The sequence below is a fragment of the Polypterus senegalus genome, unplaced genomic scaffold (assembly GCF_016835505.1).
Source record: "Polypterus senegalus isolate Bchr_013 unplaced genomic scaffold, ASM1683550v1 scaffold_4039, whole genome shotgun sequence".
NCBI classification, from domain to species: Eukaryota; Metazoa; Chordata; class Cladistia; order Polypteriformes; family Polypteridae; genus Polypterus; species Polypterus senegalus.
Window position 1 is genome coordinate 37,297 of NW_024381778.1, and position 66,580 is coordinate 103,876.

Consider the following 66,580-nt stretch of genomic DNA (forward strand, 5'->3'; position numbering starts at 1 on the left):
AGCTTGGGGTAATGAAGGGATGAGTTAGAGAAAGAGTGGGGACCGATGGGAGAAGTGAAGGGAGTATGAATTACAAAGAGAGAAAGTGGGGGCAGAACAGAAAAAGGTGGGGATGAGTGAGCCCCAAAGAGTGAACTGACTAGGTTATAAATAAAGAAGAGAATGTGGGTCTTAAAGAGAGAGGTAGGGTAGAAGTAAGTGCATGAGTGAGACATTGGGGACTGAAGAGAGAAGAGAAAGGGGTATTAAATGAATGAAAAAAATGGGGACTAGGGGAGAAGGGGCACAAATAAGAAAGACAGAATATGAGACCTAAGGGGAGATGAGGGGGAGTAGAAGTGAGTAAGAAACTCTGAACTAATGAAGGAGGATAATGGGGTATGAATGAATGAGAAACTGGGGGCTAGAGAGTACAAATAAATAAGGGGATGAGGTATGTGGGGCCTGAGGAGAGAGTGAAGGGTGCAAATGAGTGAGTGAAAAACTGGGGATTGGGGTACGAATGAATGAATGAATGAATGAATGAGGAAGTAGGGGCTGAAGGGACGGAGTGAAAAGTAGCAGAGATGTGCACTTCTGAAGAGGGACAGTGCAGCCGAATGAATGAGAAAAACTGGGGAGTCCGGGGAACTGGGAATACGGCCCAATGAATGAGTGGATGAGCAACTGTGGATTGATGGGTAAGCGTAAGTGGGTACAAATGACAAAGAATGGAGAGGAGGACTGATGAAGTGGAGACTAATGGGAGAAGATGAAAATGAATGAAGAAATGGAGGCTGAGGAGGCTACAAAAGAGGGTATGAATGAAAAACGAGTGACTGAGTGAAAGTGGGGGTCAGGGAAGAGGGGTAAAAATGATTGAGAAATGGGGAAGAGGGGATGAGAAATAAAGTGAGGAATTCATGAAGGGAAAAAGTATGAATGAGTAAGAGGTTGGAGACTGAGGAAGAGAAGGGTAAACATGAATGAGTGAGTGAGGGAGAAATGAATATGGACATGGGGTCTAAGGAAGGAAGAGGGGACATGAATGAATACATGAGCGATGTAATTGAGTGAACGAGAAAGTGGGGACTGATGGGAATGAGAACTTGGGAGTGAGTAGATGAATGAATGAGTGAGATTGAAGGCAAGGGAATGTCAATATATAAATGAAACACTGGGGAGTTAATGCGGAATTGGGGATTCACTTGAACAATAACATGGGGACCAAGGGGTGTTCAAGTTATTAATGAAGGGGATACTGTGAGATTTGGGGGTGGGTGGAAGGGATAAATAAATGAGTGAGAATGAAACAGAGGAAAGAAACTATAGGGCCAAAAAAGGGGGATACAAATGACAAATAAAATACAATTGGAGACGGGGTTCAAATTAATAAGAGTTCAGGCACACAAAAAGTGGGGTATAAAGGGGCATGAAACCGTCCCGAGGTGAGAGAAGAAAAGACATAGAAAGTAGGGAGGCGTTAGGGGGTATCAAGAGAAAAAACACGGGGTAGGGGGTCATATATGTGGAAAAAGTGAAATAAGGGCAGGGCAGTTAGAAGGGGCATCAATAGGAGGGCAGAGCACCAGAGGTAAGAGGGGACGGGGAAGACAGAAACGTGTTTAGAGCTAAGACGCAAATCTGTAAACGTGCTCTCTTCAACGGCGAATGTTATTTCAACAAGAGGCATGAGGGTCGTTTTTGTTTCGCCTCTCTTCGAGTTAGAGAAGCAGCATTTCGCAATACTGGCTTCCCACACGCCTTTCCTGCATTTTTTTTCTCTTTCTTTCTCTTTCTTTTTTTTTTCTTTCTTTCTTTCTTTCTTTCGCACCAGAACCCGCGACTCAGGGCGACTTTCAGAGAAATTCCGAGGACAGACGAGGCGCTGTCGCTGATCCGATACCCCGCAGCACATCAAAGGGGATTGGGATCCTTTGATGTTGAACATTAACTTTAAAGAACAAGATATAATTAAATAAGTGATTTGGGGGTAGCGCCATTACAGAACTGGTGGCACAAGCGCTTTAATGATTCTGCTTATCGCACATTAAAAGAAAAAGAATAAGAAATAAAAAGTATGCGCCGCGGAGTGTCTTCTTGAAGTCTTTAGATAATCTGCACGCGCACCCTCCCCCCGATCTGCCCCCCAGCAGCCGCTTTTAAGAACAAAGTGGGTTAAAGATCGCCCATCGCATTAGCACTGTCAAGTCTGACGGGCCGTCCTCGCTTGCGTGTCCGGCTGTTTGTAAACAGGGGTGTGCATATCAATGTGTGTGTGTGTGTTTTGGTGAGGTGCTGTTTGCTGGAGTGTGTGTGTGCGCGCTTCTACGGGGTGATCGGGGGGTCTAAGATTCACACGCACTTCGCAGAGCCCAGCTTAAAGTGAGATGAGCGAGCGGGCGGCCAGGCAAGGCCCCCTGCCGACACGACTGAGCGGCCAGAATGTAAATAGCAAACAGCCGGAGCTCGCCGCGCTCCCCCCTTCCGCTTTAATTGTGTGCCGAGCTGCTTCTCATTCTCATCGTATCTGTTCGGACGCATAAACAATAAGTTGTGCGCTTTGATGTTCCTTACACACAGAAGAACAAAGAGCACTTAAGGGAAATGACTTGAGCGGAGCGGGGCGAGGGACCGGGACTGGGCTCCATTTCCTTGGCAGACCCGCGTGCCTCTCTTTCTCTCTCTCTTTTTTTTGTGTGTCCCCAGTTCAACCGAAGTGACCGGTGAGACCCCACGGGGTCAACAACGAGATCTCCCTTGTGTAAGTTCGGGCGGCTCCTTGCGCCTTTCCAACTTTGCGCTTCTGATTGTCTTTCACGCCGTTATAGAAGACGTCTCCGTTATCTTCAGATGTTCACTACCATCTTGCACGCCCCGCAAGCTAAACGGTCATCCGTTAGCCTCAGATCAGCCCTCACGTAGTCTTTCCTGAACTTACTGATCTAGCAAAATCCTATCTACTTAATGGAGGACATAAGTGGAAATTAAGGAGAAGTGTAATTAGGACTGCAGCCAGGAAGCAGGAAGTGGGGACTCTGGAACAAACTACCGAGCCGTGAGATGCTGGGACAGCTGAGCTATCAGCTAAACAAACGAGCGTAATCTAATGCATGTTCTCTTATGTTTGTGTATGTCCTGTTTAAGTCCATGGCTCCATTATTAGTTCAGGGTCTCAAGGGGCACCAACATCAGACGCTTTACCAGCCGGACTTGTGCATGCAATGCCATTGTGTTATGTACTGTGTCTTCAGGAAGCATTCAAACCACTGCATGTTCTTCCTCATTTTCTTATGCTCCGGACTTGTTTTTTAAGCCATTTCAATTCATTTACTTTTTATGAAGTAACCCTCTAAAACCTGGAAACTCTCTGGCTTTGGCACCATTCCATTAAAGGGGCTGGAGTAGCGTCAATAATGATTACATATTCACACTTCACAGTCTGAACCCCAGTCCTCACCCTTCACTATCTCAAAATTGTAAGGTGAGCCCCCCACCACCCACCCCTGTTCTTTGATATAAGGAGGAGGTACACTGGAGGTACACTACTTCAGAGTGATAGAAACTCCAAGGGGGAACTCAGTTCTGTTTGATGCAAAGTAGATATGCATCAGCGTGCACAAAAGTCCAGAAGGGCTTTGGACCCTTTACTGTGCCACTTGAAATCTCAGTCAGGTGCATTGCACTCTAATGACAAATTTCACCCTCGGGACAAATAAAGTTCTATCTATCCATCCATTATATAGTGCCTTACATCTATCCATCCATCTATACATTGCTGTTATAGTGTCTTGCACATCTCTCTATGTAATTATCTATTATATAGTGCCTTTCATATCTATCTAGTGTCTTACATCCATCTATTTATCAATTCTATAGTGCCTTACATTCATCTATTGATTATATAGTGCCTTATATCTATCATCTATCAATTATATAGTGCCTTATATCTGTCATCTATCGATTATATAGTGCCTTACATCTATCTATCGATTATATAGTGCCTTATATAGGGGACTGGGCGGTCTCATGGTCTGGAATCCCTACAGATTTTATTTTTTTGTCCAGCCGTCTGGAGTTTTTTTTGTTTTTTCTGTCCACCCTGGCCATTGAACCTTACTCTTATTCGATGTTAATTAATGTTGTCTTATTTTAATTTCCTACTGTGTCTTTTATTTTTCTATTCTTCATTATGTAAAGCACTTTGAGCTACTTTTTGTATGAAAATGTGCTATAGAAATAAATGTTGCTGTTGTTGTTGTTATACAGTCATGGCTGAAATTATCGGCACCTCTGGAATTTTCCCAGAAAATGCACCATTTTTCCCAGAGAATTGTTGCAATTCCAAATGTTTTGGTATCCACATGTTTATTTCCTTTATGTGCATTGGAACAACACAAAAAAAAACAGAGAAAAAAGCCAAATCTGACATCATGTCACACAGAACTCAAAAACCGGGCTGGACAAAATTATTGGCATCCTCAACTTAATATTTGGCTGCACGCCCTTTGGAAAAAAATACCTGAAATCAAGCTCTTCCTATTAACCATCACCAAGCTTGTTCCACCTCTCAACTGGAATTTCCGACCACTCTTCTTTTGCAAACTGCAATTCTAAGATCTCTCCATGAGTGTTCAATCGGATTTAGATCAGGACTCATTGCTGGCCACTTCAGAACTCTCCAGCACTTTTCTTCATCCATTTCTGGGTGCTTTTAGAGGTATGTTTGGGGTCATTGTCCTGCTGGAACACCCATGACCTCTGACGCAGACCCAGTTTTCTGACACTGGGCCCTACATTGCGCCCCGATATCTTTTGGTAGTCTTCAGATTTCATGATGCCTTGCACACAGTCAAGGCATCCAGTGCCAGAGGCAACAAATCATCCCCAAAACAACTTAGAACCTCCACCATGTTTGACTGTAGGTACCGTGTTGTTCTTTTCTTCGCAGGCCTCATTCCTTTTTCTGTAAACAGTAGAATGATGAGCTTTACCAAAAAGCTCTACCTTGGTGTCATCTGTCCACAAGACGTTCGCCCAGAAGGATTTTGGTTTCCTCAAGAACATTTTGTCACACTCCAGTCTGGCTTTTTTATGTTTCTGTGTCAGCAGTGGGGTCCTCCTGGCTCTTCTGCCATAGCGTTTCATTTCATTCAGATGTCAACGGATGGTTCGAACTGACACTGTTGCACCCTGAGTCTGCAGAACAGCTTGAATATGTTTTGAAGTTGTTGGCTGTTTATCCACCATTCGGACTATCCTTTGTTGCAGTCTTTTATCAATTCTTCTCTTCCATCCACATCCAGAGAGATTAGCTGCAGTGCCATGTGTTGTGAACTTCTTGATTATGTTGTGCACAGTGGACAAAGGGACATGAAGATCTCTGGAGATGGACTTGTAGCCTTGAGATTGTTGATATTTTTTCACAATTTTTGTTCTCAAGTCCTCAGACAATTCTCTGCTCTTCTGTCAGTTCTCCATGCTTAGTGTGGCCGACTCAGACACACAACAGAAAGGCTGAGTCAACTTGTCTCCATTGTAACTGGCTTCAGGTGTGATTGCTATGTTGCCAGCACATGTTTCTTGCCACAGGTGAGTTCAAACGAGCATCATATGCTTGAAATAAAACGATTTACTCACAATTTTGAAAAGGTGCCAATAATTTTTTCCGGCCCACTTTTTGAGTTCTGTGTGACATGATGTCAGATTTGGCTTTTTTTCTCTGTTTTTCTGTGTTGTTTCAATGCACATAAAGGAAATAAACATGTGTATACCAAAACATTTGGAATTGCAACAATTTTCTGGGAAAATTCCCGGGGTGCTGATAGATACAGTCATGGCTGAAATTATCTATCATGTATAGATCATATAGTGCCTTACATCCATCTATCTATCACTGAGATGTTTGGAGTCCACCTGTGGTCAGTTCCGTTGATCAGGGAAGGCACACGTCTGTCTACAGAAGGTCTGAGCCAAAGGTCCAGCCGTGAGGTCGAGGGACTGCCAGGCTTGCAGACAGGGTGGTGTCGAGGCTCTGATCTGGGGAAGGCTACTAAAACATTTTTTCTATAGCGTTGAAGGTTCCTAAGAGCACAATGGCCTCCATAATTCTAAAAATGCACAAGTTTAGAAGAAGCACAACTCCTTCTCCTTAGAGCCAGCTGCCCAGGCTGGAGAGGTGACCCGATTGTCACACTGGCTAAGCTCTAGAGAACTTGTGTGGAAATGGGACAAATGTCATGAAAGACGAGCAGCACTCCACCAATGTGGGCAATGTGGTCAGACAGAAGCCTCTCCTCGCTCAGTAAGAGACACGTGGAGGTCTGCTTGGAGTCTGCAGAAAGGCACCTAAAGGACTCTCAGCCTCTGTCCGGCCTCAATTCTGAGTGTCATGTCTGACTCTTCACCTGTGCAATGCCAGCCCAAAGGTGAAGCACGGTGGGGTCTGGGAGACTAGTCGGGCTGGAGAGAAAGCGAAACGGAGCAAAGCCCAGAGATATCCACAATGAAAACCCGCTCCAGAGCACCCTGGACCGCCGATTTGGCTAATGGTTTACCTTTTAACAGGACAATGACGACAACTCTGGGAATGTCCTCAAGTGGCCCGGCCAGACCCTAAACTGGAGCCCAAACGAACATCTCTGGAGACAGCTGATCATTGATGGCCTCCACCAAACCTGACCGAGGATCTGCAGAGGGTCGTCATGTCAAACCCAATCTCTGCCAAAGGGGCTTCAACAAAGAACTGAGTTAAAGGGTCTGACCTACTTGTGCCAATGGAATAGTTTAGTGTTTTTATTTATGATAACTTTGCAAAAATTTCTATTATCTGGTTTTTGCTTTGAGTATTGTTTGATTGGGGGATGAACTGAACTGACTTTGGCACAAAGCTGCGACACAACAAAATGAGCAACGGGGGTCCGAAGACTTTCTGAAGGCGCTGTAGACCAACAAATTCTGGGTGGCACTGACGCCCCGTCCACTGCTGGTTTCTGCCTTGTCCCCGATGCTTCTTCCCGTGGAGGCCACAGACATCTTTGAGAAAACACTGGGCCAGGCCCCCAATGCCCTGCCCTGCTGTGACCCATCACCTGCCACTCTTTGTCCCCTGGGTGACCGACACCCGCAGCATCAGGGAGCCTCATGTGTCCCAGAGTGTTTTTGGATCTCAAGATGAACGATAAATACCTGGACTACCACTGTGGAGGCGGCGCGTTATTGACGGCGGTTTGATGGCCATTACAAGATAAGCACAGGGACCTGCAGCTGGCCACTTCTGGAAAATCAAGCGGAGCGTTGGAGGATTGCGATTTACTGAGCCAGGAGGCGAAATCTGTGAGGTCTTAATGTTCAGGTGCAGTGACCTGGCGGAGCAGTGCTTAGCGCCACCGATTCGTCCTCACGATATTCTCCCAAAACTTCTACCTTTTGTTGTTTGGGCACCCAATGCCAACCAGACCAGGCAGCTGATCCACACTCATGGGTGGTCTTGACTCTCTGGCCAGGGCACAGAGGCTCAGATCTGATTTCTCCTCTTGAGATAATCCATGAAGTCTTCACTGGACGGGCACCGATTTGGAGTCCGTTATTTGAAGCCGTGACATCAAGTCTTTGGGATGTGGAAGGAAAAAAATCCACATGGTGGTGCGGTTCCTCTGGCGCTCGACAAAGAGCCATTCCCGACGAGGACCGAGGAACCCATTGGAATTTCACAAATCTGTTGTCATCTCTTCATGGAAGCTGAATAAGAATAAAAGCTTCCTTTCAGGACCCTCGTGGTGGACCGCTCTTTTAGGAACGGCTAAAGATTCCCCCACGACTTTGAGCCCGTTACTTCTAGGAAGGTTCAGGCACAGCACACAAACTCGACTAGAACGGCGCACTGGAGTTTGAACGTCGAGCCCTGGAACATCTCCAGTGGTGGCTTCTCATCCCTTTCTCTCTGTGCCACGTTCTCTTCACACGAATCAAGGAGGATGGAAGCCATTGGGGCCACGAAGATTAATTTCTCATATAGGTGGGCACCACGGACCTTCAAAAATAAGTCCCAGGAGAGTCGGAGACTGGTAGGGCTGAGTGTGCTGCACGACTGGCGTCACGGGGGGCACATTTACATATATGCTGGCATGAGGAAAACAAGAAAAGTGGCAAAAAAAGGGCAAGAAAGCCCCCACTTCACCCTGGCCCCCTAGTTTCTGTTTTATCAGGTTTGCCGTTAAAGATCTCTGCTAAGCCTGCCACAGGTTTTAGGGCCCTGCCACTGTAAATGAGCAGCGGGCATCACAGCCGCACGAGTAAACGGTCAGATCTGGGCACAAAAGAGTTCTTAGTCTGGCGGTGTGCTCTGCCAATGGGAGTATCGTGCCAGGCTGGTTCCTACTTTGTGTTAAAATGGTGTTGGAATAGGCAGCACTCCATGGGTACCACATCACGGGCTAAACTGGTTTACATATGGGCATGTGAATGCACTAATCCAGTTTACAGGCCAGCATGTAAAAGCTGAATTTGGGTTTGTCCGCCATGCCATTCTGCAATTTGACCAACTGGGCACTTTATCAGGGCAAACTTGTCAATGTGTCACAGGCATTCAGAGTTATACCTCACAGTGGGTTTCGTCAGTGAATTTTGGTTTGTGGGGCTTTTCAGGGATGGGGGGCATTCCCTGAGGTTATTTATTTAGTGACCACTCCTGCACTTTATTCCACCCTGGGCAGTGCCAGGTACCCCGGCTAGTGATTTAATGTTCAAGTAAGAAATAATCGGATCCAGCAAATAATCCACAGTAGTGGAGTGCAGTAGCTGCAGAGTCCCACACTTGAACGGTGCCAGGGGCCCCTATATTAAGTAAGTGTGGTTGGTGTACCCGCTTGTGCCCATCGCGGATAGGACAGGCTTCTTCTACTTAGCAGGTTGGATAATGGATGAATCAAGGCGGACTTTACTAGACGCATTAATGCAGAAATCAAACGATTGTCCATAAGAATGATCTCGATTAAGGGGGCCATGTGAGCCGACAAGCGCCTGGCAGCTGTCACCACTCAGGACACAGCTTTAGAAGGCGGCCGGACATTCAGACAGAAGCATTTCTAAAATTAAACAACTTCTAGTCGGAGAGGACGTCAACCCTGATGACTGCGGGTGCTGCTCTCGCAACCCGAGGATGTCGAATCTCAGGGGAGGACAATGTCACGGCTTTCTGGCACAGTTTCACATTTCCAATGGAGTTGTAGGTTTGCCCCTTTTTTGTGCCGCCACCTGGCAGAGCTGGTGCCCATGCAAAAGGGTTTAACAGTACAGCGAGTTCTGTCCCAATCTCAGTTTTGCTTTTTATTTAACCCTTTTCCGTTCCGTCCTGGTATGTAAAACACGGGACGTCCCAGAGACGAGTCTCCCTTCCGTGTTCGAGGTCCGTGAACTCGTCGTACCTGTAAAGCTTTCTTCGCGGTTGCCAACTCTGCACGTTATTCTGGGTTTTACATTTTAGGTTTTCGTCTGAAGGTCCTGTCACATCACATGGCTTTTTACAGCGATTTGCAGTCGTAGACTTCACTCATTCAGAGTTGGGGTTGTCACTTTCTGTCCCAGGACCCCCCATCATCGTGTAGCCTGACAAACCCAGTGGCTCAGTCCAACCCCTCTGTGACTCGCCCTTGTTTTAAGTCATAGCGGTGGTCTCAGTGTGCACAAGAGCTGACAGCCAATGAATGCTCACGGCGAAAGTTCAATGCATAGAATGCAGCTGTGAGGAATACGGGACAAAATAAAAGAGAGGCTCGTCGGTCTGATGTCTCGTGTTTGATGCACCACGACGGAACAGAGAAAAGAAAAATAAAAACAACTAAGGCCCAAGATTGTGGCAGAACTAACTCACCGTAGCGGTAGAGCATGCGTACGCCACGATTGGCTGTGGGAAAGCGACAAGCCTGCGATAATTTAGAAACATGAAACTGTGGCGGAAAGCCACCATGGAGTTGTGTCATTCAATCGCGATTGGCAGTCGTGTAATCTGACAAGGTGATAAGACCACCGACCACCGTCGCCAAGTCCGACTCAACGATAACCCGTGACTAGAAGTCGCCCATTTTATGGCTGACTTCAGCTTCTAAGGCACAGTCATGATTAAACAGAAGAGCAAGTCTGCCATCACACAGGTTTAGAAAAAGGGAGTCGCGGCCTGAGGCCTTCAGGAGAGGTCATGGGCACCGTGAAGACGGGTCAGCCGAAATGCTCAATGGGATGGGCACACCTCAGGTGGACAGCAGAAAAAGAAAACCTTAGGGTCTCGGGAGTTTCAGGCCCCACCCTGTGGTGCTCAAGAGCCCACCAGCGGGAAACAATAAAAACCAAAAGGGGCATGGAGATGCACAGCTCTTCAATTGGTCTGACCACATACAGCACACTAAGCTTACATCTTGTGTGTGGAAATGTGCAACAGAAATAAATATTACTGGACCAAACGACAAAACACAAAGAAAATTTGGGGCCGGGGGTCCCGCACAATTTGAGATCATTGGTGAGATTTCGCTTGCATTAGGACACGTGACGGTCAGCTTAACGGAAAGGGGACCATGGGGTGCGACCAGAGTTCTAGAGGAGAAGGGCAGCACTTTGGGAGGGCCGAGGTGAAACTCCCCGTTTACACCCGACAGGCAGGAACAGCAATGAATACGAGCGCCACTGACCAGAAAATAGCAGGGGACGATAATAAAGAAGACTTGATGACGTACAGCTGGGGGGCGCGTTTGTATATCTGCTCGTGTGGCGCTGTGGTTGGTACTGCTGTCTTAGCTCAGTGTGAGGAAAGCGTTAAGGACAGCCAACCTGGCCTTCTTAGATTAGCAGTGTAAGGCACTTCACAAATAATTACAATGATATATTTGGGTGGCATGATGGTGCAGTGGTCAGATTGGATTAGATAAACTTTATCAATCCCATGGAGAAATTCAGATGCATTTAGCAGCAGAAACGTAAAAAACAAGAATACGCAGTCACAGGGCAGATAATGCACCCAATCAATCAATCAATCGATCGATAAGTAAATAAATAAATAAAAAAATTATGTGATGTGGCCTTAGCACAGCTCAGCATGGGGGAAACATTAAGGGTGGGCAGCCAAGCCTCTTTGCATTAGCAATCTAACATAAATATAAAAAATATATTTGGAAGGGCATGGCGGCCTAGTGGTTAGCGCTGCTGCCTTAGCACAGGTCACAATTAGGGCTTGCGTCCAAGCCTCGTTATATTGGCGATCTAACACAGTTTCAAAACTAAAAATACATCTAGTGAGACGTGGTGGCACAGTGGTTAGCACTGCTGCCTGATAGGTGCCACCTCTGAGTTTCTTCTGAGAATGTTTTAGGTTGCTGACTCTAAACTGGGCCCATTTGAATGTGTACAATTGGGCATTACTGGAGCCTGGCATCCAACCCCATGTTTTTTCCCCTGATATATTTATTGACAGATGGCACAGCGGGTTAGGCCACTGGCTAAGACTCTAAAGTCCCGGAGTTCAAATCGCGGCTCCGTCACTTATACGTAGAGTATGTGTGTGGAGTCTGAATGTTCCCCTCATGTCCAAGTAGAGTTGGTCAAACAAAACCACAAAAAGCACTGAATGGCAAACTTGGCAGCTGCAGTTGCTGATCTTGTCATTTGAGGATGTCACAGTACACTACCGGGTATGACAGGATAGGCCAAATGAGACCACCGTGTGACGGCTTCCCAGCACAGTTTTAAACGTCTGAAGTATCCCAAGCTTGCCCCTCAGAAAGCAAATAGAGCGCTGCCTAACAGACCCGGCTGGCACTGGGTGAGGGCTTTACAGGTACGACAAGTTCAGCTGCAATCTCGGCCATTTTTTCCCCATTCTGTTGAGGTACATAAAACACGAGACATCAGATGGATGAACTTTGGTTACGTTTGGGAGGTCTGACACCCCCTTGTGTTCCTTATTCCTCATCGCTATGTTATATGCATTGATTGGTTGTCAGCTCTGATGCCCACAGAGCCCACCTCTACGACTCAAGACTGTCGGGGAAAGTCACAGGGGACGTCAAACTACACAACTGCCATGCTAGGATTACGTAAATGGAGTCTGCGCCTAAAATCCGTGTAACGTGACGTGGCCTGAAGGACTCAGCAGCAGTCCATGGTTAGTACCATCGATGAAATGCACCCTCAGGGCAAAGGGGGGCTTCTTCTACTGTCACAGCAACATGCAGCATACGTGCCCCGACAGTCTGACCTGAGTAAGTGCCCAGGGTTCAAATCACCGCTCAGTCACTCAGTCCGTGTGGGGGGTTTAAATGTTCTTCCCGTGTCCGAGTGGGCTTTATCAAAGAACTGCATGTTAGGTCATCGTGTGTGCTCTGCAGTGGATGTGGGTCTCAAAAATGAGTGGGGGGAAAAAGGGGGCTTCATCCAAGGAGCCAATTACAGAGGACTTCAGAAATACGCCAAACAACTACCAAGGGTCCTTCCTCTCACCCTGGTCCACGATGCCCCCTTTCTTTCTTGAAGTGAGAAGCTGGCTGCCATTAAGCCTTGGTGGCAACTGCTGGAGGGACCAAGGGTTCAAATTCTGAGGTGAATCCCACCCGTGTGCCTCCCATGCCCTTCAGATGTGCATGGCGCCCATTACAAGTAGTCACCCACCTTGGAAGTTCTCACATTTTATTGTTATGCAACAATGAATCTCAGAGGGTCTCATTTGGCTTTTTTGGGGCGCCGATCGACAGAAGAGGGACTCTGTGGGGTCAACGTGAAAAGTGAGCTGAGCTAATTACAAACGTAACAGGATTGATCTCATAAGTAGCCTCTGAATTCCCTAACGTTTATCTACTCTAATAAACTCCCCTAACCCATCACTGGTGCCGTCACCTGGCTTTACAAGTTCCAGAGTTACTTCAACGGAGACCACCAGTCTGGGGTTTCTCTTGATTGTGGTCTAAATGCACCTGAATGTGGACGGTCCATCTTGAGGGGGGGTCGCTATGATGGCCTAACCTACACAGCGAAGACAAAAGACACTGAGAGCAACTCGGGGGACGGAGACAAGAAAACGTCTGAGTCACCGAATACCCAACTGGAGTCCGTCGTTAAGAAACGGAAAAGGCCTAGAGGAGGCCGTCCACAAAAAAAATGAGAGGAGGAGGAGGAGGAAGAACAAGAAGAAGAAGAGGAGGAGGAGTGAGGGAGGTGATCAACAGGCTGGGAGAACTCTGAACGAGTCACAAGCTAAAGTCACTGAGATTGGACTGACAACACTGCATCACCAAGAGGAAAGACCCACAGTAGGCAAATGGGGGGTCTGAAGTCAGCTGTGGTCCGATGAGCCCACCAGACTGAACAGCACACATCACCAGAGAGCACACCATCCCCACACTGTGAGGCAAGCTGAAGGCAGCAGTGGGCCGTGAGGATGCGTCTCTGCAAAATGAATGCCGCTGGAGGAAAACCTGATGGCTTCAGCCAGAAACCCAGAAGAAGATCTGCTTTCTAGCAGGGCAACAACAACCTCAAGCATCAAGTCGAAGCAACCCAAGAATGGCTTCATATCAGCAATGTGGCCGAGTCCGAGTCCAGACCTCAATCCACTTGACAAGGTCTGCCCACTCCTGACCTCCACGCAAACGGACAGAGCTTCAGTGGCTTTGTAAAGAAGGACGGAAGAAAAATGGCAGAGCCGGTAAGAGACCTGAGCGGACAGACCACCATGTCAGGGCGAGCAGACGGTTTGTGTTTTATATTTGTGATTAGCGCGGACCACTCATCGGAGATCGGCCTTCGCTTCGACGTTAAAGAGCCAAATGAAATCTGCTGGCTGTGACTCAATGTTGTGTGACAATAAAATGTGAAGGGTTACAACATTTTAGAAGAAACTGCAAGTTCCGTTAAATGTCCTGGCTGAGGGAGGCACCCTACCCAATTTGGACAGGCCAGAGGGGGGGGAGTGAGAGAAAATGAATGATGGTGACTGTGCACTAACTTTCTGAGTGGTCCTGGATCAGGTGACAGCAGGTATGAAGACCACTTAGCATATACAGTGCTCTAAAAGTCCAGTTAGGGCAGTCCTGGATACCCCGAGTGGTCCTGATCAGGTGACAGCAGGTATGAAGACCCCTTAGAGTGCACAGCGCTTTAAAAGTCCAGGTTAGGACAGTCCTGGATACCCTGAGTGGTCCTGATCAGGTGACAGTAGGTATGAAGACCACTCAGCATACGGAGTGCTTTAAAAATCCAAGTTAGGAAAGTCCTCAGTCGCTATCAACAGCAGAGGTGGGATGACGGACCCCTACTTATCATCCCCATCCTGAAAGACATCTGTTCAGTTGTCACGCCTGCAGGAGAGTTGTCTTTCAAGACGGTGATGGTGAGTAGGTGTGGCTCCTTCATGCCAGTGCTGGTCCCAGTACCTCTTTGGGGTAGCGTCTATCTCCTGGGTGTTTTCGCCATTCAGGAGGGGGCTTACAAGTCAGAGGTGGCGAGAAGGCGTGTTGACCCATCAGGAGACTCCGCAGACTCTCTGTGCCGTCATTAAAGATGTTATCAGTCAAAGCGGCGGTGAGTCAAGGGGCTCCTTCTCTTTCTGCGCCCTGTCGGACAAACACGCACTTGTGTTGCGCCTTTCGCAGTCCGTCAGCACTTGTTATTGGCTCTCGAATCAGCTCGGCTCATCTTTGTCGTGACCCCGCCGAGAGACGAGGGGGCCCGGCCCAGCCTGGCGTGGGGTCAAGGGTGCCCAGTTGACGTCGCCCCCGAGCTGCTCGGCTGTATGCCTTCACTGTAGGCCATATTGGGCAAATTTGGATGGGGCGGGGACAGGGGGGGGGGTTTGGGTATTGTTGGTGACTCTCCTCTAGCCTTGAAGGCTGAAGGCAATTTTCAAATAATTACAAAAAATAGTGCAAATGTTAACAATTTGGAGGTAATGAAAGAAAAGGGAGAGCAGCACTCGGCATTATCAGAGGGAGAAGAGATACAATTAAGTGTGGCACTCGAGAGGCCTTTGAAGTCGGACATGGTGCGTAAGACCCTTAAAGTTCTCAAAGCCTGCCATTCACTGGTGCGTTATGGGCTGTTAAGAGGATCTTGTTAAAAGGGCCAATTTGGGAAAATCAACTTTAACTTTGAAGAGTTGGCCATTGAGTATATTAACGAGCAGCGGCCCGCATATTGACATGGCGGCAATTTGTATATTTATTACAAGAAAATCATCTGAGCAGAGGGACAGCAGCCTTTGAAGAGCATTTATTACTTTTTTTTTTTTTTGTTTTAATCCAATTTTTACGCTTGACTTTAAAGCTTAAAAACGTACACAAAACGACGTTTAACAGCCCGGCTAATCCCTTTTTCCCCATGAAGCCCAAAGTCTGTTGTAATGAAGACTCCATTATGGTGGAATGGGGTGGTGTGTGTGTGTGTGTGTGTGTGAGTGTGAGAGAGAGAAGGAGTCGTCTGTGCTGAACTTTTCTCAAAAAATTCCTGGAAACTGAGTAACCGGTGATGAGAGCAGGCCGGCCAGCGGGGAGCTGGGGGACGTGAAAGGAGAGCAGAAATGGTGAAAAGAAGTCGGGATACGGAATGGGGGGGCTGTGTGGTACCAAGAATTCCACTCGCGTGACGTCAGCTCCCCCTTTTTTTTATTATGGGGGCTCGATGCCCCCAGCAGCCGAGTTCATGGCAGGTGCCAAACAGGGTGGGACGCCAGTCCGCCACAAAGCCCGCACTGCGCCCGTGGGACGTTTTCACAGTTTGTTGTTATACCGACTCATGGCGTGGGCTCTTTCTGACACTCATCAACAGACTCTTTAATGCTAAAGTGGAAACGGATCTAAAATGACACAAAACGTCCGAATTCGCGTAAGCCGCCCTACTTCCGGGTGTTCGTAAGAAATGTAAAATCACGAGGTAGAAGTACATAATAAACGAGGCGTTGTGTCAGATATTTGAAATATTAACATGTGCACTGCCCTTTAAACATTTGAGTGTCTACATATTCTCGATTATAATAGAAATTTGTTATTTTCCTCCTCTCTGATGGGGGGTCCATGTAGGGCTACATCCGTAGTAAAGGGTCGAAAACCAAAAATGACACCATTTTCGTTATCCCGGACCTTGAAACAGCCTAAAATGACACCCCAAATGCTCACATTTAAGATTTGTCATTTGTAACCTTCGAGGGCTCGGACCACTGGTAAAGAATCAGATACCTAGAATGTCATCATTATATATACGTGAGCAACGACCTCAAAATAGCAGAAAATGACACGGCTTGGGCCTGTATGACCGACCTCCGAGTAACTTTTGACCCCTGATGTCTCAACAATTAGGGGGGATCGGGGTCCCACCCCCCTCTGGGGTCGGCTGCTTCGGCCTGCACAACTTCAAGTCCTTCTGATCATTTCTACTGAAGACATCCATTGGTTTATTCTTTTATCACAAGGGTGTATAAAATATACCCCAAAATTGGCGTATAATAAGGTCTAGGGCAGGGTGGGTAATGTCGGTCCTGGGGGGCACGCAGTGGCTGCAGGGTTTCGTTCCAACCCAGTTACTTAATTACAAACCAATCCTATCAGTCTCAGACCTGTTAGGCTCTTATAGCGTAGATTTTATTTCTTTTCAAAGGATGTCATCTACAGGGGGGTCCAGATCTAATAATGCTGATCCAGATTGTCTGGATGACTTTGATTTATGCGGGGACGATTCCAGTTCTGTGCGAAGACGATTCTTCATGTTGTCAGTTCACACATTCTCGATGGTCCGGGATTTTTCAGGTGATTTTCTACGTAATAATCTGTGATATATGGCCGGCAGTTTATCCCGGCCAATACCCCCACACCGCTAGATGGAGTCCTCCCTACAGTATGGAGGAGCCCCGAGTTCCAGCAGTGCATCATGGACATTGGAGTTTTACTTCATAGCCCTGCTGGATACAATGGGAGCCGCCAGGGGGCACTGCAGGGAGGAACAGGGATTTCTATTTGCCATATAGCCGGGAAGTACTCCCTAGTCACAAGGACGGAAGAAACGAAGTACTTCTGGGATGAAGAAAAGAAGGAGTTTTCATCTGTCCTGAAAGTGCTATGAAATCACATGAACTGAGGGACAGAAGCACTTCCGGGTCAGCAAATATAAAGCGTTGAGCGCTTACTGTGACCGGTGGGTGAGGTGTTGGGCTGATGCGCATCACTTTAGTCTTGGGGGGGCTGATAATCAGGCCAGTTTGTTTGCTGTGTCATAGTCACTCAGTGGGTCTTCTGCTGTAGTTGGACAAGTTTGGAGGAGAGTACAGCGAGAGAGAGGTTGGGAGCATATGAGATGATGACACCACCACCACCACCACCCAGACTGAGATCTGAGTGCAGTCGTGCAATGGGTGACACATCTGCACCACACTGAACAGTGGCTGGAGTGCCAATCCTGCCACCACCCCCAAGTTTTCCCCCACTTGCAGGGCTGGATGCAGATTAACATCATACCCAGGAGTACAGCGAGAGCATCGGCAAACCATCCAGTTGGTACGACAGGGCGCCTCTGAATTTGCCTCATGGGGTATTTTGCATTATGCAGACCGTGAAATACTTTCTGCATGTTGACGAAGCTGATGTACGATGGGCTGTTTTGTTCCTGACTCTGCTCAATGACGTTCTGCAGAGCAAAGTTTCACACAACCTTGTCCTTTCCTAAATCCTGCAGCTCTCAGCTTGGTGTCAATTCTGGTCAGGAGAACTCGACAAAAGATGGCATTGAGAGAAGTGTGATGCCTCGGCGGTCGTCACACACTTGGAGGTTACCTTTCTTAGGGACTTTCGAAAATCAATCCTCAATCTCAGATTTCAAGGAGAAGGTCAGTAAGAACCTAACTTGGTTGAAGAGATCGGCCTTCAACATCTCAGCACGTATCACATCAATGCTGCCTGCTTCCCCATTCTTCAAGCGTGTTGATAGCAGAGCTAACTTCATCTTCTGCTGGGGGGGTAGTGCTGCTGTCCAGAATGGTGTTTGCAAGTGGGGGACTGGCACGGTCCTCTGGTTCTGGTCAATAAAGTTCTTCACACAAGGGTTGCGTTGTACCAAATCTACACACTGAAGACAAAAGAACTCTCCAAGGAACTCTGTGAAAAGCACAAGTCAGGGGATGGAGATAAGAAAATCTCCAAGTCACTGAATGTCTCTTGGAGTCCAGTGAAGTCAATCATGAAGAAATGGAGAGAGTATGACGGTAGAAGCAGGCCATCCACAAAAAACCGAGTGATCGTGCAAGACGATGACGAGTGAGGGAGACCCCCAACAGACCTGTGAGAACTTGGGAGTTACAATAGTTAAGTCCAGGCAAAAATGGCTGCCCAGGCTTTTCACAAGTCGCAGCTTTATGGGGGGATTGTGGCAAAGAGAAAAAAACAAAAACCATCCGAGTCCAGCCAGCCAATGACCCCTCATCCCTCAACATCCAAAGTCGCCCAAGTCAAGCCACTTCAATTCCTGAGCCCACTAAGCAGCACTCGTCTACTCCTGGTGTTCTCCAGTCATCCTCAGTAGTAGTCCAGACACTGACCACCACCAAGACGACGGATATCCCGAGCTCACTGATCACCTCATAGCCATGATCCACACAGGCCAGGTCACTTCACTCCAGCGCTCAGATTTTGACTCCCATCCCCTTTTCCCGATCATAGACTGGTCACCAATTCCAGAAGTTTCTGGTGCTCCATCCGAACTATCCTTGTCCTTCAGCCATCGCACCATCCAGTTCTACCACCGGCTCTCCAGTTCAGACGTGACATTGCGGCTTTGTAAGAAGGCACATCGGAGACTCTGAAGTCAGCTGGAAGGTCCAACATTGAGTTTTTTGGCCATCAGAATAAATGCGCAGCGTCAGAAAGACAACATGGTCCACGATGACAGCAGTGTCAGGTTGTGGGGATGCTTCTCTGCAGCAGGCTCCAGAAGGCTTGTGAGGGTAAAGTGAAAGCAGGAAAAATATGAAGAAATCCCTGAGGAAGTGTGCACCTTGGGAGAAGACAACAACCTCAAAGCATAAAGCCAAAGCTACACAGGCCTGGCTTCAAACCAACAACGCGAATGTCCTGGAGGGGCCGAGTCAGAGTCCAGATCTCAATCCAAGTGGGGATTTGTGGCCTGCGCACTCACGACCAGCATGCTGTCTGACAGAACTTTGCAAATTAGAATGGGGGAAAAACGTCCAAGCTGATGGAGACGCGAGCACACGGACTCAAGGCCGTCATGGCTGCCGTCAAGGGGGTGAACGGTTACACAGCCAGTTATGTTGTGTTTTATATTCCTAATTAATTTGGACCACTGTCAAATTGTATCCAATGAGATTCAACATTATATAACGAGAACTTGTGAAAGCGAGTGAATACTTTTTACAGGCGTTGCATACTCACGTACCTTAGGCCAGTTTAGTGCCTCCTGGGATGTGTTTGTGTTGTCCACCAGAACAAGGCGAGGGTCAGTGTGTGAAATCCACACAGGAAGCGATGGAGCAGGATATGGAACTTTGGTCCCAGAAGCATTAAAGCAATCACACCAACCCTGTGCTACCCTGGCATGACGTGTGCTGACAGGGCAATTCTGAGCCGACTAATTGATCTGCAAAGAAACGATGAGGAGTGGTGTGCCTGTGAAGGAGGAGGAGGAGGACTGGCCGAGGAAGACCCCAAACACAGCCTGGACAGTTCTGGAGTGATCTACCAGTTTAATAAAGAGCGTGGAGGCAGGCGACAGGCGTCAATGGACAGAAGAACTCTGTGAACGCGCACAAAAAGGCTCCATGCTGTCCAAGTCGAGGCCACGCTAAACAGCCGCCCGTGAGCCGGAGTGGTACCCACATAACTAAATTACACTCGGCGTATGCTTTAGTGCCCAACTTGTGCTGCCATCACGCATACAGTGATGAAACTAGAAGGAGTCATCACTCCCGGCCTAGCGCTGGCACCCCAAGTTGAAGCTCTAGGTGTCCCTGCAGGACAAGGTGGCCGAGGGCAAGTCTACTCAGTCTCACACGTCTCGTGCCCACCTTTTCTCTAATGGCGCCAGGCCATATTCCCTGACTGCTGGCATTTTCATGAAAGGTGCCAATGTTCATGAAATATTATGGAAGCGATGGAAAAAAAAATTAGAGAGGACCCCAGAATGCAAGGCTCAAACCCGTCTCAAAACAAGAGAGTCATGTTTAAAAGCAGGGCACAGACATGTATAAAAAAGTGACACGTTTAATTAAAAAAGTAATAAAAATGTAAAAAATACATAAGCATAAAAAAAAGACATGCAGGAATGACATGAGCAGCAGTGATGAGATTTGTGGCAACTGATGGAAAAACGAGTGCGTTACACAAACCATCCACGTCTTCATTACAGTCCGGCAACTCCAGGGTGTGGGGTCTGTTGGCTTGGCTCACCTGCTGAAAGGTGACAGAGAGCAGAAGACACATCAGGATTTCCCAGTCCAATGTCAACTCCCCACCCACAAGCCCCAGCTGCTCACACGCCAGATCCAGCAAATGCGTGAACCAAGTCCCAGTCCAAGGAGTGCTGGAGTCAGGACATTCCGCATCACAAGTCTCCTAAAGCCCGAGCTCAGCCACTGCCTCACTCAAGTCACCTCACATCCCTCAGTTCATCCATCAACATCCAAATCACCCAAGTCAAGCCACTTCAGTTCCTAAATCCAGTAAACTGCACTCACGTCCTCCCAGTGTTCTCCAGCCATCCTAGGTCCACGCACTGACCACCAGCGCCCTCCCCAGGTGACTGATATCCTGAGCTCGCTGCTCACCTCATAGCCAAGCTACACACAGGTCAGGTCTCCTCACTTCTTCGTTCAGATACTGACTCCCATCCTTCTTTCCACACCTGAAATCCTATCACGGTTTGGTCACCACCTCCCTCACTGCCCGATGTTAGATACGCACTATTAATGTCCTCCAGCCATCTCACAATCAAATTCAAACACTGGCTCTCAGGCTCAGTTAACTCCTTGCATGCAGAACCTTCACTTCCTAGTTAACACACCAAGCCCTCAGAGATCAAAAATCCACTCGCCTACCAAGTTCAGACATTGACGCCAGCATCGGCATCAGCGTCAGCTCAACCTCAACCGCTCTGTCTGTCTGAGTGGCTATGAGTCGGTTTACCTCTCAGATCACCTAATGGCCCCGTAGGGCAACACCCATCTTCCAGGTCATGTGACCTTCAAGTTCAGATATGGACGCCACAAAGTTCCTAATGAAGATACTGAAGTCCAGTGTCTCCTAGTCATTTCAACTCCCAGTTCGCTTACTTCACTATATAGAAGTTTAGCTACCAACTCCCAGTGTCCTCCTGCCAGGTCACCTCAACTCTTATTTCATCGAATACTTCACCCAGAAATGATGTTTTTAATCATTTAACCCCATGGCTGGGAAAACGTTCTAAACTCATTTTTGGTGGAGAATGAAGTTAATAAAGTTTTTGATATTATAGCCGGACAACTGCAAAGGATATCCAAAAACGTTGATGGAAAAGTGATACATGGCTCGTGTTGCACAGTCCATATGTCAAGTCAAACAGTCGAATACTCAAAATTTTGCAAATACAAAAAAATAGTATTAAATAAATCACCTGCAGAAAAGGCTCTTGTGAGTGAAAATCGGACATACTGAGAAGCGAATGAGCATTATGGGTTGTAGACCTGACTGTCCTCGTCGCGTTTACGGTAGGTATATTCAGATAGATAGATAGATAGACATGAAAGGCACTATATAATAGATAGATAGATAGATAGATAGACGTGAAAGGCACTATATAATAGATAGATAGATAGATAGATAGATAGATAGATAGATAGATAGATAGATAGATAGATAGATAAGATACTTTATTTCATTCGAAATTCATATCCACAGTACCTCGGGATCATTTGGCGGTAGTCTGTGAATCTGCTCAGATGTCCACAAGTCCGAAGTGTATTCTCTTCCTGACAAAGTTTTCACTCGCTTTTTACTTTCGAAAACAAAGTACAGGGAAAGTATTGGAATCGACCAAAGATTTGATGTTGAGATTTTGATGAATCTCGATGTTTTAGACCTCGCCGAGTCTGAAAATACCATTTTTGGAATTACATCTGTGTGTCTGTCCGTGTCCGTGTGTGTGAACATGATAACTTGAGTACACTTTCACTTTGGTCAACCAAATTTTGCTACAAGTATTAGGTACAAAGCATAGATTTCTATCAACTTTTGGGCTATTTCCGTTAACCAGAAATGGTCCTTCACCTTTTATTCATGCAGATGCAGAGTTCCGATTTATTCAACTTTACTTTTATAATAACTAGGCGTCTCTGCCCCCTACTCACTTCGCTCGCCCACCCCCGTGTTTGGTTAACTGGATATACAATTTAAAGAGATTGTTATTTTCATGGGAATTGTTACATATGCATTATTTTCACTTTTACTTTAAAAACTTTTGTAAACACAATACTTGTCCTTTATTTCCGGCCCCAGGCGTGGTTACATCTCTTTCTCGCAGGACGTATAACGCTGCTCACGTTGTGAAGGGGGGGGTGAACACACGCTAAAGAGATGCCGTCGGATCATCTGCTGTCTTTCTGCTGCTGGTGAGCTGCCTGTTCTGCTTGTCGCATGTCGTTGTTTTAAGAGCTGGGAGCACACGATGCGTGTCTGCCCAAAGCAGCCCAACAACTGCTAAGTTCGACTTCCGTGGACTTGTTTTAAATGATGGCACACTGCCTTGTCTCGCGTGACGATGTCAACACAATACTTGTCCTTTATTTCCGGCCCCGGGCGTGGTTAAATGTCTGTCTCGCAGGATGTATAACGCTGCTCACGTTGTGAAGGGGGGGGCAGCATCGATCATTTTAAAGCCTGTACAGTTGGTGTCCTTTTTGCAACTTCATGTCTCTGCTGCTCTCGTTGTGATCGATTCTCCGTCATCATAAATATACACCTGACCGAACTGTGTTTTCTTTGAAATTAAACTTGTCGTTGCTTTAACTGTTGCGGGACCACAGATTCTCATAGCGTATGGTCCATTATTGTGCGAAAAGACTTTGTTTTCTGTTCTTTGCCTTTTATTTCTGACCTCGCTTTGTCCTGCTATTTTTTCAATTACACCTGGTCTTGATGATTAATTTCCTTTTGTTTGTGCTAATGCGATCTGTTAATCATCAACGTTTCATTTATAATGTATTGTCCTTTATATGCACTGAGACCCCCGTATCTGTGTGTGCTGCGTGCCTTTACACTACTGATTTTTTTTGCTGGCCGTGCTCTGATATTGCTTGTAAGTATGGCGTGTCTTGCAAGAATCTCCATGTTCTATATCCCCGCGAGACGCTCCGTTGCCATTCTCTTACGTCTCGTGGGTCTTTTATTTGTGTTCTGTGATCTTAACGTGAAGAAAACGTATCGTCTCCTAGTCATTCCCTGCCACGGGATTTTTTTTTAATAATAAGAGAGATTGTTCAATGTACTATTAATTTGATTTGATTTGTTGTTGATGGTTGTTTAATGTACATAATATAAAAATGTAATTATTGTCTTGTGGTTTACTCCTCAAATATCCATCCCCATATCTGAGTATACCAGAAAGTTGAGGGGAGACCACTCCCGATTTTTTTTAATTGGTAATCTTTAGCGCACACTTTTTTGTTGATATCACAATATTAGCCAATGAATGCCCTGGCCTGGCGACTAACGAATGAGGTGGGGCGGCGGGTCTTCAAATGCTCGTTCTCATCTGAGCGCGCTCCATTTCCATTTTTCAGTTGTGGTTTATTTAATGATATTTTAGTAAAAACACGCATGTCTGGTACATTGTGAGCATACAACTGGACGACTTAACGTTTGGATTATGTGACACGAGCAACGTGAGGATGTTTTTGATATCATCTGTTGTTGTCCAGTGCTAGACCTCTGTTATATCAGAAACTGTTATCTCTGTTCTGTATGAAAATGTGGCCATCGCTCCAAACTACAAGTTTAGAACTACATATAAGAAAAATACAATTTTTATTAGGAGTATTCATTTAAATGAACCTCAAATCACATCAAGCTCTAACTTAAATTTGAACGTCCAGTGCACCCCTTCAGCCCGGCCACTGACGTTGCTCCAAGACTGTTGACTCAGGTCTCCTGACTTTCTCCTTCCAACACTGATATTGACACCTATTGGACCCATGAACTCCAATCACCTTACAGAACATCTTAGTTCAGCTAATGACTCCCACCGGCCCCCCAAATCAACTCATCTCACCTTGCACTTCTCATTTTAAGCACAGCTTAACAACTCTTACTGTTTCACCCCACAGAAACACGGCATGCTGGGACTCTGGGTCACACAGCCACTGGCCACTAAAGTGATGTCATACCTGTGGTAGGAATCCAGCTCCTGTTGTAAAACTAATGCCCTCTTCTGGAGGAAGTTCACCTGGAAACAAACAAATGGACACGTGTGAGGGTCATCAGAGCTACTCATGTTGCAAGAGTAAACTGACTCAAAATGTCTTCTGCTATCTCCCACAGGGCAGTAGCTAGTGTTAGCTTAGGGAAGGTGGGCTTCACCAACACTGCAAGCTCAGCTACGGGCTGCCTTGTCAGAAACCAAAGGCATGGAGTGTAGCAGCTTCTCTGTACGGCATGCACCAGGGCTCTACTGCAGCCATTTTAGGCCGTCTCCTGTGGCACCGATTACCTGCGATTTGAGGGAGGTGATTGTGTCTTCCAGCTCTTTTCTTATTTCGGCAGGCATCAAACCTCGGATTTTCGTTTCACACTCCTGCTGAATTTGAGTGATCTGTAAAGGAACGAGAGGTATTTAGAGGATGAGGCATGGGGTCTCCTAAGCATTAACCCTCTCTTCTAATTATTCTTTTCATTTACAGTTACATGTCAGCCTTTGCGATTTGCAGGTTTATGATTTGAGAATCTGCCTATTCGTGGGTTTGTCATCCAAAAATCACATTGTTTTCTGTGAGTTCTGCAGTCTATTGCAGTAAACTGCAGGCGATGCTGTAGCAGCGTTACTTGTACGGACTGCAAATCCCAGCATCCCCGGCGATACTGCATCTTTGGGCAGCTTCGGCGGTTGCCACAAGGGCTGCCGGGTGAAAGATGAGAGTGCTTTCTTTAAAAGTGAGCCATAACAAGCTGGCAGGATCGCGACTGGTGGCGTCTTTTTGTTTTAACACTTCACTGCACAATTGGATTATACTCACACCCATCGAGTTACACTTTTCTCTGGATTTATGTTCTTGTCCTGTGGCCCGCTTGTTCATGTGATTTTATCTGGGGGTGAAAAACGTCTTCAGATGGGGAGCCTGACCGAACTCTACAAATTATCGGCATCACGATAGGACAAAACTTTACGTCATTTTCAGGAGGCTGTTCACAGGGGTTCACATTTCATAACCACACCACCATCATCAATGCAACTGCAAAAATGGACTGGACTGCGTCGCGAGTGTTTATCGTTTTGTACTGTTGGTGTTTTGTTGGATTTATTTTGTATCTGGAATATTTTTGTTGTTTGCTACCATAAATATGCACAATAATTTATTATAAATTTTGTAAAAACTTGCAGTTCTTTAAAGATCTGCTGAACTGGGGGACAACACACGTCTTTATCTCGGCAGCCAGCCTGGAGTGATCGTTCCATTTTGTGTTTCATTCATCGCTTTTCATCTTATTTAGTCCAATAAACTTCAAATGTGAAGAAATTGTGGGCCCAAAATGTATTAGCAGGGGTCCTGCACACATAATCCCCTGCCAATTGCAAGGTGTTTTCCCTTAGCACAGGGGTGCCCACACTTTTTCGGCTTGCGAGCTACTTTTAAAATGACCAGGTCAAAATGATCTAAGAAATGACAATCAGTGGGTATGATCCATCCCTGGAGCGTCGATCCTTTGCTCTGTCGTGGGACCCCTGACTGCGCCGACCCCCCACTCTCTCTCTCTCTCATCAGCTGGCTGGCTCGTCCTCGCTCATTGCCCCACTCTCGCTCGGCCTGCCTTTCTTTTGTTTCCTCTTTCGCCCCTTTTTGTTTCTCCACCGGCCCATACTTATACGGCTCCATGGGCGCAGCATCTCAACCACACACCGCAGAAGGCCGATGAAGCAATCAGGAAAGATCACACCCTCACGTGCACATGGATTATTATGATTTTATTATTTTAAAACCCGGCCGTTTGTTTGGAGCCGCGGACCGGCTATATCAAGGGCGTTGAACTCCGGTCCTGGTGGGCCACAGTGGCTGCAGGTTTTCATTCTAACCTTCTTCTTCATTAGTGACCAGTGTTTGCTACTAATTAACTTCCTTTGCTTTAGTTTTAATTAACTTGACTCAGGCCCCTTAGTTGTCTCTTTTTCCTTAATTAGCAGCCAAACAAGCCGCCACATGACCAGCTCACCTGCGCCCATCACACAATATCTGAAAATAAAGAAAGGTGAAGGTCTCAGTAAGGTTGACAGTAGAATTAAATAACGGGTTTAATTAACAGCAGGACTCAGCTTCTCATTAAGAGATTAGTTGGAGTGAAACTGGTTGGAGTTTGAAATCCCAGTTTAGCTGGTCATCTGTTAGCTCGTTTCACATCTCATTTCTGTTTGGCTGTCATTTAATTAAGAAAGGAATCAATTCAGAGGACTGACTCCTTAAAAAACAAGACTATTAAAATGAAGGGAAAAGGAGTCAATTAGCAGAGCAAACTGGTCGCTGATTAGGAGAAGGGTTAGGGAGTTCGACACCCATACCCTAGATCACACTGAGAACCCCCGCTTCGAAACTCCTAAGACACCAGCAGCAAAGAAAGGGAAAGGCAGTTCCACCTGTCCTGTTGGGGTACCATGGAGAAGTTCAGGATCGGCAGTTTGGGATCATTTCAAGTATAGGTGCTTGATTGTCCCCATCGTGTAGTTTCGAAGTGGCAGGCAGTGAGGGGATGTGTTTGGATCCAACTGCGTTGAGCATTTTAATGGTGGTGGTGACGGCACTGGAGGTTGAGCTCAGTCTTCTGATTGTTTTGGCGGTGCTTTTGGGCCCCGAGATGGGGGGTCTGAGTGTGTAGTGAATTCTGGTACTCGACTGGTTGATTTGCTTTGCAGACTTGAGTTTTGTTGAGGGAAGGCAGGTGATTATTTCTTCTGTGCCACGGTGGTTGGTGGGAGCTGCAGGGATCAGATTGTGGATTAACCTACAGGCTTAAAATAAACTGAGCAGGCCGATGTGGACACCCTGCTTAACCAAAGTCCGTTCCTAGTCATATTAGAGCTTCATCGCCGTGTGGGCGCTTGTGTCCATCTATTACACTGAGCACAGCAGAGGCCAAATAACACATTTAAGCACCACAAGGATACTCAAACGTGGGAGCAGAGAGCATCTTACTGTGATCCTTTTTGTTATTCCTCGCCATGCTTGTCATTTTCTCTTTCCACTTGATAGCAGCTAAGTCAGAGAGACATCTTTATTGTGGCGAGACTCATGCGGTCCTTATACCACTAATGCCTGCCATTCACATAAGCACCATGTGACTGGGCTAAGCCATTCTGAATGACGGATGGGGGGCGCGACAGTCCCAGACAGTACAGATGCTGCGTTCATGTGATCTCGGGAACTCCACGTGAATGAACTACAAACTCGGAGCGACAAGTCGGACAATTCACAGCAAATGTTTATTCCGTGCAGTATTTTTTGTAACCGTGATTTCTATTAGAAAGTAACAGTGAGATCAGAACTTAATGACACACACTAGTGTGGTACGTACCATAAAATATGCGGTTTAATTACAGCATTTCACTAAATCACATGGCTGAAGTTGCTTTCATAGACAGCAGATGTTACCTGATTCGTCCGAGTTGTGCCGCAACACCGCCCTTTCACCTTACCTAACTGAAAAAATGAATAAAACTTCTAACCTGGTCAGCCAGAAATGCCACTTTCTAGTCAAATCGATATACTGGAGGGTACTCTTTATTGCCCCAAAAAGTGGCCACTGTTTTAAAAGCTTGTTTTTGCAGACCAAGTAACAAATCGACGGCAACCTTGTGTTTCTCCGAAACCGACTTGAGCGCACAAAAAAACGAAACGTCAAAACTGGGAGCTCTGAACAGTCTGGGAAGCAAGTGAATGCAGCAAGAATATGTGTGGGGGGTCCTTCAGTCGGAAGGTCACAGCTGAGCAATGAGTGCCCCAACATCTACCACGTGTAACTTGGGCGTCCTTATCAATGACCACTTCGCAGTACACTGAGGTGACACGAAAAACTGAAAAGGGAATTGTGGGGTAAGTTATAAACGAGCATGAAAATCTGCACATGGCGTACCATTCAGGAGACTGGGTTTGAATATTCTAGTCCATGGCTGGGCTGCAGTGGCTGCAGGTTTTTGCTCCAACCCAGTTTCTTAATGAGAACTCAGTTATTGCTGATTAAACTCTTATTGCTCAATTGCTTCATTTTGGTGGTCTCTTTTGTTAAGGTTCTCAACCCTTAATTGCTTATTTCAATTTTAAACAACTGCATTCACTGTTTTAATGGCTCATTATCTATACTAATAAAAGGCAAACCCTCACTGACTCACTCACTCACTCACTGACTCATCACTAATTCTCCAACTTCCCGTGTAGGTAGAAGGCTGACATTTGGCAGGCTCATTCCTTACAGCTTACTTACAAAAGTTAAGCAGGCTTCATTTCAAAATTCTACGTGTAACGGTCATAACTGGAACCTACTTACGTACATATATACGGCCATAGCCTGCAGCTCGGTCACCGTGTGAGGTGGAGTTGCGTCCCCCATCGTCACGCCTCCCACGTAATTGAGTGCCTGCCCATATAAGGCCGTCTGTCAGCGGCAATCCAATAGACACGCTGCCACTAAATATTCACGGGTGAAGGACTGTGCTTATGCAAATGAAGATGAGATGGTCATGGATAGACTAGTGTTTGGCACAAACTCAGCAAAAGTGCGAGAGAAACTTTTAAGTGCCGGGTCTGAGCTAACATTAAATAATTGCTGGTGAAGGACTGTGCTTATGCAAAGGGATAGAAAGCAAATGTTACGTTATTTTTAAAATGTTTCCTTTTCTTTTTCATAACTTCTTTAACACACTTCTTCTCCGCTGCGAAGTGCGGGTATTTTGCTAGTTACCAATAAGATGCAAATGACAAAGGGGCCAGCAGTTCTCCATCTAACTTGCTTCCATTTACGTCTGTGTGTGTTCATCATGCACAGTTTGATTTAATAAAACATCCATCCATCCATCATCCACCCCGCTATATCCTAACTACAGGGTCACGGGGGTCTGCTGGAGCCAATCCCAGCCAACACAGGGCGCAAGGCAGGAAACAAACTCCGGGCAGGGCGCCAGCCCACCGCAGTTTAATAAAACACTTAATAGAACATGCGACAGACTAAAAAAGATTCTTTTAGGCTTCAAATCATTTGGATGACATCCTACGATATAAGAACCTACAAGACAAAAAATTAAATAAGGTCCAAGATTGGCAAGGATTGGTTTCTAATTAAGCAACTGGGCTGGAATGAAAACCTGCAGCCACTGCGGCCCTCCAGGAATGACATTGCCCACCCTGTTCCAGTCCTTTCAAAGTGTTTGTTATTATAATTTGGTTTATTAATAGTTAATCATATTCGAAAATAGCAGTGATAAGAGAAATGAATTACACGTACTAGTAGGGTACATAACACAGGTTTTTTAATTACAGCCTTTTACAATGTCACGTGACTGTGAGGTAAAGATTCCTGTGCTCTTGTGAGATGTTGGACGTGGAGTTCAGATTATTAAACATGACATTTTTCAAAGTGTTACCCGAAGGAGATTTAAAGTCTGTGCTGACGTCTCCAGCTAAAACTGCTCCCTGGATCCGACAGAAGGTGGATCAGTGTGGCGCTTTGCTGATAAATGACAGTGACCGAGAAATCTCGACTCATCATAATCCTTAGGTAAAGCAGCCATATTGAATAAATAAAGGATGTCATCATTAGTGAATTGAACTGAACATCTTCAGTTCCTCATCTGGTAATACAGCCATCCAGCCCCGCCCACATCTGACCCCGCCCCATCCCATGTCCTACAGTGAGGTGTAGTTGTTTCCGTGCGCACGACTGCAAGCGTTTCAGTTTTGCTGTCAGGAGCGGCCGGCGAGTAAGTAAAAAGTAAAATAAAAAAAATATACAAGTGACGTCTCTTCAGGTAAAATGGAGAGTGTAAAGTAACTCAGCGCGGACGTCGCACAGGATGTTTTAAGACAGAGACGACCAAACATTTGCCAATGCTTTTCAATGGGAGTTTCTTAAAAGTCAAAACTTTGTACAGCTTGCTTTATTCGAAATATATCTCAATTAAAATGAAATTGTCCCAACGAATGTCCTTGAAGAACAAGTGTGGCGCATTTCAACCAAATCAGTCCCTTGAGAGCCGAGCTGTTTCCAGTGGACAGACAGACAGACAGAGCTGCTCTACTGCGTTAGCTGCTTCTCCGCACCTAAGGCCTCGGTGCAAGTGGAGTGACCACGACAGCAGTTCCAATGCCTACATGGCCACGTGTCAGATGGATGGCAATCGAAAGCACGGCCTACCTGTTCTCGGGTCTCCAGCTCCATGCACTGAAGCCGCTTCTCCATAGAGCGCAGGTCACTGTGAAGGTTTTCAATTTTCTCTTGCTGGTTCTGTAAAAAAAAAAAAAATAAAATAAATAACATTAGAGAACAAGTGTGGCCAAAAGATGAGGACGAAAAGTATAAGTTCTGATCCTGTTTCAAACATCACCACCGGTCGTCTTTATCGCTGAGAGTAGAAAGTGCAAAAAGCTCAGACCTGAGCAGTCGGCCTGCACTAAGCTGATGTCACAGTATTGAACTTCGAGTCCCAGGTGGGGTATGTCGGATTTGCTAGAACCGCAGTTGTGGATCTCGTCGTTCGACCACGTCAGTTCACACCACTGAAGATCGCTACCCTTGATGGGTTTACTAACTTTCTAGCACAGCCATGCTTGCCTCTTTACTGACAGTCAATAGGGTGCCAAGTGACTTGAACCAGTGGTGTCTGAAGGGTTAACAGGTATGGCGAGTTCAGCTGCAATTTCAACTCATTTTGTCTTTTTTCCATTTTGTTATTGCACATAAAACCCAAGACATCAGACAGACGAGCGTCTCTTCTGTTTTTGAGGTGCAAAACACACGTGCGCCTTATTGCTCATCGTTCCATTCTACGCATCGTACTTTCAGATGAACCTTCATTGGTCGTCAGCTCTCATACACACACAGCCCACCCTGATGAATAAAGACAAGTTTGATTTTTTACAAACAAAGACGACAAACAAGAAGTAATGATTTACAAAGCAGGACATGGCAGACAGTATCCAGGAAACAATAAAGCTTTAAGAAACAAGACACTAACAAGGCGGGTGGTTTCCAGGGTCAGGCTGTGACAGAGAAGCAGATGGCGGTGTGGCACCTCTAACCAGACCATAAAGATACGCTTTGGATGTGACTGAAACAGGAGATAAATGGGGTGCCTACATGAGACACGAGAGGTGCATTGTATTTAAATGCTCGTATGGGACCAACGTGCTTTATGTGAGCGGGCACTGTTGTGTACCAGGAGGAACCCAGGAGCCACTGCACCAGCATAGGGTCTGAGAATGGGTCCAAGGATTTCATCCCGATACCGAATGGTAGTCAAGGTGCCATTGTCAAGCCTGTAGAGGTGTGTGCGTCCCTCCATGGACCATCACTGACCCACCACCAAACCTGTCATGCTGAACGATGTTACAGGCAGCATAACGTTCTCCACGGCTTCTCCACACCCTTTCACGTCTGTCACATGTGCTCCGGGTGAACCTGCTCTCATCTGTGAAAAGCACAGGGCGCCAGTGGTGGACTTGCCAGTTCTGGTATTCTATGGCAAATGCCAATTGTGCTCCACAGTGCCGGGCAGAAAACACACGGCCCACTAGAAGACGTCGTGCCCTCATACCACCCTCATGAAGTCTGTTTCTGACTGTTTGGTCAGAGACATTCACACCAGTGGCCTGCTGGAGGTCATTTTGTAGGCTCTGGCAGTGCTCATCCTGTTCCTCATTGCCCAAAGGAGCAGATACCGGTGGGTCCTGCTGATGGGTTAAGGACCTTCTACGAGGGGCCCTGTCCAGCTCTCCTAGAGTCACTGCCTGTCTCCTGGAATCTCCTCCACGCCGTTGAGACTGTGCTGGGAGACACAGCAAACCTTCTGGCAATGCCACGTATTGATGTGCCATCCTGGAGAAGTTGGACTACCTGTGCCAGCTCTGTATGGCCTCATGATACCAGTAGTGACCCTGACCGTACCCAAATGCAAAACGAGTGAAAAAACAGATGAGCACGGGAAAAATGTCAGTGGCCTCCAGCTGTGAAACTATTCCTGTTTTGGGGGTCATCTCATTGTTGCCCCTCTAGTGCACCAAAGCAGCTGAAACTGATGAACAAGCCCCTCTGCTACTTCACTGACCAGATCAAAAGCCCGCAAGTGCCATCGACTTGATGCTATACTCTCACTAAATGTGCTCCTTTCATTTTTTTGAGCCGTACATCCAGTAAAATCCTTCAAGAAAGTCACCCTCGCCGTTTTTATGTGGATGTGTCGAGTTGTTCAAGCGCTCAGCGGCCGCGTTGAGTGGGCAGTAGAGTCACACTGTTGTCATAGATGGACGCGGTCTGTCCATTTAACAATCTGAGAGACGAGTTTACATCATACAAACATGGGGTCTCTGACTGAGCGAGATGGCCACAGGATACCGGCCGGGATTTCAGAGCGGACTCTTCAGACAGGACAGACTGCCTGCAGTGCCCGCTTCATTAACACTCAATGGAGGATAATGCTAGTTTCATTAACCCTTAACTACTCGTGCAGTGTACTTTATGCACCACAAGTTAAAATGGCTATTTACATGCACGGTGTGAGGCTGTAGTATACAATATTACAATCATTTTCAATTGTACGTGTTTAACGTAATTTAACACCATATTACTGAACAGTATGACACAGTCTAGGACTATCTAAAGCTAACTTGATCTACTTCTCCAGAGTTCATTCGTCACCAGTGTCACACACGTGCACGTAGGAGGCAGCTAAAGGGCTTGAGTAAGGACAGCTCCGAGACATACCGGGATGTGGCAGTGAGCACGCTCTCTTTTTCTCCCTTGCCTGCAGGCCATTCACAGGAGATCCCACCTGGTCCTCTTGACGTTGATTCCGGGACCGAGCCAATGGAAGGAGACCTTGCCGGCTCCGGCCCCTGTGATGTCACGTCCGGGCTCGCACCAATGACAGAAGACCTCCATGAGCCCGACCCCTTTGACTTCACTTCCTGTCTTCCCCTTTAAAAGCCTCCTCCTTTTCCCTACACCCTCAGCTCTGTTTTGAGCACAGCAGTGCTATCATTTAAAAGACGATTTGCAGCCAGGATACCAAATTATACGGGTGGCTGCCCCAAACCTTGCTATGTCTCATTGTGAGTTTTGTGACACCAGTCACACTTTCATCCACTGCAGGATTTGCACATGGATCACATTTCACTTCAGTTGTTGAATGTTCTTTGCGGACAAAGTCAATGCAAGAAGAACATCTCATCGTTGTTATCCATACGCACTGTAAGGACCCACACGGTGTACCAAGCGCACCAGACGGTAAACTCGCGACTGTACATCTACTCTTCAACCGGCTGGGGACACGCTGGAGGGAAACCATTGCGACACCTCACTGGTAGTGAATCAAGCTGGGGACAGATGGCAGATGCTGTTGGTAGGTTCAAGTAAAAGGAAGATGGACAAAAATAACTGAGACTGGTGTACAAAATACGCCAGCGCGAGTAGTTAAGGGCTTAAAAAAAATAAAAAGAGCCCATTTAAAAATCACATCAAACTTAAACATGTGGGTGGCCCGGTGTCGCAGTGCTGTCGCCTCACGGTAAGGACGACTGGGTTTCGTGTCGCAGGTCCGCTCTGCGTGGAGTTTGCATGTTCTCCCCGTGTCCATGTGGGTTTCCTCCCACAGTCCAAAGACATGCAGGTTTAGGGCGATTGGCGATGTTAAAGCTGCCTCTGTGTGTGTGTGTTTGACTTGCGATGGACAGGCTCCTTCTCTGGGGATTATTCCTGCCTTGTACCCTTATTATGCTTGCTTGGGTGGGCTCCAGCTGCCCTGCAACCCTGCCCTGGAAAAGCAAAGAGGAAGGATGGACTGAAAACCATTGACGCAGCAGTCAGTTTCAGTGGTGTCAGCACAAACCTCGTGAAGCATCCAGTGTTACATTTCAAAATAAATCTGTTATAAGCCAGAATGTCCCGAGGTCACCACTTGTCAAAGGCACACAGCTGGCACCTCTGTTAGTATTGTTTGCTTTGATGACAACCCTCAGATGCCGTTATGCAAATTCTGGTCTTGAGCTGCTGCTGTTGCAAAAAAGTCAAAACAGAATGCTGCCCCTAAACTCCCAAACGAAGAACGCAGGATTAGATATGGGAGGCTAGCGTTGAGTAAGGGACGTGAAAAAAGGGTGCGGACATAAAGTACATAAAATGAATTCACCTTCATCAGAAGTATGAACAGAAATTCAAAGATGAGATAAGCTAATGAAGAATCCACGTCAATAACAGGACAAGTGTTTGTGCATCCGTCTGGTTGCTATGTCTGTCATTCCAACAGATGGCGCACCACAAACATTAACACTGCTTTTATGAATCCCATACCAAATGTCACATAACAGAGACATGTGAATTGCATTCATCATTCCAAAAGAATGCCTTTTATTAGTACAAATGTTTGTGAAGTGCCACCTGTTGGAATGGCACACGCAATGCATTTTATTACTACATGCGTTACAAAATACATTCCAACAGATGGTGCACTGCAAACGTTAACGCTGAGGTCTACATTGATTACTTAGAACTCCAGCCGTCTTAGCACTGCTAGTTGTAAAAAATAAAAAATACCAATGTGAGGCTCTGGTAAGCTTGTGCTCATGAAGACTCAGCCGGGTCAGGCACGTATGGAAAGCAAACATACAAATCAGTTGTAGATTTTCAATTAAAACCTGATAAGTTGAGACTGTGAAATTCTGAAAAGAAAGGTAGACAGGATAAAGTGAATAAGTTTGACTTGGTAGTGTTTCTTTTTATATATGTGGACACAATTCTGTGCAGACAATCTAATAAGGTGAACTCGGACATAATACTGAAGAGACAAGTCAACTAGTTGACCGTCAGTCTGCATCACAACACATGACTTCCAGTCAGAGGGGATGTCAAACTCGACAACTTCACATCATGAAGACCTCAAGAGAGAGAGAGAGAGAGAGAGAGAGAGAGAGAGAGAGACTGGCTCTGGACTATGTGAGTCCTCTTATGGCAGACCACCTGGACCCACTGCAGTTTCAAGTGGTGGATGCAATTATCTGTCTGCTCCACAAGGCTGGACAAAGCGGCCGGCACTGTGAGAATTACGGTTTTTTAGAGTTTTCCTGTGGCTTCAATACCATCAGGCCATCCCTGTTAAGGCTCAACTCAGAGATATGCAGGGGATTAGCTTGTGGTGACCAGGCTAAGGGACAGTCTGTCGGGCACAGCGCAGTTTGTACGACGTGTCTCCGGTGGGGATGTGAGCAACGCAAGGAACAGTCCTGTCTCAATTCCTGTACACCACAGACTATAAATATAAGAAAGTGCAGAAATTCTCAGATGGTTCTGCACTTATGGGGAGTATTGATAAGGGGGATGAGACAGAGGAGAGGAGTCAGGGGGAGAGGTTTGTTTTATGGTGCAAAGAGAAAATTGTCTGCAACTTAACATCAGCGGAACCAAGGAACTGCTTATTGACTTTTGCTGCACCGAAGAGTCTCTCTGTCCGGTCATTATTCAAGGAGTAGATGTAAAGGTTGGCCCACTCCTCCAAGTATTTGGAGGTCCACAGTCATGACAGGTTAGACTGGCCTCATAACACAGAGGAGCTATCTTCGAAATGGCAGAGCAGGCTCGTCTTCCTTTAATGTGGGAAGTGACATCCTTCACATCGTCTACAGCTCTGTGATGGCCAGTGGGATTGTCTATGCTGTGGTGTGCTGGGCTGGTAACATCACTTCAGGAGAAGCCCACCGAATTAATAAGATAATTATAAGACCAGGCTATGTAAAGGGACACACTCTGGACCCCCTGGTGGAGGCAGTAGGAAAGGAGAGCATTAAAACAAAACTGAGTGCCATTATGAACAATGCTGCACATCAACTCTCTGACACACCAACACTGAGGACTTTCAGCCAAGGAATCATTCAGCAGAAGTGCGTCAAGAAACACTATGGGGGCTTCTTAATACCAGGAGCAAACCGTCTGCATAATGCCTCACTGTAGCTGGGACTGCCAAGGTAGAAGTATTCTTTCTTTATAGTCATTCTGGTGTGTGTGTGAGTGAGTGTGTGTATCTATCTATTATATAGTGCCTTTCACATCTATCTATCTATCTATTATATAGTGCCTTTCACATCTATCTATCTATTATATAGTGCCTTTCACATCTATCTATCTATAAAAAGTCAAATTTCCCCTTGGGGACAAATAAAGTTCTGTCTGCATACTGTATCTATCTATCTATCATATGGTGCCTTTCATATTCTATCTATCTATCTATCTATCTATAGTCGCTGATCTCATTGCCTGAGATTGCCTCAGGTTACATGATTACTAATCGCGGGGCACGACTCCATGGACAAATTTCCAGCACAGTTTCACAAGCTTGCCACATTCTGACAGCTAATAACATGTTACCAATAATTTGTACAAGTTTTACAGGTATAGCACATTCTGTTGCAATTTTTTTCCCATCCTTTGGTGGTACATTAAACAACAACAACATTTATTTATATAGCACATTTTCATACAAAGAGTAGCTCAAAGTGCTTTACATATTAAAGAATAGAAAAATGAAAGACACAATTATAAAACAAAATAAATCAGCATTAATTAACATCGATTAATTAAACACGAGACATCAGACAGACGAGCCTTTTTTCGGTCTGTGAGATCCACAACACCTGCACTCCTTATCCCTTGTAGCCACATTATATGCATTGAGCTTTCGGCTGAGCACTCATTGCTTGTCAACTCTTGCATACACAGAGCCCACCTCTGACAAAATCAAACCCGTGTTGGGTGACAAGTCACAACTGGCCGAGTCTTCTAGTCGGAGGAAATGTCTACTAAGCAACCAAGTTGTATGGTAGACAGCAGGACTTTAGGGACTTTCATAATGTGACTTGACGTTATTTTGGAAGAATTTACGACTGGCGAGCTTTGTTGGGGCTGAATGGCCTGCTCTCGTCTAGACTGTTCTAATGTTAAACTTTGTGACTGTAGTTGTTGATCTCATTGTCCGAGGTTATCCGATTGCGTGACCAGGAATTGCAGGGGATGTCAAATTGGAGGACTGCATGACAGCTTCCCAGCACAGCTTCACATTTCGCACCTTTTTCTCTCATGCTGCCTGATGGAGCTGGTGCTGCACGAAGGGTTTACAGGTAAGGCGAGTTCAGCGGTATTCTCATTGCCTTTTTCTTTTCTCCATTCTGTTGTTGTATGTAAAACACAAGACATCAGACAGGTGAGCCTCTCTACTGTTTGCGAGATCCAAAACCCCCCGCTGTATTCTCAGCTGAGTGTGCATTGTCAGTCCGCTCTCATGCACACATAATCCAACGCAACGACTAAAGGGAGCTAGACTAGCCAGACTGAGTTGGGATGTCAGACTACACAACCGATGATCACAAATGCGGATGGCGACTGACCAGAGTTGCTAAGATTATGTAGATGAGGCCTGTGAAAGTCGTGTAATGCGACAGGACCTTTAAGATGAAAATCTAGGAAGGATACCCCTTCCATCCTCACCGTGTTCTACAGAGGCACCATTGAGAGTGTTCTGACCAGCTGCATCACTGTCTGCTATGGCAACTGCAATATATCCGACCGCAAGCGCCTGCAAAGGATAGTGAAGACAGCAGAGAACATTACTGGGGTGCCTCTCCCTTCACTACAGGACATATTTTACAAACACAGTGTCCGCAAGGCCTGCAGCATTGTGCAGGACCCCTTACACCCCTCACATGGACTTTACACACTTCTGCCATCCAAGAGAAGAAACTGCAGCATCAGAGCCAGATCTGCCAGGCTGCAGGAGAGTTTCTACCCCCAAGCTATCAGACTCCTTAACACCAGGCTGCCCCCTGGGACCTTCCACACAGCCTCAACCACCTCTAAAAACAGAACTTTTATACATGCAGGCCACTTTCCTGCAAAGACGAGTGTGCATGTAGAAAAGAACTGAAAATCTCATACTGACCTTTAAGTATTTGGACACTCTTGATATCCTTCTGCTGTGAAACATTCTGACCTGTCATTATTTACACGTGTCTAAACAACTATTATCATACACTGATCATTTCTGTATTATCTATATCTATTATTTATTTATCATATTACATATCTATTGACTATATTTATGTATCTAGATTGCAAATACTATACATTGCATCAATGTTCATATTGCTAACTACACGTCAATATTGCTGCTACTTCTTTCTCTTGTCTTTGCACAATGTCTTGTCTTGTTTGTGTTTTAATTTTACATTTTAATTTATTATTTGCACTTCATGTTGTTCCACTGTGGACCCTGAGCTTCACAATTTCGTCTATCTGTATACTTGTATATGGTTGAGATGACAATAAAGTTCGCTTTGACACCTCGGAATGGGCTAGCGTATAGAGGTGGGATAGACAGATGAAGAGGAAGCCTTAGAAGAAATTATGAAACGCAACAAAAGCTGAGCACTGAGTGGACTATTGAAAAGAAAGGCCAGTGACTCAAGCTCGGATAGATCGCAGAGGGAATTCTGAAAAGTAATTCAGGCTCAGGTGGAGTTTTGAAAAGAAAGGCCAGTGACTCAAGCTTAGCTAGATGTACATAAAGGAGACGTTCAGACCCAATTCTAGCAACTACTCAGCCTGAGCTCCGACAAAATTTTGAATGGATACATGGAAAAGACAACATCTCTGAAATGCAATGCAGCTTGAGCTCAAGAAGAAATTTAAAAAGAAAAGCTACAGAATGGCGCCCAGATAGCCATAATATGAAAAGAGAAGCTTCTGAAAAGCTACCCAAGCGGAGCTCAGGGAGAATTCTGCCAACAAGGACTTGTTAGTTGAGCTTAGGCTGACACGTGAAACAGAAAAACTCGCACAGAATTCTGAAAAGCAACCCAAGTCGAGGTTAGACAGAATTCTAAAAGGAAACGCTGGTGTGTCAAGCTCAGATAAAAACGGGAAAATGAAAAGCTCAGACAGGATTCTGTAAAGCAACTTTAGTCGAGCTCAGGCAGAATTTTAAAAAGGAAGACTTGCTAGGCAGGCTGAGGCAGAGACGTTGAAAAAAGACAACCCCAGAACTCTAAAAGGCAACCCGAGGTGAACTCAAATAGAATTGTGAGAAGAAAAGCTAAAGAACTGAGCTCAGATAAATAAATTTGTGTAAAGGAAAAAGCCCAGACGTGATTCTGTAGAGCAACTCGAGTCTGCTCTGTCAGTGTGGCCAAAAATGGAGAAAAAGGAAACATTAAACACCAAGACAAGGAGATGGGAGGAAAAAAAGTGCAAAATTCTGAAACGCTAATCAAAGTTCAAAACCAGAAAAGCTCACGAAGGCCCGTCTCCTTACTTTGACTTTATCGTTAGGCGGAGTGGTAGCTCTGTGGCTAAGGATCTGCACTGGTACCTGGAAGGTTACCACTCTGCTGGGTGCCTTGAGCAAGGCCCTTAACCTGAAAGTTGCTCCACTGGTGGCTCTGCACAATGGCTGACCCTGCACTCTGACCCCCAAAGCTCATGGGAAAAGTATATCCAATCCAATCAGTTATCAAAAGCCTTCCTAGAATAGTGACGCTCCAATGGTGTCACACTTCGGGAACTTCCAGCACCCATGTGGTGGCATCAGAGCTTTGTTGCCAACAACACCAACATGACCTCCACCATAAGGAAACACCTAACACCCTTCAAAAATGAAATACAAAATTTTAGGGCTAAAGGTAAACAAATAATACCGTTATAAAAAATTAATCTAAATTTCAAAAACATGTGCAGAAAAATAATCCATCCATTTTCCAACCCGCTGAATCCGAACACAGGGTCACGGGGGTCTGCTGGAGCCAATCCCAGCCAACACAGGGCACAAGGCAGGAACCAATCCCGGGCAAGGGTGCCAACTCACCAAAGAGAAAAATAATCCACACATCAAAAATAGCAAGAAATCAAATCAAACTTAGGTGAAATTTTGAAAAAGAAAAGCCCCAGAATTCCAAAAAGGTGAACTTGAGTAGAATTCTGAAAAGGCAATGAATTGAGCTCAGGCAGACGTAAATGTATATAAAAAAAAAGAAAAGTCCCAAGTGGCGCCCAGACAGAATTCTACAAAGAAAAAAAAAAAAATGGCCAGTCAGGCTGAGGCAAATGTCATAGCCAGACTTAATTGTGGGGGGTCTGGGTGGTTGGGGGGGTAAAGGATTTTGACTGAGCCGTGAACGCTTGTCACATTATGCAGGCTTTTTAAAGTCATAACCTTCACTTGTATGATCGCATGTGACATGGCTGACGACTGATAGCAAGTAATCAGCAACTCGCTCAAATGAAATCAAACAGGTTTGACTCTGTCTTTAGTCGTAGGGGCGGGCTTAGTGTGCATGGGAGCGGCCAACCAATGAATGCTCAATTCATACAATGCAGCAGAGAGGAATAAGGAACACAGATAACTGGGACCTCACAAACAAAAGAGATGCTCATCTGTGTGATGTTGCAGGTTTTATGTGTGGTAGAAATCAAAATCTTAATAAAAGAAAGAAACTTCTCCTCTAGCAGGACAAATCTGATGAGCCAGTAATCAGGCAGGAGGAAGCCTGCTCGTTGCGTCCTTTATTCACTCTTACGCCACGCTGAAGGAGGAGCACTCATTACGGCAATCTGTGACAGAACGATCAGAATGGTCAAAATAAGAAGGGCAGAGGTCGCTTCATAAAGAACTGAATTTACAAAACAACACTGATTAATGCATACATTTACTCCGATTGGTTCGTTGGTCTTCACCCAAAAGACTTATTAAAATAAAAGTCTAGTTTATCATACTTGAGTTCTTCTCATATCCTGTAGGTTTAGCCATCATGTTTAAAATTTCTTTTTATGTAACAATTGTCCTATCTGGTTTTTTCTCTTTTTTTGTGGATTTTATTGATTTTAGTAACAAAGGGGGCTTCACTCGCCAACCACCACGTGCTGTTGTGAAGAGGGGGGGCTGAATGCACCCCAAGGAGATGTGGCCGCTCCTCCGAAACTCCTCTTAAACGGTGATCCAATGGGAATCAAATAACAGCTGTGTTTTTTTTTTACCCCCCTTTGCTCAATCAGCTGCTGGTTGCTGCTGCTCCTGTGCGGCGTGATCTGCATTTTGTGTGGCGCTTCGAACATTTTAAAGTCACTGCCTTGTCTCTCTTCTCCCCCAGATATCCTCAAACACTATTCGATCTCTTTTCGCTGTTCCGTTATTTCACCGAGTAATATTTTCCGTTTGTTTGCGCTAATGCGATCTTTACTTACATTTTCTTGACACATTCGAATTTTCCTACTTCCATTATCTCTAACCTGATGTGCATGTGTATCACGGGACTTGCTTCCAAAGGTTGTAAGTATGACGTGACTTGCCCGTCTTGTGGGACGTGAAAGTGTCTCTCAAAGACCTCTCTTCAAAAGATCACGTCTCGTCCCAAGTTTTTCTTTCATAATACAGAGATAACATTCCACACAAATAAGTCAAGTTTTACAAGACTTGGTTCAAAACAAATCAACCCCCCCCTATTGTTCTTTCTCTTATTCATCCCCATGCATATTTTGTGTATGACATCAGCCTTCCTCTGCTATATCCTTGTCTTATGTGAGCCATTTCAGGCATAATAACTTCATGACATTTCTAAAACAAATGCTTATATACTTCAATGTATACTAAAAAACAAAATACTTAACTACCGTTACCTGTAAATTCTCTCTTATAGGTACCACAGCCGAATGGAAAAAGAAAAAAAAGGGCCAGGACTGTGGCTGAACACTCTGTACATCCTAAGCCTTCGTACAATGCTGGTTCTGTCAGGCAGCATGTTATTACCTGTCACATAAAGGGTCGAGCGCGAATGAGCAGTCATTAAATGTGACACAGTCAGTGATTTCTAGTCCTTTAAAATGACACAATCTGGCAACGAGATCAGGCAAATGTTCTCGGCAAGTCTCGCGTACCCAACTACGAGAAGCTGCATAATGTCACAGCGACTTTGGGCCTCATTCATACTTCTACGCTCCCTGCATTTTCTCTGCAGCCATGAACCAGTAAAACCAATTATAATCTATGGTTCCTTATAGCCTGGAATAAGACTTCCACCGGCCTGTGGGTCACATAATGAATAGATCTCCATAACACAGAATCAAGTCAAGTCAGGAAGCATGCACTGGTACAGCACATTGCCACACACACCACACAACAAAACAATTCAGGATCCTGGTTGACAACCCCCCAGGCAGACACGTGGTCCAGTCCCACCCTCTGGAAATGACCCTCTCTCTGCCACAGCCTGGTGTTATGTGGGCGACTCCTTGGCCTGGTCCAGCCACTTGGGTCCCCAACAATGAGGATCTTACGAGCTGGATCAACCTCTGGGGAACGCGCCACATGGCCGTAGTGCTGTAACTGATGCTCCTATCAATGCAGGTAATGTGCTTCATTCGGGACTCCATGAGCAACCGCTCATTCGACACAAAGTCAAACCAATGGTACCCCAGGATTTTCCAGAGAGGCACGGTACCAAAGGAGTCCAGTCTTCATCTCAGGTCACTGGATAGCGTCCATGTCTCACAACCATATAGCAAAACAGGAACCACCAGGACTCTAAAGACTTGGACCTTCGTCCTTTTGCACAGATATCGGGAGCGCCACACACCCTTTCCAGCGACCTCATGACCCTCCATGCTCTCCCAATCCGCCTACTAACTTCATAGGAAGAGTCACCAGAGACATGAATGTCACTGCTGAGGTAAGTAAACCTCTCAACAAGGTCGACACTCACTCCGCAGACAGACACACTGCTGATGGCCGTACCCAAGAGGTCATTAAAGGCCTGGATGTTGGTTTTTATCAGGACACTCGCAAGTTCAGACACTCAGACTCCTCACTCAGTCTCTCGAGAGCCACGATCAGAGCCTCCATTGACTCCACGAAGATCACAGCATCATCAGCAAAGTCAAGATCCGTGAATCTTTCTTCACCAACAGATGCCCCACAGCCGCTGGACCCCACGACCCTGCCCAACACCCAGTCCATACAAGCATTGAACAGAGTAGGAGCAGAACACACCGCTGATGAACCCCAGAATCAACTGGGAAAACACAGAGGTCCTGCCGCCACTCTGCACAGCACTCCCAGTACCAGTGTACAGGCCGGCCATGATATCCAGCAACCTCGAGGGGAAAATATAATCAAATATACTTTTAACAATACAGCGTGCAGGTACCTGGTAATTACCACTTTCGGTCTTGCCATGCAGACATCAATCGTTTCAATGAGCACTGGTCCTCTTTTGGTGATCTTGGCACAGGTACTTCATAGTGTTTCAGCAAGAGAGGGAGTGCAGGAGTGGGTTTCCCCCTTGGTGGTTTCTGCATGTGAAATATCGCTCGCTCGCTCGCTCAACCCAGGGGAGGTGGGGGCATCCAGAGTCTCGATCGTAACACTGAGCAGGGTGGCATCTGATGAAAACCTGTGTGCGAACCGAGAACACCAGACAGTAGATCTGCCCCGGACTCCTTTCACATCACTACGTTTTAAAACACACTTCCTGTATGCAGATGCACAAGCGCATTTTTTTCTACAGGAAAGCCCTCAACAGAGGAAACCTGTCCTTGCCACTTCCTAACATCCACACTGTCCTGCTGGTCACAAATATGCTACAAGTGCTGTGCATGAAGTACCCAGTATCCTCTCTGTCTTCTTGCCATCTTTTTAGCATCAAAGTATCAGGACAAATTAACACAAAGGACATGGCTCAACACAATGTCTTCATGTGACAGGAAATGACTGCAGTGATTTTTATCAACAGTGACCTTTATTTGGAGATAAAATGACAGACAGGTGCAAGCAGACTTGCTGCACACAAGGAAATGGCAAATGCACTTATATGATCAGGTGTGTCTACATACAGAAAGATGTGCCTCAGTACGTATATAGATAAAAAAATAAAAAAAGAAATGAGATCAGAGAGAACATCTTAAAGAAAGTTAAGAGAGCAGAAGTCTGCGACATATCATAAATGTAAATGACACGCACGTCCTACTGCTAATTAGCTGATGAAGAACCAACAGGCTATAAATGTGACCCTAATAAATGAAGTTGAGATTAAATACTTTCAAAAATACTGGAATTCAGTAGGTTTTATATGAGGGGGAGTCAAGCTAAAGTTAGAAAATGGGATTTATTACAAAATGGAACGAACCTTCACAAAACTGATCATGTCATTTCTCAATGGGGTCTCCACCCTTCTCAATGCACTTTCACCATGTGTCTGGATTCCAGCAGAATAAAAGGTTTTGTCTTGTCGTCGCCACCACTCGTGCACCGCTTTCTTCACGTCGTCATCTGTCTTAAATCGGTGACCATTCAGATGTTTTTTTTAGCGGTCCAAAAAGGTGGAAACCACACGGTGCCAAACGTAACGAATAAGGAGGATGTGGCAATACCTCAAACTTCGGTTTCTCTAGACAATCCTTGGTGTTCTTAGCAGTGTGCGTCACTGTCTTGCAGCTAAAGGACTTCTTGAGACAGCAGTCCCTGCCGCTTGGATCGAATAGCAGGCTTCACATTGGTCTCCAGCAAGTCCCAGCAACTTGCACCAGTGACTATCGGCATGTAGTGTTCGACAGTAACTCGGGTGTACGAGTGGTGCAGAGGATAAGACAAAACCTTCTATTCTGCAAAAATATATGTGGGATTGGGGGTTATGAGTGTAAGTGCATTGAGAAGGGTGGAGACCCCATTGAGAAATGACACGATCAGTTTTTTAAGGTTCGGTCCATTTTCTAATAAATCCCATTTTCTTACTTTAGCTTGACTCCCCCTCGTATAAAGAAGTAAAAGGACTGCATTTATTTATGTACGTACAGTGCTACGACATCATGTCTTCATTACATTCTACAAGAAGCTTAACCTGAACCATTCTGGAAGTGAATGCAAAAGTTTACATTGAACATATAGTGACGATAAAAAGTATTCATCCACTTGCAAACGTTCACATTTTAGTGATAAAAATCAAATTCCAAAAACAATGTTGGGACAGTATGGAAAATGCTAATAAAGACAAAAGGAGAGATTTGTAAATTCCATTCACTTTGTACTACATTAAAAACACTACAACAATGCATTAGGCGATGGTTTACTTGTGAATTTAACCGATTTATGTTACACAAAATTATGGCAGATCTTGTAACTGCCACACGGACCAAAAAAATATTAAGGCAGTCAAGTCAACAAAATCCAAATTTAATCTGCTGTGTGGGAGTCAATGCTGTATAATCCTAATTCCAAAGGCGAGAATTAAAAACAAAACTGAGTGCCATTATGAACAATTCCACACATCGTCTCTGTGACACACCGACACAGGACTTTCAGGCGGAGTGGTGGCTCTGAGGCTAGGGATCTGTACTGGCAATCGGAAGGCTGCCGGTTCGAATCCCATAAATGCCAAAAGGGACTCTGCTCTCTGTTGGGCCCTTGAGCAAGGCCCTTAAACCTGCAATTGCTGAGCGCTTTGAGTAGTGAGAAAAGTGCTATAGAAATGCAGAGAATAATTATTATCTCAGCCAATAAATCATTCAGCTGAGGTGCGTCAAGAAACAAGACGGGGGCGCCTTTATACCAACAGCAATACGCCAAGTCAGAAGATTTTATTGTTTTTAATTTTCTAGCTTTATAGTCATTATGGTGTGTGTTCAGCTCCCTGAGGACAAACAGATAGATAGATAGATAGATAGATAGATAGATAGATAGATATGAAAGGCACTATATGATAGATATGAAAGGCACTATATGATAGATAGATAGATAGATAGATATGAAAGGCACTATATGATAGATAGATATGAAAGGCACTATATGATAGATAGATAGATATGAAAGGCACTATATGATAGATATGAAAGGCACTATATGATAGATAGATAGATAGATAGATAGATATGAAAGGCACTATATGATAGATATGAAAGGCACTATATGATAGATAGATAGATAGATAGATAGATATGAAAGGCACTATATGATAGATATGAAAGGCACTATATGATAGATAGATAGATAGATATGAAAGGCACTATATGATAGATAGATATGAAAGGCACTATATGATAGATAGATAGATAGATAGATAGATAGATATGAAAGGCACTATATGATAGATAGATAGATATGAAAGGCACTATATGATAGATAGATAGATATAAAAGGCACTATATGATAGATAGATAGATAGATATGAAAGGCACTAAATGATAGATAGATAATGAAAGGCACTATATGATAGATAGATAGATAGACAGACAGACAGATAGATAGAGTTCTATCTGTCTATCTATCACTTATTCCTAATACATATATGATAAAGGAACAAGTTGAAATCAGGCAAGTTTGTGAAAAGCTGGTATGTCAACCTCAGACTGAATTTTGAAACCCGAGACAAGCCAAGCTCCGATGCAGATATGAAATCAAATACAGAGGTGACAAAGTCTGAAAAGAAAAGCTAGCAAGTCGAGCTCAGGCAGACCGGCTCGTGAATATTGCTCCGGGTGTGGTGTGCTGGCATCTCTCCCAGTGCTTTTCAAATGTTTTGTTTATATGATCCGACTCCACCATTTTTCATGAGTTTTTTAAAAAAAAAAAACACATTTCTAGCATTATTTGCATATCTTCTGCCGTCTTTTCCCATTTTGTACCCAACCTGCCGACTTCTTTTTGATTTACTTGCCCTTGAATTTCCTGGACTGTGTTTTCATGTGTGACACTGTATTTGACTCCTGTTTACTGAGTAAAGCGTCTGTGTAAGGTGATATTACTACATATAAAAGCTTAGTTTTTTTTCTTGTGGGAGGTTGAAAATTCCATTCAGAACAATTTGGAGTTACTTCAATGCATATCACTGTCTCTGGAACCAGATCCCTTGATTAAGGGCTGCCCTGCACTAGAGGAACTGCAGTGTGGGGACTCTCATCTCTACATACAATGTTAACCACTGATGGAGCCCCAGGACAGATCAGGGGTGCCTAGAGTGATAGATACCCAGGTTACTCAGCTCTCTTAAACTGGCTAAGGGGTGAGAGATATGGAGGCAATGGTTGGGCCTGTAAGGTTCACCCTGCAGTTCCAGATCCCTCGAGTTTAGCGCCTGGTTTGGTTACCTGTTCCAGGCCATCGTCTCCCAGACCTCTATTAAAATCACTAACCCTACGTAGCTCTTTAATGAAACCCCAAAGATGACACCTAAACCTATGAGACCAGTAAGATCTAAGAATCTAAATAGAATTAATGCTAAAAGTGTTTTAACATATTTAGCAAACTACAGGAATAAAATACAAAGTTATTGGAGTAAATGCAAAAATGTAAGTAATAGAAAAACAATATTCTTTAAGCAGCTTAGCAGCGTTAACACAGACTCAGAACTACTTTTCTGTTGTCAAGATGATCTCTGTTTTTGTTGATATTTATTTACAGATGTACTAGGGGGCTTTGCTCACCAACCCCCTGCCTGCGCTACGCCCCAGCCACTTTGAGTCTCTGCCACTCACGTATGTGGATTTCACTTTCACCAAACAACAAATCTTTTATTTCTCACAGATACACCTCGTCATTGAGACGAAACACTACTTTTCCCTGATGGCAACACGAATTAGACGATCTACAAGTCTCCGACTTAAAAGTTTAAATCTGAACAATATATTCGATCTCTTTTCGCTGTTCCGTTATCTCGCCGAGTAATAATTTCCATTTGTTTGCACAAATGCAATCTTTACAACCATTTTTTGAGACTTTCGAATTTTATTATTTTGATTATCTCTAACCTGCTCTGTACGTGTATCGTGCCAATGTTTTTGAATCTCTTTACAATGTTCTACTTTGTCATCTATTCTTCATCTTTTATTTCCGGCCCTGGGTGTGATTAAATCTCATGGCACAAAGTCTCGTCTCACGGGACGTGAAAGTGTCTCTCTGAAAATGTCTCGTCTCATGATTTTTTTTTTTTATATGATAGAGAGATATTCTGTGCTCTAGTGCCCAGATCCTCCTATTCATTGATTAATTGTCGTCCCACCGTGGACTTCCCCTTTCTGAGATGGTGTAAGACTTTCCCCTTTTTAAGACAAATGTTTTCTCTTCTGTTCTTAATACAGAAGATGATTTCCAACCGCAGGAACTTTTTTCAGTAACTAGATGTTTCAAGACTTTCTGTAGTATTCCTCCGGAAGAAACTCGGGGCCCGTTGTAGTTCCTGGTACTTCTTTTAGTTCCTACTCCAGGGTATGTGCTTCTCATACAAACAGGAACCATCGTGGGTGGGGCTCCGGGGATGGATTGTGTTGATTGGTTGACTGGCTCCACCTTACAGAAATGCTAGTAGATTGGACTCTGGAGAGTTAGTGGCGAAGTTGGAGTGTCACACTTCGCACCGCTCATCACTCGTTATAATCATTGCCCTGGAGCGCCGCGCTATGCACCTCATGCAAGCAATGAAGTCACGCTCGCTACGTAGCAATATGGTGGGTGTCTGCGTTGTGCCTAAGCGAACTTACAAACACTCCTCCCTTCACACCACATCACTCTTCATATCTACATCCCTGATATGCCGGGCCATGTACCTCATTGAAGCAACAATCTCCCCCATAAAGCTGTGATAGCTTCAAAGCAGTAAGTCTCAAATGCACCTCACCTTCATATCCGCCTCCCTGGTGTGCCGCGCCATGCACCTCATCAAAGCAACAAGTGTTGGACCTCACTTCGCATAGGTGCCTCCCAGTCACACTGTACCATGCACCTCATTAAAACAATAGTCTCAAGATTTCTTCAGAGCACTAAGTTGTGGGTCCCACATAAGCTCACTTCTCATTGCATCACTCGTCAGAGTCGCCTCCATGACATGCCACACCTTGCACCTCATTGTGTCTCGGACCCGCGTGAACTCCCAAACGCACCTCATCACTCTTCTTTGCACGTCACATATTTTGCATAAAGCTTACGGTTCCTGTTGTGCACGCAGCACACAAAAGTGGCCTGGGGCCGGCGTCATACAGGAACTCATTGGTTTCAGGAAGCAAAGTTCCTGCAGTGGGAAAGTGCCAATAATTAGAAATCAGCAAACATTACTTTTGTAAAGGAAAGTACATTTTAGTTTTCCAGTGCGCCATGATTAATACTACTTAAAACACATTAGTGTAAGTAAATATTTACTTTTTCATAATGTAACTGTTCAGGTGACCAGCTTCTTGCCTTGCACTTGCGACAGTCCAAAATATCCGTACCCAATGCCAGAGTTCACAAGGCGGCCTGCACTTTAGCTGATTTTGAAAGCCCTCACATGTTCAGATGATCAGCTCAATTCTCAAGTTCCCCAAATTAACAGCCACGTCTTCACAAGCTGATTTAAGCCTTTTCTTATCTCAGTCCCTCCAGCCCATCTATGTTTTTAGGGCCGAGTGCGACAGGGTGGTCTGGTTTCATGACAACAAGGGGCACCAAACAAAATGGAGTGTTCACTGAGAATTGCTTAACAAGATCAAACTCAGCTGTTAAATCATTTTAAAGACCCAAACAACATTAGAAAATATTCACTAGGCATTTTTAAACAAAAACAAAACAACTGCTGAGAATAACACACAAAAATTAAATAATTGTTGCCCAAAGTTCTGCATCGATGTTTTCTGACGTGTGAAATAACTTAATTGAAAGACTTGATCCAGTCTTTCTTTGATTTCATCTCATAACATTCCAGACTTCACGTGGATGACTTATCTCTGCCTTGTCAATTAAACGACTAATCGCCACCTCAGCCATTCAAGAACTGACAAGAGAGAACATTAGAACAATTGTGCTAAAAACAGGCCATTCAGCCCAATAAGCTCCTTCTTCCTATTCACCTCGGTCATGTTTTTCTAAACTTTGGGTTGCCAGCATGTTTGGGATGTCTTGTGACAAGACTGTGTGGTAAAATTAGCCCCATTTGTCCAAGTGTGATTCTATGGTGAGGGATATACTGCATGCATTTTATTGGAGCGGCATAAAATCTGACACACGGCCTATAAATGCTGTTGACATGTCATAGACAGATTTCATTTCTATGGCGCATGAAAATAAAATGAGTTTTTCCCACGACACGCACATATATACAGTTTACATATACATACAGTATCTCACAAAAGTGAGAACACCTCTCATATTTTTGTAAATATTTTAATATATCTTTTCATGGGACAACACTGAAGACAAGACACTTTGATCCAATATAAAGTAGTCAGTGTAAACTTGCTGTCCCCTCAAAATAACTCAACACACAGCCATTAATGTCTACACCACTGGCAACAAAAGTGAGTGCACCCCTAAGTGAAAAATGTCCAAATTGTGCCTGAAGTGTCAATATTTTGTGTGGCCGCCATTATTTTCCAGCACTGCCTTAACTCTCTTGGGCATGGAGTTCACTAGAACTTCACAGGTTGCCACTGGAATCCTCTTCCAGACCTTGCGCTCCTCCACCTTCCGTTTGAGGATGCCCCACAGATGCTCAATAGGGTTTAGGTCTGGAGACATGCTTGGCCAGTCCAGCACCATTACCCTCAGTTTCTTTAGCAAGGCAGTGGTCATCTTGGAGGTGTGTTTGAGGTCGTTATCATGTTGGAAACTGCCCTGCGGCGGTTTTCGAAGGGAGGGGATCATGCTGTCCTTCAGTATGTCACAGTACATGTTGGCATTCATGGTTCCCTCAATGAACTGTAGCTCCCCAGTGCCGGCAGCACTCATGCAGCCCTAAACCATGACACTCCCACCACCATACTTGACTGTAGGCAAGACACACTTGTCTTTGTACTCCTCATCTGGTTGCCACCACACACGCTTGACACCATCTGAACCAAATAAGTTTATCTTGGTCTCATCAGACCACAGGACATCCATGTCCTTAGTCTGCTTGTCATCAGCAAACTGTTTGCGGGCTTTCTTGTGCATCATCTTTAGAAGAGGCTTCCTTCTGGGACGACAGCCATATGCAGACCAATTTGATGCAGTGTGCGGCGTATGGTCTGAGCACCAACAGGCTGACCCCCCCAGCCCTTCAACCTCTGCAGCAATGCTGGCAGCACTCATATGTCTATTTTCAAAAGACAACCTCTGGATATGACGCTGAGCACGTTCTTTGGTCAACCATGGCGAGGCCTGTTCTGAGTGGAACCTGTCCTGTTAAACCGCTGTATGGTCTTGGCCAACGTGCTGCAGCTCAGTTTCAGGGTGTTGGCAATCTTCTTATAGCCTAGGCCATCTTTATGTAGAGCAACAATTCTTTTTTTCAGACCCTCAGAGAGTTCTTTGCCATGAGGTGCCATGTTGAACTTCCAGTGACCAGGATGAAAGAGTGTGAGAGCGATAACACCAAATTAACACACCTGCGACCTTGTAACACTAACGAGTCACATGACACTGGGGAGGGAAAATGGCTAGTTGGGCACAATTTGGACATTTTTCACTTAGGGCTATACTCAATTTTGTTGCCAGCGGTTTAGACATTAATGGCTGTGTGTTGAGTTATTTTGAGGGGACAGCAAATTGACACTGTTATACAAGCTGTACACCGACTACTTTACATTTTTATCAAAGTGTCATATCTTCAGTGTTGTCCCATGAAAAGATATAATAAAATATTTACAAAAATATGAGGGATTTACTCACTTTTGTGAGACACTGTATCTACAGTGCATCCGGAAAGTATTCACAGCGCATCACTTTTTCCACATTTGGTTATGTTACAACCTTATTCCAAAATGGATTAAATTCATTTTTTTTCCTCAGAATTCTACACACAACACCCCATAATGACAACGTGAAAAAAGTTTACTTGAGGTTTTTGCAAATTTATTGAAAATAAAACAAAAACTGAGAAATTACATGTACATAAGTAGTATTCACAGCCTTTGCTCAATACTTTGGCAGCAATTACAGCCTCAAGTCTTTTTGAATATGATGCCACAAGCTTGGCACACCTATCCTTGGCCAGTTTCGCCCATTCCTCTTATTCCTCTTTGCAGCACCTCTCAAGCTCCATCAGATTGGATGGGAAGCGTCGGTGCACAGCCATTTTAAGATCTCTCCAGAGATGTTCAATTGATTCAAGTCTGGCTCTGGCTGGGCCACTCAAGGACATTCACAGAGTTGTCCTGAAGCCACTCCTTTGATATCATGGCTGTGTGCTTAGGGTCGTTGTCTTGCTGAAAGATGAACCGTCACCCCAGTCTGAGGTCAAGAGCGCTCTGTAGCAGGTTTTCATCCAGGATGTCTCTGTCCATTGCTGCAGTCATCTTTCCCTTTATCCTGACTAGTCTCTCAGTCCCTGCCGCTGAAAAACATCCCCACAGCATGATGCTGGCACCACCATGCTTCACTGTAGGGATGGTATTGGCCTGGTGATGAGCGGTGCCTGGTTTCCTCCAAACGTGACACCTGGCATTTACACCAAAGAGTTCAATCTTTGTCTCATCAGACCAGAGAATTTTGTTTCTCATGGTCTGAGAGTCCTTCAGGTGCCTTTTGGCAAACTCCAGGTGGGCTGCCATGTGCCTTTTACTAAGGAGTGGCTTCCGTCTGGCCACTCTATCATACAGGCCTGATTGGTGGATTGCTGCAGAGATGGTTGTCCTTCTGGAAGGTTCTCATCTGTCCACAGAGGACCTCTGGAGCTCTGACAGAGTGACAATCGGGTTCTTGGTCACTTCCCTGACTAAGGCCCTTCTCCCCCGATTGCTCAGTTTAGATGGCTGGCCAGCTCTAGGAAGAGTCCTGATGGTTTCGAACTTCTTCCACTTACGGATGATGGAGGCCACTGTGCTCATTGGGACCTTCAAAACAGCAGAAATGTTTCTGTAACCTTCTCCAGATTTGTGCCTGGAGACACTCCTGTCTCAGTGGTCTACACACAATTCCTTTGACTTCATGCTTGGTTTGTGCTCTGACATGAACTGTCAACTGTGGGACCTTCTATAGACAGGTGTGTGCCTTTCCAAATCATGTCCAATCAACTGAATTTACCACAGGTGGACTCCAATGAAGCAGCAGAAACATCTCAAGGATGATCAGGGGAAACAGGATGCACCTGAGCTCAATTTTGATCTTCATGGGAAAGGCTGTGAATACTTATGTACGTGTGCTTTCTCAATTTTTTTATTTTTAATAAATTTGCAAAAATCTAAAGTAAACTTTTTTCACGTTGTCATTATGGGGTGTTGTGTGTAGAATTCTGAGGAAAAAAATGAATTTAATCCATTTTGGAATAAGGCTGTAACATAACAAAATGTGGAAAAAGTGATACGCTGTGAATACTTTCTGGATGCACTGTATATATATATATATATATATACATATACACACCCACATCCATCTTGAAATTGTTATTTTTATTACCTTGTCAAAGTTGGAGAGAACGTGTACAAGAATAAATATAAAGACAAATCTATCCAGCCGCCATCCTTGTTTGGTGCTCTATTCATTGTGAATCAGGTCCACTGATGTATAACCCTACAATCCCAAGTACATTGCCAATAAACATTAAGAGTCAGTCAGGGATGAACACAAGAAGAATGCCATGTCAGTGAAATAGCCCAGAGCAGATAGTTCATTACGAAGAAATGGGAGAAAGTACAACACACCTTTGTAGCACAGGATGTCCTCCAAAATCGACCATCTTGGTGAGAAGAGCACTAATGAGTGAGGGCCGTCTAGAAGCTTCCAAGACACCTATGCTAACCCTAAAGAAATTACCATCTTCAATAGCTGTCAAGTGATAATGAAAACCACTGCCAATGTGCTCGGCTTTCAGTGGCTAAGCAAAAGACATTGTTGAGACAACAAGCTCACATTTTCAGCAGTAGCCACATGAGAGACTCTGAGATCAATACCAGAGACGATTCTTTGTTATGAGGAGTCAGAACTGACACAACTGGCCATAATGATGTGTATGGCACTGCATAGGACCCCGAGTGTGAAGCAGGTTGGTGGCAGAAGCATGCTATGGATTTTCTTCTCTGCATTGTGATCTGAAAGACATGTCAAGATAGGAGGCAAAACTAAAAAAGAATATTACAGGAAGATCTACTGTTGTCTGCAAAAATCTGGGACTTTGCCAAAGAGTCAGTCTTACAGACTGACAAAGCCTAGGCCACAATCCAATCATGAAAATGTGACAGGACTTAAACGTTGCTCTTTGTAAAATGTCTCCATGATGTACTCACACACACAAAAAGTGCATTGGTTTTGCTGTGGTGGTGGCTAAAAGGCTGTAATCGACCTGCACACTTTTATAGGAGGCTAAAGCTGTCTGGGATGTGCATTTCAGACATTGTTAAGACATCAGTTACGTGGTTCTACTTTTTATAACAATGGTTGTTATTTATTTTCAACACTCTGTTTTGATACTTCTCAGATATTAGAAAAACCCACTGTCATGCTCCTCACAGATCAAGACCGCCACAGGCCCCAGGGTGAATTAGCTCCTTAACAGTCTCTTTATCACATCCATAACAATGCAGTACACAGACATCTAGTTGCTAAATTTCTCACTTTTTCTTTCGGTGCGAGACTTGATTGTCATCCCTGTCTCACCTTGAACATTTCCATGTACGGGAACTCTATCGTTTCATCGAGGGCTACCCCCTTTATTATTCTGATCCTTGGATACTCTTTCTTTTCATCGAGCATGGCGGGAGGTCTCCTCGTTGCTCATTTCAAATAGTGGATACTCTATCTATTGTTTCATCAAACCCACCTGATCATTTCAACTCCTGAAAACCCGTGAAGTGTCCCCCTTGCCCATTTCGATCCTCGGATACTCTACCGTTACATTAAAATCCCCTGATCATTTCAAATCTACTGGCTCATTAAACCCTCTTGATCATTTCAACTCTTGGGGACTCTTATTGTTTCATCGAGTATGGTGGGAGTGTCCTCCATGCTTATTTCGATCCTTGGATACTCGAACCGTCTTGATCATTTTAACTGCTGGTTACTCTGTTGATCAATCGAGTCTGGGTTTGTCTTCTTTGATAGTTTCAGCGCATGGATAATCGTTTGTTGATTTGAACTGGGGTGGTCTTGGAGAAAAGGCCCCTTCCCATCACGGCCCCCTGGATTTGCCCCTGCTACACATTATAGCAGTGTTTGCCCATCGAGGGCACCAGTAGAGTTTTACAAAGAATCACTGGAGAAAAAGTGAAGGTGAAAAGCTGGTAGAGACGTCTCACCCACAAGGCATATGGGTAGAATTTCTGACAAAGGGACTTCTAAATATTGACTCAAGGCAGTTTACATTTCTGGAAACAGGACCCTTCTGTTTTTAGGTTGAAACTTAATAAAATATGGAGGATATTGTTGTGTATTTGACATTAATAAAGTATCTATTACTGAACTCTTTCCATTATATTACGGTTTCATTCTCTAAGATTATAAAATCAGGTGCACTTTGTTAACCATTGTCTACATGCACATAGCAAGCCTTTATTATATTACATATGGGGACACCAAGTGTATTGGATTAGCCGTGCTCGAGAGGTCAGAACATTTGGCTTACAAGTGAATGAATAAAACTGAATTGATTAAGAATGGAGTTATAAATAGAAAAGTCAGTAACAATTTCCAGAGAAGCTACCAATCTGACGTAAACACACCAATGAACAAACCATATTGTGTCCACCACTCCTTAGATGTGTTATATAAATTTCAACCAATTTAAGGACATTTATATTAGAAGGCTGGCTCAGGGTAGTAGAAGTCAGACACGTCTTGGCTGTTCAGGTTACACCACAGTATCGGCCATCTGATCACTCAACAAAATGCAAGCAAGTGAACTAGTTCAAGGTCATCTATAACGCAAAGCTCAAAGACCAGCTGGTCCACACATCAAGTGAGCCAAATGCATTCAAATAACAGACAAAAAAGGATCAAGTCATAGCAAAAAAAGTAAAAAAGGAAGGATAATACTTGAGGAGAATATAAAGTGTGAAGTAAAAGGAAACAAAAAACCTACTGCACCTACGGATCCGACTCTGCCAGACAACCTCCTGTCTATATTGTGGAGCTGTCTAAGGCAGGGGTCCCCAACTCCAGTCCTGGAGGGCCCCAGTGGCTGCAGGTTTTCATTCTAACTCTTTTTAATTAGTGCATTATTTTGGCTAATTCACTTCTTTTCTTTTCATTTTAAATGACTTGTTTTTGTTAACATTTGTTCCCCTGAATTGCTTCATCGTTCCTCTGAGTTGCTTCATTTCTTTCCTTAAATAGCACCCAAACAGAAATGAAATGTGAAGTGAGGGAGCCAGCAGAAGACCAACTAAGTCAGGGCGTCAAACTCCAACCAGTGTCACTCCGATCAGCTGCTTAATGAGGCTCCGATTCTTGTTGTTAATTAAACCCGTTCTTTAATTCCATGGCTTGTTTCTGCTCTCGTGGTAAATTAGCAGACATTTCAGAAACTGTTGATGTTCTCTTTTCTAAGAGCTCTGTTAAAATATTATTGAGACCTGAGTGGATCAACATTCCTGACACCTTCATCTTTCTTTATTTCCAGACACTTTATGATGGACACAGTTTGCTGGTCCTGTTTTGGTTCAGTTTGTAGCTCATTATTGTTTTGCTGCTAATTAAGGAACAAGAAACAGTTATGGGGCCTGAGTGTTCATGAGCAAGTTAAATAAAATTAATTCAAAAGAAGTTAATAAGGAGTAAAAACGGGTCACTAATTAAGAAAGGGGTTAGAATGCAAACCTGGAAAAGCTAACCCAAACCACTGCTACAAATCTGACTCCAAGCACTGTGGACTTATGGCAGGATGGAGTTTTAAACTCCCTGTTGGGACTACTTCCAGACCCCAACCTTGAATCCCATCTGGGATCTGGGTCCAGGAATGTTCTACAGAAGTCCTGCAGCGGTCCATTCGGCGCTCCTTCTGGTGGCCCCGGGTTCTCCTGCAGTCCTAAACCCAAACCAATATTATAGGAGCCAGACACCCCAGCACAGGCCAATCTAATCAGATCTGGAGCAGGGGTAGATCATAAGCCTGCAGGTCTACCTGCTGCCACCTAACAGCTTAGAAGATTACTAGATTATTATTTATTGTCCCCTCCCAGTTTGACTCCATTGTCCTTCAAACATTTCCACACCTTGCATTTGGAATGTGTCCAAAAAAGGAACCTTAGAGGGGACATAAGTGAAGTGTTTATAATTATGAAAAGAATTAGTACAGTGGATCCTAGTTGTTAGTGTAAAATAAATTCAGCCACAAGCACATGGGTTAACATGGCTGGAAACTTGTTAAGAGCAGATTTTACACAAATGTTAAAAAGGTTTTCTTTGTGGAAAGAACCACAGACACATGGAATAAATTACAAAATAGTAGTGTGGAGGAGAGCAGGACTTTAGGGACCTTCAAATCTTAACTTAAAGCCATTTTGGACGAGTTTGTTGGGCTGAATTGCCTGTACTTGTCCCAATTTTCCTAATGTTTTGAATTTCTAAAAGGTCTCCCATCCAAGGTAACATATGACACGCTGTAGTCCTGGTCCTGACCCTGCATGATTTGACAGCCCCCATTTACAGACATTCACCCAATGCTACGCTGAACTGGGTGGTGCGAGCCAATCAATCAGAGGTGGCCGAATAAAGTGCAAGTCTCATGTGTCCCGTAAAGGAACTATTAAGTTCACCAGGATTTTACTGTTGCAGCGTAGCAGATACTACAGAAATTCAAGCAGTGCCTCAGCACAATTATGGACAAAACTGAACCTTAAGCATGAAAATGTGAAAAAGAATCACAGAGGTGTAGAGTACAGGGTGGTCCAGATCTAATTATGCAGCTCCAGATCGTCTGGATGACTTTGATTTATGCGGGGACGAGTCCAGTTTTATCGCAAAGACAATTCTTCATGTCGTCAGTTCGCACACTTCTTGATGGCCCAGGATTTTTCGGGTGATTTTCTATGTAATAAACCTAATAAGTTACCCATCCATCCATTATCCAACCCGCTATATCCTAATGCATTGGCGATTATAAATTGTCCCTAGTGTGTGCTTGGTGTGTGGGGGTGTGTGTGTGCTCGCGCCCTGCCCGGGGTGTATTTCCTGCCTTGCGCCCTGTGTTAATAAGTTATAGCGTAATGAAATTTGCATAATTAGATCTGGACCACCCTATATGTCTTTAACATACTGTTATGGCTATAAAGTAACAAATTACATTGGAAAATAAACAAACCTAACCTAGTGCCTAATTATGGTGCCAAGTGTGCCAACAAGCCAAGCTCAAATATGTCCACAAACAGTAGGACAGAGTGCAAGAGTCCAGACACTAAAACGATAATATCATATATTTGACATTGAAACAGCTATGCAGGAGTTCTGAAAAATATGAAAGAATAATGAGGTATGGCTGAATGCTTTCATGAACAGGAAGTCAAGCAAGCTGAGCTCAGATATAATTATGAACAAGAAAGTGAGTGACATTTGCTTAAGCTGATGTCATATTATGCGACTTCTTGTCATGTGGTACGTCAGATTTGCCGACAGCGGTCACTGATCTCGTCACCGGACCATGTCAGTTTACGTGACTGAAAATCGCTGTTCATGTCCTATTTATTAACAGAGTGCTGACCACCCAGCGCAGACGGGCTCACCCGTACCCAATAAGGTGTAGTCTGACACAGCCGGTGCTGTACAAAGGGTTAACGGGTACGTTGAATTCCTCCGCAGTCTTGGCCCTTTCTCTTTTTTAGTATGTAAAATACAAGACATCAGAAAGACAAGCTTCTTTTAAGTTACTGACGATCAAAACACAATGCGTTCCTTATTCCTCCTCACTGCCTGTTATGTATTGTACTTCTGAGTACTTTATTCTGTGGTAAAGGATCGGCGCAGTGTATTTGATTTTGTCAGAGCGAGTCACAGGCTAGCTGGAGTGATGGGAGCGGACTGCTGACTGTCGCCGACTTGCTAAGATTAAGGAAATGAAGGCTACGACTGAAAATTGCTGGTAAGGACGCATAACGTGACACAGCCTTTAGAGAAAGAATGAACAGAAAGGCCTGTGAGTCAGGCTTAGGTGCAAAATAAAAATGAACAATGAGAGCTAAGATGACATTTAACAAGGGAAAATACACCAATCTAATATGCTGTAAAAAAACACGTTCATCAAATCAAACTCTAGTGCAATTGTGACCTTTAAGACTAGGAAGTTTAACTCAGAGAAGACAGCAAGCATAACCTTGAGTCCGTGTTACAACAAATGGCAAACTGAAAAAGCACCAAGTAAAGCTCAGAGTATTACAGGCCAAATCCAGAAAGAAACTATGGATAGTAAAGTAAAAACTGATAAAAAGTCTGAGTAGTGATCAGGGAAATGGAAAAGCCAAGAGTCGCGCTCAGTTCCAGATATGAACAAGATGAGGAGCGTGTTAAAGTTCAAACTCAAACGTGACAATATCAGACAAAGCAAAAGATTCGGTAGGGGGCTGCACTTTAAACAATTGTTTGCTTTCATACTTAATAGGTTATGTTAATGACATTTTGGGAATGATAAAGTATGCGCTAGTGAAAAACTTCAAGGTTTAAAAGGAAAAACTTTGCACTGTAACTTTTAGTCAATATTCAATAACAACTTACCTGCTTGCTGAAAAAGTAACTTGAGGTTTTCTATGTTGACAAATTTTATCACAAGTTGGGTACTACGAGGTGAAAAGAATCTTTCCCTAGTCCACGGCCACAGGTATAATAACCCAATCTTGGATTGGCCAAGAGGTAATATGACAGGAGCATGAAACGGTAGATGGCCCCTCAACTATGACGCCCCATTGGTCCAAAGGATACAGTCAGGAAGAGTAAAGCTGGCATAAACACAGGGCATACTAGCAGTTGCCTGTCTCTCTCTGCTTCCGTTAATATCTATCCAGAGACCATGTCGGATCAAAAGGTGTTTTCCCAATGAGCTCCTGTACGATACAGGCCTTGGGCCACTTCCGTGTGTTGCACTCCCACCGCACGAAAGGAACTGGAACATTTATTCAAAACATGTGCAAAGAATAGTGATGCGGTGCAAAGTGAGGTGCGTTCAGGAGTTCGCAGGGGATTCTCCCCCCCTACCGACATTTACTGCTTTAACGCAGTGTATGGCATGGCTACACTAGGGAGGGAGATATTAAGAATGATGCAGTGCAAAGTGTGGCGTGATCAGAGTTCACAGGGGACCCCCTGAATCATATTGTTATGAAGCGGTGGCGACTTCACAGGAGACATTATTGGTTTGATGCGGCCATGGCGTGTTGCACCAGGAGGGCGGCAATGAAGAGTGATGCGGTGCAAAGTGAGGCACAATCGGAAGTTCACAAGTACACTCCCACCTTATTGTTTCAAAGTGATTGCGACTTCACGGGAGAGATTATTGCTTTTGCGTGGTGCATGGCACGGTGCACCAGGGATTGTGATGCTCCATCTTCAGCGATAAACTCTCCACAGTCCAATCCACTAACAGATTTGTAAGATGGAGCCGGTTCTTGGATCGTGCTTATTGGTTGACCTCATCGCCTAAACCCAACCCATGACAGTTCTTGGCTAAACGAAAAGTATATATACTCTGGAGTAGAAGCTAAAGAAAAGTACCATGAACTACATATGGACTGAGTTCCTGTGGAAATGTTTCAAAAGCTTCTTAACTTCTGAAAAGTCTCCGGTTCCTGCGGTGGGGAAGTGACTAAGGACGCATCAGTTGAGAAGCACAACACAAGAATGAAAGAAACCACCTGATATTCAGCCACACTGCAGCTTAGACTCCTAGTAAGAGGGGCTGCTGTGCATCCAGGTTGTATTGCTACGGTCATATCCACTTCGGCTTTTGGCACAATAGGCTCCTAGTTTAGATAGTTATTCTGTTCTGAGTTAGTATAAGAAATAAACTTCTCCGCTTGCCTTGAACTCCTGCTGATAAACTGTCTGGGGTCTACAGATAAGAGATGGCATTAATCACAGTCCATTGTGGTGGTGATCACAGGTGTAGCTGCAGACATCTCCATGACAGGCTAGTAAAGGTGACTTAATAGAGCAGGAGACATGGATTTACATGGAAGATCCTAGCATCACCACTGGCTCCTTCAATGGAAAAACAGAATAGGACAGGAAAAAATATGAAAAGGTTCAGAGGAGAGAGATTAGTCACAGCTGTGAGTATGAAAGGCTAGCAATGCAAGCAAGTGGAGAAGGTGTGAAAGTCACATTCAGACACCAGAAACGGCCGAGATGAGAACTCAGATGCCACTGTAAATAAGAAGAAGGTCACTTTATAGTTCACACCCAAACGTGACACAGTCAATATGAAACACAAGTCGGAACAGGAAGAAGGAAAACAAATGAAAAAGACATCGAGTGGAGGTCAGGGGTGGCTGTCAATATGAAGGCCAACAAGACGGTGATCAAATGCAGCCTTAACCTGAAAGGTGAGAAAAATCACATTCAGACAAACCTGAAAAAAAAACAGAGAGTTGAGCTCAGATGCCATTTTATGTCCAGCCAAGGTGAATTCCAATACAATGAAAAGTGTTATGGTGATCCCACGCTGTATTGTGGTTCAGCTATCGCGCCCCCGATATATCCTGGAAAAATTCAATAAGTACATCCTACCTGTAGTGTACTTTGCAGCCAATTCATAACAAAGCATATGGTTTTCAGCAGTCACTACGGTAGACAGTTTCACGTTACAGTACCCAGATGATTTCTTATGGCGCTTTTCCACTGCATAGTACGGCACGACACGGTTCAGTTCAGCTCACTTTTGGGAGGTTTTCCACTGGGAACAGTACCTGGTACCTGGTCCTTTTTTTAGTACCACCTCAGCCGAGGTTCCAAGCGCCGAACCGTTACCAAAACGTGATGTGTAAACTCTGCTGGTCACTGATTGGTCGGAGAAAATCGTCATTACTGAACTTGCGACACGAGACACAAAAGACCCGCTAGATTTTTAGCACAGCCAGCAAAGGTTCGGACGCACCATTTTGTTTTAACCAAAAATGGCTGTTTTGTGGTCTATTGAGGAAGTACAGACGTTCCTCTTGTTGGTAGCCGAGGAGCGGATCCAGCGAGAGCTGGATGGGGACGCGAATGAAAAGTTTTCAGGAGGTCGCTTGTGGCGCGTTTACGATGATGTCACGGCAGTAGAGACGGCGCAACTATAAAGACACGTGAATAATCCCGCCCACTCTAAAGCGGTACTAAACTGCAGTCGAAACGCAAACCGAGCCGAACTGAGTCGAACCAAGGTGAGCTGTACTGAACCGTGCTGTGCCGTACTATGCAGTGGAAAAGCGCCATTACAAGGCCCGTTTTTGGAGGAAACAGGAGACTCAACCAATCAGAGTGGGTTTTCATTCTCTTGGGCTCGGATTGGCTGCTGCTAACGTGGTGTAATCTCGCAAGAACAGCCAGCATGGGCCCCCGACGCATCTCTGTTCTCTGCGTATCGCGTACCTTGCTTGTGGTCCGATTGTTGTGAGCAAACTTTTTGTGAGCTTTTCGTTTTGTTTTAAGCCCTACGATGGCTCCCAAGCGTCCTGCATCTTCTAAGAAGATAAGGAAAGCGTTACGCGAACATCGCTTACCATTACAGCTTGAATGAATGGATGGTGCGCTACATTATTATATTATTATTATTATTCTTGTTACTCATATCCTTAGCCCAACATCCACATATCATGCGTTTACAAAGTGTGTTTTAATAAGTTTAAATGTGTTTAAAGCGTGTGGGAAGGGTATTTTAAGGCTTAAAGTATAAAAAAATGTTTATTTATATGGTCTTTCTATATCGCAGATTTTCACCTATCGCTGATGGGTCTGGAAAGTAACTTCTGCGATAGGCGGGGGATCACTGGTCATGGACATTTGTGTCCTAAAACATAACCTTCACCTTTCTGTTTGTTTAAACCTGAAGTCCTGGTCAGATTCACATAAGCTGTGCTGGTGTAGTGTGGGCTGCTTATATATAGAATATGGGTCCAGCGATGATCTCGTTAGTGCCACTGTACTTTGGGCAAAGATAAATTAATCAATTTAATGTTTCCAAGAGTATTCTGCTCAAGGGCAAAATGGCAGAGGAAGAGCCGTGGAGTGTCCTGTGTGCAGAATGCTATATGCAGACAGATCAAGGACGTGATAACGACCCAGTTAAACAAAAATATATTTGCAATCTCTCTCAATGGCAACGTCTTGTCTACAAGCATCACAATAACATTTTTTTCTGTTTGATGGAAAATTAATTTATGGCAAGGAAAGAAACATAAAACAAAGGATCAAAGCGAAAGAAACAGAAGCAGTTTGTGTTTCTGGAATGTGAAGTGTTATCAGAAAAGCTCAACTTGATCCTTGTAAGCAGTCCTTGCCACAGGCAAAGTTATCTTTAGACTGAGCCGCTGTCTGTTGCTTCAGTAACTGAAAGTAAAAATATCCAGCAGTTAACTCGGCTTCCAGGGCCTCACTGGGCCCTCCTACACGAGCGCCAGCTCCAACCAGTAGTGCAAGCTGACAATAAGTGGTTGTTCTTGAGAGGGGAACAGGCGAGGAGCATCCTTTTAGTGGATTCACAAACTACACGGAGTCTCTGAACAGCAGATTTTGTATGGAGTACCCGGGGGGACTCGTTACTCTCCAAGAAATGACCCTGTGCACTGGTGACCTCTGAGCCCACTTGTCTTTCTGTCCAGTAATGACACCAAGGCTCACAGCGTCCAAGGCATTACTTCACTGTCTGTCAGTGACCTTGGATTCTAAAGTGTCAGAGTATCATACCGCTGTCCACTAGTGACCCTCGAGGTGCGACTCACTCACAGGTCACTTCCACTGAGGTTTTCTTAAGGCTATGTCACATCAGGTGACTTTTCCAGTGATTTGCAGTCATTTACTTTACCGGACGAAAGTTTTAGAACACCTCAGATTTTTTCATGAAATCAAGGCATGGAACAAATAAACAATGGCAAGTACAAAAAATAAGTCAACAGGGCACAAAGTTATATTTAGATTTTTGATTCATCAAAGTAGCCACCTTTTGCTGATATATCCTTTTGAACCAGAATGCCAGTCACTCCGTGCAAGTCATCAACTCTGCCTCCATCAAAAGGACCCCAAGACCATCACACTTCCTCCTCCATATTTGACAGTTGGTGTCACACACTTTCACCAACTGGACGGCGTACAAACACCCTGCGTGATGAACTGAAGATTTCAAATTTGGATTCACTGGTCCATAAGACTGGCATTTCAGGGCCCTATTTTGTCCTTTAAGGAATGGCTTTCTTACTGCCACTCGTCCTGTCAAACCTGCAGCACAAAGTCTCCTCTTTACAGTAGAAACTGAGACTTGCTTTTGTCGACCTGCACACTTAAGCTGTACTTGAAGCTCTTGTGCTGCGAGGTGCCTGTGATCACATGAGCTGCTGACCCTCAGAAACTTGTCTTCTGATTGGCTTGTGACTTTGGCTCTGCCAGATCTTCTCCTATCCATTTCTTCCAGCTTGCAGTTGCCTTTGGACACCACTGGACTCACTGACACTGATTTTTGTTTTGCAGTTTCGCTAAATGAAAGGCCTACACTTCTAAGGCTAGTAATGCTCTTTCTCATTTTGTTTGTTAATTGCTGTTTTGTTGCCATTATCACTGGAATATTACCCAAGTAGGACTTCAGAGGGCGTAGTAACGGTCTGTTTAAACTCTGCTTTAAGAGGGTTTTTAAGTAATCGACAGACATTGAGACACTTGTACAAACTGTTTGCTTCAACTTGCAAGGCTTCATTGACTTAAATTGCTGCAGAACATCAGTAGGTTGTAACCTATAAGTGGTTCCCTGAAGAAGGCCCATTTGTAATATTTTGAACTTTCCTTTTTTTAAACTTTGAATATAAACCTCTGCCAGTTTACTGCTTACCTTTTCACTTTTTTAGATCTTTCATTGCATTTCAACTGATTACACTTAAAAAAAACAGAGGTTTCTTAAAACTGTTGGCCGGTAGTGTACATAATCTTAGTGAGCTAGAGGCAGGCAGAACTTGGTTCCTACGAGACCGACTGGCTCATGTGACATGCCCAGTGACTGAGACCATCTAGTCTGTGACTCGCTCTGAAAAAGTCAGACAGGTTTACTTTTGTCTTCAGTCGTCAGGGTGGGGGTCTGTGTGCATGAGAGCTGACAATCAATAAGAATATCCATCTGCAAGTAGAAGGCATAGAATGCAAAGAAGGAATAAGAAATATGGCGGCTTTGGACCCCACGAACAGAAGAGAAGCTTGTTTTTTCTGATGTCTTGTTTTACTAAAACAGAATGGGAAAAGACTTGAGATATAACTTGCTTACCTTACCTGTTAACCCTGCGTACAGTACCAATTCTGTCAGGCAGCAAGGCGGCTTTGGATCTCAGACAGAAGAGAGGCTCGTCTGTCTGATGTCTCGTGACAAGATGGAAAAAAGGGACGAGACAGCCGCTGAGCTTGACGCAGCTGTTGACTCTCAGTGTTGGTTCTGTCAAGCAGTGTGTTACTGGCTGACACAAAAAGGGGGGAGCATGACTGTGCTGGAAGATCAGTAAAGGGGACATGGGCAGTGATTTTCAATTATTTAAATGAAGATTAGCCAGCGATGAGATCAGCAACTGCGGTTGGCAAATCTTACATACCCCACGACTAGAAGTCATGTATTGGACAACGGCTCTGCTTTGGGCATGACAGCACTTGGAAAGCTGACGAGTGAAAGCTGTAAATGACTCCTCAATGGATGGCAACACAAAACTGATGTTGCAATGGCCCAAGCACTGTCTGGAGGATACATTTCATATACTGCTTAGTTCAAGCACAGCCAACCTGAACATGAGCTCTTTCCTAGACTTTAGTAGATCAAGGTCAAGGACATGGCTAAGTCTCAAGTGAAATATGAAATGATAATGTCTGATGAAGAGAATTCAAACTGGCGGTAATGGGCAAAAATGTATGTGTCTTTCCAAATCACAGATATCAACCAAATTATTTCATAAGCTTAATTCAGAGAACAATGAAGTATGGTGCCATTCACAGACAGCTATCTGAACAAGCTGAAGGGCCTCCCCACTTTCTTCTCAGCCTTAATGCTGACCAGTGCTGGGAGTGAGTGGGAGCTGTACTT

General features: G+C 44.7%; 1 protein-coding gene across 1 annotated transcript; it reads right to left on the reverse strand.

The window, feature by feature from the left end:
- Positions 1-20,203: 20,203 nt before the first annotated feature.
- LOC120520923 (centrosomal protein of 112 kDa-like) lies at positions 20,204-44,463 on the reverse strand. Its single transcript, XM_039742894.1, has 5 exons — positions 43,645-44,463; positions 30,597-30,686; positions 24,697-24,798; positions 24,374-24,432; positions 20,204-20,408 (listed from the first exon to the last, which is right to left on the reverse strand). The coding sequence occupies exons 1-5, from the start codon at positions 43,660-43,662 to the stop codon at positions 20,402-20,404; spliced, it is 276 nt and encodes a 91-aa protein (XP_039598828.1). The 5' UTR covers positions 43,663-44,463; the 3' UTR covers positions 20,204-20,401.
- Positions 44,464-66,580: the final 22,117 nt, after the last annotated feature.

Excerpts from the sequence above, each read along its gene's own strand:
- LOC120520923 (XM_039742894.1), bottom strand. Across the intron at positions 24,799-30,596 it reads AGCTGGAGACCCGAGAACAG|ATCACTCAAATTCAGCAGGA; the intron begins GTAGGCCGTGCT and ends GTTCCTTTACAG. Across the intron at positions 24,433-24,696 it reads TCACCTCCCTCAAATCGCAG|GTGAACTTCCTCCAGAAGAG; the intron begins GTAATCGGTGCC and ends GTTTGTTTCCAG.